Here is a 72089-nt window from a genome sequence, read left to right as displayed (position 1 = left end):
TTTCCATTTCTTTGTGTTGTCTTCAGTTTCTTTCATGAGTGTTCTATAGATTTTAGAGCACAATTCAACTCTTTGGTTAAGTTTATTCCTGGGTATCTTATTTTTGGTGCAATTGTAAATGGAATTGTTTTCTTAAATTTTTTTTATGCTGTTTCATTATTGGTATATAGAAATGCAATAGATTTCTGTGCATTTCTTTTGTATCCTGCAACTTTACTGAATTTGCTTCTTCCTTACTGATTTGGATGATTTTATTTCCTTTTTTGTTTGATTACTGAGCTAGGATTTGGAGTACTACTTGATTAAAAGTGGTTAGAGTGGACATCCCTATCTTCTTCCTGACCTTAGGGCATAAGTTCTCAATAGTTCCCTGTTGAGGATGATGTTAGCTGTGGGTTTTTCATAGATGGCCTTTATTATGCTAGGGTATGTTCCCTCTAAAACTACTTGCTGGAGGTTTTTTTTTTTTTTTTTTTTTTTTTTTTTATCGTGAATGAATGTTGTACTTTCTTAAATGCTTTCTCTGTGTCTCTTGAGATGATCCTGTGGTTCTTATCCTTTCTCTTACTGATGAGATGTATCACGATTTATTTGCAAATATTGAACTACCCTTGCAATGCAAGAATAAATCCCACTTGATCCCAGTTAATGATTTTTAACTATTGTATCAATATCAATTAGTTCCTTTATATTTGTTATTAACTGTTTCATATATTTGGGCATTCCTGTGTTGGGTGCATAAATATTTACAATTGTTACATCTTCTTGTTGGACTGTCCCCTTTATTATAATATAGTGTCTTGTTATAGACTTTGTTTCAAAGTCTATTTTGTGTGATACAAGTATTGCAACTCAGCTTTCGTTTCACCTCAATTTGCATGATACATGTATCTCCATCCCCTCATTTTCAATCTGTAGGTGTCTTGAGGTCTAAAATGAGTCTCTTATAGGCAGTATATGTACCTTGTGTCTTTTGATTTGACCATTTAATCCATCTGTATCCAAATTAATAATTGATAGATGTGTATTTCATCACTGTCTTATCTATTTTGTGGTTGTTTCTGAAGATTTTCTCTGATCCTTTGCCTTTCATGTTTTGCTGATTTCCTTTAGTGGTATATTTGGATCTCTTTCTCTTTATTTTTTACATATTTATTAGTGGTTTTTGATATATGGTCCCCATATAACTCCCTGTGCATATAGCAGTCTATATTAAGTTGATGGTCACTTAAGTTTGAACCTGTTATTTACTTCTCTCCTCCCCACATTTATGTATATATCGTTGTATTTTATATCCTTTTATTTTGTGAGTTCCTTGACTACTGTGTTTTTTTTTACAGAAACATTCATTTTTACTGCTTTTGTGTTTGCTACCTTTGTAGCACTTTGTGCCACTTTGGGTGCCTCCCTTTTCCCTCAAAGAGTGCCCTTTCATCTTTCTTTCAGGGCTAGTTTCATTTTCATTTGGGAAACTCTTAATCTCTCCTTCTATTCTGTACGGTAGCCTTGCTGGTGAGAGTGCTCTTGGCTGCAGATTTTTCCCATTCAGCACTTTGACTATATAACAGGCCGTTCCCTTGTGATTTGGAAAGTTTCTATTTTAAAAACTCCTGCTTGCTTTATGGGTTTTCCCTTGGAAGTTACTGCCTGCCTTCGTCTTGCTGCTTAAAAATTTTTTCTTTATATTTTGCCAATTTAATTACAACATATCTTGGTATAAGTCTGCTTTTGTTGATTTTGATGGGAGTTCTCCGTGCGTCCTGGATCTGGATATTTGTTTCCTTCCCCCAGATAAGGGAAGTTTTCAGCTATAATTTCTTCAAATAAGTTTTCTGTCGTCTTTTCTCTCTGTTCCTCATCTGGAACTCCTATAATGCAAATTACATAAATTTACATTTTATGGAGTCCTATAATGCAAATTACATAAAATTACATTTTATGGAGTCCTTGAGTTCCCCAAGTCTATTCTCCTTTTGCATAATTCTCTTTATATTTTGTTCAGCTTGAATTCTTTCCACTTCTCTGTCTTCTGGGTCACTAATTTGGTCCTCTGCTTCTTCCATCCCGCTGCTCTTTTCTCAAGCCCAGGTAGTATCTTTATGATCATTGCCTTAAATTCTCTACCATGTATGTAGAGAATTTAATTATATTAATTATATTGATTATACCAGTTTCACTTTCCTCTCCGGCTGTGGTCTTGCCCTGTTCTTTCATTTGGGATAAATTTCTCTGTCTCTTCACTTTGTCTGCTCCTCTGTGCCAGTTTGTGTGTGTTAGGAAAGTCAGCTGTGTCTTCTACTCTTGAAAGTAGTGACTTTATGAAAAGGAGGTCCTAGAATGCCCTGCAGTGCAGTGTCCCCTGTTCCCCAGAACCTGGTACTTCAGGAGACTATCCCATGTGTGCTGTTTATGTCTTGCCGTTGTGTCTGGGTCCGTTGTCTGTAGTGTAGTTGTCTGCAATGACTCTCTGCCTTTTGTGGGCTGTGCTTGCTCTCTGTGGTGTTAGGGGGATACAGGCAGGCCAGCCTGAGGAGGAGTGCCTACTGGTGAACTTGGAAGTGGGGCGACAGTGTTAGAGAAATTTGTGCTGAGCCCGTAGTCTTGTACAAGATCCCCCAAAGTATTATGGCGGCCGGGAGCTATACACATGGGCAGCCACGGGCACCTGGCTGGTTGCAGCATGGCGATGGCTGGGCCTGGTGTTCTTCGGTGGTGGCTCATCCCAGTGAGTCTGTTGGGTGTGGCACAGTGGCCGGGTGCTGTGGCATGTGCAGTGTTAGCGAAATTTGCCCTGAGCCCAGCGCCAAGGCTTGCAAGGTTGGAGTGGGTGAGTCCTCGGGAGAACCCATGGGTGTAGTGCACGCTGCTATCAGGTTAAATAGTAAGTGTCTGTGCAACCCCACATCCCCCCCAGATGGCCCCGTGTTTATGCTGGAGGACTGGGGAGGAAAACTGTGCTTGCCATCTCCCTCATTTCTGGAGACATCACCCAACACATTTTGAAATCCCTATGGACAGATCTCTCTCCCGTTTTCCCCAGGGGGTTGTATACACTGCCATGTTTCTTTTGCCTCTGTGCAGGCTGTCTCTTAAAGGGCAGCGACCCAGCCATCACTCCTGTAGGAACCTAACGGTAGAAGGCCCTGGCTCCAAGTTGCATCCCTACCTCTTGTCATGAAGATATGAGACATTTGTCTTTCTTCCGTAGAAGTCAATTACCCAACACAGATGGCCAATTCACCTACCACACAAGTGGCCAATTATGTATGATAAATGATGTTCCCAAGTCCAGTTACTTGAGAACTAGTTGCTGTTTATCTTTTTTTTTTTTTTTTTTTCTTTCAACGTTTATTTTATTTGTGGGACAGAGAGAGACAGAGCATGAACGGGGGAGGGACAGAGAGAGAGGGAGACACAGAATCGGAAACAGGCTCCAGGCTCTGAGCCATCAGCCCAGAGCCCGACGCGGGGCTCGAACTCACGGACCGTGAGATCGTGACCTGGCTGAAGTCGGACGCTTAACCGACTGCGCCACCCAGGCGCCCCTAGTTGCTGTTTATCTTGAGAACATGGATACAATGGTTTCTATCCACTTGGCTACACGGAGGAAAAGATTACTTTCTGTCCTTGCAATCTTGGTTGGATTCGCCACGGAGCAGATCACACTCTTACTAAATTTGTATTCAAAACGAAACCACCTTCTCTAAATTTGTATTCAAAACGAAACCACCTTCTCTCTCTTACCTTTGTGGAGAGGTTTTCTGGACTGGGTAGTTTTTGTTTTCATGATTTCCCCACCAATATAAAAATTATTATAAAACTTTTGTAATTAAAGTAGTGTGATATTAGTTCAAAGATAGAGATTTCACCATAATAGAGTTCAAAAACAGACCCAAACACATATGGACATCTGACTTATGACAAATGTGGTACCATCAAATAATGGGGAAAAAAATCTTTTTTTTTTTTAAGTTTATTGATTTATTTTGAGAGACAGAGACAGCATGAGTGGGTGAAGGGCAGAGAGAGGAAGAGAGAGAAAATCCCAAGCAGGCTTCATGCTGTCACATAGGGCCTGATGTGGGGCTCGAACTCACAAGCCTGAGATCATGACCGGAGCTGAAACCAAGAGTTGGACGCTTAACCAAATGAGCCACCCAGGTGCACGAAAAGAGCATTATTTTCAACATACAATGCTGGTCAGAGGAATATACACACAAGAGGAAATATTCACTCCTTCACATCGTTATAAAAATCAATTACATTAGATTTTAGGCCTAAAAGAAAAGGTGACATAAGACAAAGCTTCTTGAAGAGAAGGAGAGTATATTCACATCATTAACATGAATACTTCCCCCCCAAAACAGCATTAATTACAATGAAAAAGGTTTACATAAAATGTAAGAATTTTGTGCCCCAGATATGTAGAACATTAAAAAATAGACATTATCTGTAACATATGCAACTGATGACAGGTTATAAATAATATAAAAAAGTCATAATTTAACAATAAGATGCCTAATATGAGAATAATCAAGACAAATCTTAATGAAAGAAGATACTCAAAATGCCAATAAACATGGAAAGGTGCTCAGATTTGTAGGTCAGCTAAAAATACAGCTCTTCTTGGATTCATATGATGAAGAGACATAGGGAAAATTGCATAAAAAGTGTGTTCACCATTTGAAAATCAATTGATGTAATCCCCTGTATCAACAGACTAAAAAAAGAAAAATCGTAATCATATCAATAGATGCAGAAAAAACATTTGACAAGATCCAAATAATTCATGATAAAAACTCTCAATAATCTAGGAAAAGGAGAGAACTTTCTCAACTTCATAAAGATTATCTACAAAAACCCTAAAGCTAACATAATATTTAATGATGAAAAACTCAAAGCTTTCCCACTAAGATCAGGCACAAGGCAAGAATATCCCCTTTCACCACTCCCTTTCAATGTCATAATAGAAGTCCTTGCTAAGGCAACAAGACAAGAAAATGAAATAAAATGTATACAGATTGAGAAATAACGCATAAAACAGCCTTTGTTAACAGATGACGTGGTTTTCTACATAGGAAGTGCGAAAGAATCAATGACAACAACAAAATACCCTCTTGGAATGAAGAAGAAATTATAGCAAGGTTGAAGGATACAGGGTTGATATAAAAAGGTAAACTTTTTTCCTACATACCAACAATGAACAAGTGGAACTTGAAATTTAAAATGTGATCATTTATATCAAAACCCCCCGAATTTAAATATTAGGTATAATTCTTATAAAATATGCCTGAAATCTTATAAAATTTCCTCTGCTTGAGGAAAACTACAAAACTGTGATGAGTGAAATTAAATAGAACTAAATAAATGAAGACATAGTCCATGTTCATGGATAGCAAGACTCAACTTTGCCAAAGTGGCAGTGTCCGTTTTTCCCAACTTGATCTATAGATTCCATAGAATCCCCATCAGAATCTCAGCAAGTTATTTATGAATATCGACAAACTGATTCCAAAGTGTATATGAAGAGGGGAAAGACCCAGAATAGCAAACACAATATAGAAAGAGAAAAACAAAATTGAAAGACTGACACTACCCAACTTCAAGACTTGTTTATAAAATTACAAGTAATCAAGACAGTGTGGTATTGGTGAAATAATAGACAAACAGATCGGTTTTGATCTAGCCAAAACTAATATATGATGCTGTAAGTCAAAATAGGGCTTATCTTTTTAGAAAAAAAGAGAAATGCCATAATTGGGAAGGCCGGGAGAGGGTTTCAGAATCCTAGTATCCCACCTTTACCTAGTGGAGGTTATAGGAGTATAGTCACTTTTAAATAGTACGTTTGTGAGTTTTTGGCATGCTACATACATACATTATAACAAAAATTTTAAATATGAGGAGTTGTTTACCAATTAACAGTCTCACTTGCGAAGATCAAAAAGTCCTCGGGATGAATATGGGTAATGCCTGGCTAATGATGAGAATAGACCAAATGCAGTAGCATTTGTATACTTAAAAATGGTGGTTTTTGTTATGAATATTATACCACAATTATAAAAATGAAAAGAAAAAAAATAAAATGAATAGCAAAATAATGCCTGAAGTCACAAGATGAGTCATGGAAAGAGCAGAAGAGGAGGGAAATCTATCTAGAGAGACTGAAAGGTCTCTCCATAGTCAACAGGTCACAAATGCCACATAACAGGAATGTTATGTGGGGCAACGTGGTGAATAACCAGGGTATGCTGAGAAGGGGAATTTCAAATCAGAGATGATTTGAGAAAATTCAACTCTTAGTGATACATAAAACTGATATGAAACCTATAAAATTGGAAAAGTAGGAAGCAAAAATTTCTCAAATCAAAAGCAGTATTTAAGCTAGTAGTGGAGGTCCTAGCCACAGAAATCAGATGACAACAAAAACAACAACAAATAAAAGGCATCTAAATCAGTAAAGAAGAAGCAACACTTTCACTATTTGCAAATGACATGATACTCTATACAGAAAACCAGAAAGACCCCTCCAAAAAACTGCTAGAACTGATAAATTCAGTAACGTCACAGGATATAAAAATCAATGTACAGAAATCTGTTGCATTTCTACTCATTAATGAAGCCACAGAAAGAGAAATTGAAGAATCAATTGCATTTTCAGTTGCACCCAAACCAGTAAGATACCTAGGAATAAATCTCACCAAAGAGGTGAAAGACCTGAACTCTGAAAAGTGTAAAACATTGGTGAAAGAATTTGAAGAAAACACAAAGAGAAAGATATCCCATGCTCATGGATTGGAAGGACCAATATCGTTAAAATGTCTATACTACTCAAAGGAATTGACACATTTATGCAATTCCTATTAAATTCTGACCTCAGTTTTCACAGAGTGAGAAAAAATCCTAAATTTTGTTTTTTTTCCAATATATGAAATTTATTGTCAAATTGGTTTCCATACAACACCCAGTGCTCATCCCAAAAGGTGCCCTCCTCAATACCCATCCCCCATCCTCCCCTCCCTCCCACCCCCCATCAACCCTCAGTTTGTTCTCAGTTTTTAACAGTCTCTTATGCTTTGGCTCTCTCCCACTCTAACCTCTTTCTTTTTTTTTTTTCCTTCCCCTCCCCCATGGGTTTCTGTTAAGTTTCTCAGGATCCACATAAGAGTGAAAACATATGGTATCTGTCTTTCTCTGTATGGCTTATTTCACTTAGCATCACACTCTCCAGTTCCATCCACGTTGCTACAAAAGGCCATATTTCATTCTTTCTCATTGCCACGTAGTATTCCATTGTGTATATAAACCACAATTTCTTTATCCATTCATCAGTTGATGGACATTTAGGTTCTTTCCATAATTTGGCTATTGTTGAGAGTGCTGCTGTAAACATTGGGGTACAGGTGCCCCTGTGCATCAGCACTCCTGTATCCCTTGGGTAAATTCCTAGCAGTGCTATTGCTGGGTCATAAGGTAGATCTATTTTTAATTTTTTGAGGAACCTCCACACCATTTTCCAGAGCAGCTGCACCAGTTTGCATTCCCACCAACAGTGCAAGAGGGTTCCCATTTCTCCACATCCTCTCCAGCATCTATAGTCTCCTGATTTGTTCATTTTGGCCACTCTGACTGGCGTGAGGCAATATCTGAGTGTGGTTTTGATTTGTATTTCCCTGATGAGGAGCGACATTGAGCATCTTTTCATGTGCCTGTTGGCCATCCGGATGTCTTTTTTAGAGAAGTGTCTATTCATGTTTTCTGCCCATTTCTTCACTGGTTTATTTGTTTTTCGGGTGTGGAGTTTGGTGAGTTCTTTATAGATTTTGGATACTAGCCCTTTGTCCGATAGGTCATTTGCAAATATCTTTTCCCATTCCGTTGGTTGCCGTTTAGTTTTGTTGGTTGTTTCCTTTGCTGTGCAGAAGCTTTTTATCTTCATAAGGTCCCAGTAGTTCATTTCTGCTTTTAATTCCCTTGCCTTTGGGGATGTGTCAAGTAAGAAATTGCTACGGCTGAGGTCAGAGAGGTTTTTTCCTGCTTTCTCCTCTAGGGTTTTGATGATTTCCTATCTCACATTCAGGTCCTTTATCCATTTTGAGTTTATTTTTGTGAATGGTGTGAGAAAGTGGTCTAGTTTCAACCTTCTGCATGTTGCTGTCCAGTTCTCCCAGCACCATTTGTTAAAGAGACTGTCTTTTTTCCATTGGATGTTCTTTCCTGCTTTGTCACAGATTAGTTGGCCATACGTTTGTGGGTCTAGTTCTGGGGTTTCTATTCTATGCCATTGGTCTATGTGTCTGTTTTTATGCCAATACCATGCTGTCTTGATGATTACAGCTTTGTAGTAGAGGCTAAAGTCTGGGATTGTGATGCCTCCTGCTTTGGTCTTCTTCTTTAAAATTACTTTGGCTATTTGGGGCCTTTTGTGGTTCCATATGAATTTTAGGATTGCTTGTTCTAGTTTCGAGAAGAATGCTCGTGCAATTTTGATTGGGATTGCATTGAATGTGTAGATAGCTTTGGGTAGTATTGACATTTTGACAATATTTATTCTTCCAATCCATGAGCAGGGAATGTCTTTCCATTTCTTTATATCTTCTTCAGTTACCTTCATAAGCTTTCTATAGTTTTCAGCGTACAGATCTTTTACATCTTTGGTTAGATTTATTCCTAGGTATTTTATGCTTCTTGGTGCAATTGTGAATGGGATCAGTTTCTTTATTTGTCTTTCTGTTGCTTCATTGTTAGTGTATAAGAATGCAACTGATTTCTGTACATTGATTTTGTATCCTGCAACTTTGCTGAATTCATGTATCAGTTCTAGCAGACTTTTGGTGGAGTCTATCGGATTTTCCATGTATAATATCATGTCATCTGCAAAAAGCGAAAGCTTGACTTCATCTTTGCCAATTTTGATGCCTTTGATTTCCTTTTGTTGTCTGATTGCTGATGCTAGAACTTCCAACACTATGTTAAACAACAGCGGTGAGAGTGGGCATCCCTGTCGTGTTCCTGATCTCAGGGAAAAATCTCTCAGTTTTTCCCCGTTGAGGATGATGTTAGCTGCGGGCTTTTCATAAATGGCTTTTATGATCTTTAAGTATGTTCCTTCTATCCCGACTTTCTCAAGGGTTTTTATTAAGAAAGGGTGCTGGATTTTGTCAAAGGCCTTTTCTGCATCGATTGACAGGATCATATGGTTCTTCTCTTTTTTTTTTTTATTAATGTGATGTATCACGTTGATTGATTTGCGAATGTTGAACCAGCCCTGCATCCCAGGAATGAATCCCACTTGATCATGGTGAATAATTCTTTTTATATGCTGTTGAATTTGATTTGCTAGTATCTTATTGAGAATTTTTGCATCCATATTCATCAGGGATATTGGCCTGTAGTTCTCTTTTTTTACTGGGTCTCTGTCTGGTTTAGGAATCAAAGTAATGCTGGCTTCCTAGAATGAGTCTGGAAGTTTTCCTTCCCTTTCTATCTCTTGGAATAGCTTGAGAAGGATAGGTATTATCTCTGCTTTAAACGTCTGGTAGAACTCCCCTGGGAAGCCATCTGGTCCTGGACTCTTATTTGTTGGGAGATTTTTGATAACCAATTCAATTTCTTCGCTGGTTATGGGTCTGTTCAAGCTATTTCCTCCTGATTGAGTTTTGGAAGCGTGTGGGTGTTTAGGAATTTGTCCATTTCTTCCAGGTTGTCCAATTTGTTGGCATATAATTTTTCATAGTATTCCCTGATAATTGTTTGTATCTCTGAAGGATTGGTTGTAATAATTCCATTTTCATTCATGATTTTATCTATTTGGGTCATCTCCCTTTTCTTTTTGAGAAGCCTGGCTAGAGGTTTGTCAATTTTGTTTATTTTTTCAAAAAACCAACTCTTGGTTTCGTTGATCTGCTCTACAGTTTTTTTTAGAGTCTATATTGTTTATTTCTGCTCTGATCTTTATTATTTCCCTTCTTCTGCTGGGTTTAGGCTGCCTTTGCTGTTCTGCTTCTGTTTCCTTTAGGTGTGCTGTTAGATTTTGTATTTGGGATTTTTCTTGTTTCTTGAGATAGGCCTGGATTGCAATGTATTTTCCTCTCAGGACTGCCTTCGCTGCGTCCCAAAGCGTTTGGATTGTTGTATTTTCATTTTCGTTTGTTTCCATATATTTTTTAATTTCTTCTCTAATTGCCTGGTTGACCCACTCATTCGTTAGTAGGGTGTTCTTTAACCTCCACGCTTTGGGAGGTTTTCCAGACTTTTTCCTGTGGTTGATTTCAAGCTTCATAGCATTGTGGTCTGAAAATATGCATGGTATGATCTCAATTCTTGTATACTTATGAAGGGCTGTTTTGTGACCCAGTACATGATCTATCTTGGAGAATGTTCCATGTGCACTCAAGAAGAAAGTATATTCTGTTGCTTTGGGATGCAGAGTTCTAAATATATCTGTCAAGTCCATCTGATCCAATGTATCATTCAGGGCCCTTGTTTCTTTATTGACCGTGTGTCTAGATGATCTATCCATTTCTGTAAGTGGAGTGTTAAAGTCCCCTACAATTACCACATTCTTATCAATAAGGTTGCTTATGTTTATGAGTAATTGTTTTATATATTTGGGGGCTCCCGTATTCGGCACATAGACATTTATAATTGTTAGCTCTTCCTGATGGATAGACCCTGTAATTATTATATAATGTCCTTCTTCATCTCTTGTTACAGCCTTTAATTTAAAGTCTAGTTTGTTTGATATAAGTATGGCTATTCCAGCTTTCTTTTGGTTTCCAGTAGCATGATAAATAGTTCTCCATCCCCTCACTCTCAATCTAAAGGTGTCCTCAGGTCTAAAATGAGTCTCTTGTAGACAGCAAATAGATGGGTCTTGTTTTTTTATCCATTCTGATACCCTATGTCTTTTGGTTGGCGCATTTAATCCATTTACATTCAGTGTTATTATAGAAAGATACGGGTTTAGAGTCATTGTGATGTCTGTATGTTTTATGCTTGTAGTGATGTCTCTGGTACTTTGTCTCACAGGATCCCCCTTAGGATCTCTTGTAGGGCTGGTTTCGTGGTGACAGATTCCTTCAGTTTTTGTTTGTTTGGGAAGACCTTTATCTCTCCTTCTATTCTAAATGACAGACTTGCTGGATAAAGGATTCTCGGCTGCATATTTTTTCTGTTTAGCACACTGAAGATATCGTGCCAAGCCTTTCTGGCCTGCCAAGTTTCAAAGGAGAGATCAGTCACGAGTCTTATAGGTCTCCCTTTATATGTGAGGGCACGTTTATCCCTTGCTGCTTTCAGAATTTTCTCTTTATCCTTGTATTTTGCCAGTTTCACTATGATATGTCATGCAGAAGATCGATTCAAGTTCCGTCTGAAGGGAGTTCTCTGTGCCTCTTGGATTTCAATGCCTTTTTCCTTCCCCAGTTCAGGGAAGTTCTCAGCTATAATTTCTTCAAGTACCCCTTCAGCACCTTTCCCTCTCTCTTCCTCCTCTGGGATACCAATTATGCGTATATTATTTCTTTTTAGTGTATCACTTAGTTCTCTAATTTTCCCCTCATACTCCTGGATTTTTTTATCTCTCTTTCTCTCAGCTTCCTCTTTTTCCATAACTTTATCTTCTAGTTCACCTATTCTCCCCTCTGCCTCTTCAATCCGAGCCGTCGTGGTTTCCATTTTGTTTTGCATTTCGTTTAAAGCGCTTTTCAGCTCCTCGTGACTGTTCCTTAGTCCCTTGATCTCTGTGGCAAGAGATTCTCTGCTGTCCTGTATACTGTTTTCAAGCCCAGCGATTAATTTTATGACTATTATTCTAAATTCACTTTCTGTTATATTATTTAAATCCTTTTTGATCAGTTCATTAGCTGTTGTTATTTCCTGGAGATTCTTCTGAGGGGAATTCTTCCGTTTGGTCATTTTGGATGGTCCCTGGAGTGGTGCGGACCTGCAGGGCACTTTCCCTGTGCTGTGGTGTATAACTGGAGTTGGTGGGCGGGGCCGCAGTCCGACCTGATGTTTGCCCCCAGCCCACCGCTGGGGCCACAGTCAGACTGGTGTGTGCCTTCTCTTCCCCTCTCCTAGGGGCGGGCTTCACTGTGGGGTGGCGTGGCCCATCTGGGCTACTTGCACACTGCCAGGCTTGTGGTGCTGGGGATGTGGCGTATTAGCTGGGGTGGGTAGGCAAGGTGCACGGGGGCTGGAGGGGCAGGCTTAGCTCGCTTCTCCTTAGATAATTCACTTCCAGAGGGGCCCTGTGGCAGCGGGAGGGAGTCAGATCCGCTGCCGGAGGTTTGGCTCCGCAGAAGCACAGAGTTGGGTGTTTGTGCGGAGCGAGCAATTTCCCTGGCAGGAACCGGTTCTCTTTGGGATTTTGGCTGGGGGGTGGGCGGGGGAGATGGCACTGGCGAGTGCCTTTGTTCCCCACCAAACTGAGCTCTGCCGTCCGGGGGCTCAGCAGCTCTCCCTCCCTTTGTCCTCCAGCCTTCCCGCTTTCTGAGCAGAGCTGTTAACTTATGACCTCCCAGACGCTAAGTCGCGCTTGCTGTCGGACACACACTCCGTCCGGCCCCTCCGCTTTTGCCAGCCAGACTCGGGGGCTCTGCTTGGCCGGCGAGCCGCCCCTCCGCCCCGGCTCCCTCCCGCCAGTCCGTGGAGCGCGCATCACCTCGCCGCCCTTCCTCCCCTCTTCCGTGGGCCTCTCGTCTGCGCTTGGCTCCGGAGACTCCATTCTGCTAATCCTCTGGCGGTTTTCTGGGTTCTTTAGGCAGGTGTAGGTGGAATCTAAGTGATCGGCAGGATGCGTGGTGAGCCCAGCGTCCTCCTACGCCGCCGTCTTCCTATCAAGCCACCAACAATCCTAAAATTTGTATTGAACTGCAATAGACTCCAAACAACCAAATGAATCTTGAAAAACAAAGGGAAGCCTGGAGTCATCACAGTTCCAGACTTCAAGTTATGTAACAAAGCTGGTAGTGATCGAAACAGTAAGGTACTGGCACAAAAATAGATCAACGGAACAGAACAGAAAACCAGAAAGGAACCCACAACAATATGGTCAATTAATCTTTGACAAAGCAGGAAGGATTATCCAATGGGAAAGACAGTCTCTTCAACAAATGGTGTTGGGAAAACTGGACAGCCATGTTCAAAAGAATGAAACCGGGCCACTTTCTTACACCAGATGCAAAACTAAATTAAAAATGGATTAAAGACCTAAATGTGAGACGACAAAAAATCCTCGAGAACACAACGAGTAACTTCTTTGACATTGGCTATAGCAGCTTCCTTCTAGATAAGTCTCCTGAGGCAAGAGAAACAAAAGCAAAAATAAACTATTGGGATTTCATCAAAATAAAAGGCTTCTGCACAGCAAAGAAAATAATCAACAAAACTAAAAGGCAACATACAGAATGGGAGAATATTTGTAAATGACATATCTGATTAAAGGGTTAGTGTCCAAAATATATAAAGCTCTTCTAAAACCCAAACCCCCCAAAACAAATAACCCAGTTAAGAAATGGGCAGACAGGAATAGCCATTTTTCCAAAAAAGACATCCAGATGGCTGACAATACATGAAAAGATGCTCTACATCATTCATCATCAGGGAAATACAAATCAAAACTACAGTGAGGTATAACCTCCCATCAGTCAGAATGGCCAAACTCAACACAAAAAACAACAGGTGTTGGTCGGGATGTAGAGAAAGGGAATTCTGCACTGTTGGTGGGAATGCAGGGGTGCAGCCACTGTGGAAAACAGTATGGAGGTTTCTCAAAAAGTCAGAACTACTCTACAGTTCAGCAATTGCACTATTAGGTATTTACCCAAAGAATACAAAAATACTGATTCCAAGGGACACAGAAACCCTGATGTTACAACGGCATCAGCTACAATAGCTAAATTATGGAAACAGCCCAAGTGTCCATGGATTGATGAATGAATAAAGAAAATGTGGTACGTATGCATATGTGTGTGTGTGTGTGTGTGTATACACACACACACACACACACACACACACACACACAATGAAATACTACTCAGTCTTAAAAAAAGAATGAAATCTTGACATTTGCAACAACATGGATGTAGCTAGAGAGTATAATGCAAAGAGAAAGACAAATACCATGATTTCCCTCATATGTGGAATTTAAGAAACAAAGGAACAAAGAAACAAAAGAAGAGAGAGAGAGGCAAGCCAAGGGACAGACTCTTAACTAACTGTAGAGAACCAGCCGGGAGGGGGTGGAAATGGGTGAAATAGGTGATGGAGATTAATGATTACACTTGTCCTGATGAGCGCTGGGTATTGCATGGAAGTGTTGAACCACTATATTGTATACCTGAAACTAACATTACACTGTATGTTAACTAGAATTTAAATACAATTTTGAAAAAAAAAAATCAAGAGCGGTATTGGAAACACAATTAAGCAGACAGAAATACGAGAAGATAGGAGTTTACAGCTTACTGGGTGTGGCTGGTAAGAAAGAAGTAGGCTGATTAGGGCTCTGAGATTTACATTTAATGGAGCATCATAATTTGATGGTATTTCTACCCCTTAGTCCTGGGGTGATACTTCAGGAAGCAGCGGGAATAGGTTTGGGACTTGGGCATTAGTTTCTGTGTCCCTCTCAACTGGTCAGATAAGAAGAACCTTGTCACGATCATTTCTAGGATTAAAAAGTCACTTCCACTCCCAACTTACAATAGATACCAACCACAGATAACTTGGTCCAACAAAGCGCCAATTTTTTTATGACTATACAAATGGATAACTTTACAAATAAATTACTAGGGATGCTCAGTGCTGATCTCTGTGGACCCGTCTAGCTCAGTACCACTTTTCCTGAGTTCAATTCACATTATTCTGGATTTGCCCCAGAGCTTACCCAGCTTCCACATTTTTTTATTTCAAGTGTCATAACTTGCATTGTGTCTGTTTCATTTGTTTGCTTCTTGATTCATTTCTTTATTCATTCATCTATTATGTATTCAGATCCGTTGAATTGTGAATGGCACTGATGGAATTAAAAGATGGGAGCGACATCCCTGCCCCACGGACGACTTCTACTCTAGTGGGTTACATCCAAATAAGTAATGCCCATAACCATATAAAATAGTAAAGTAAGTCTCCTCTCATCACGCTTTTTCCAAATGTTCCCCCTGCTACTGGTTACCTCTTGCATTTCTTTCCTCTCCAGTCGTTCGTTACTCTTCATTCTTTATTTCTCTGCTCACTGGCATGGCCACCAAGTTTGAAGGTGACATTAGACTTGCTATCATGGGCTGATAACAAGAATCTATTTCCCCTACTGTTTTAAAAGCCTCTTTTCTGGCTGAATTGTCTCATTCAGTTTGTATGAACGTTCAGAGAGATAACTGACCAATCTTAGTTAAAAATGCCAAACAATGTTCTCATGATATTTGTGTAGCGACAGCTTTTTGGGGAACACGGAAACCTGGCACTTTTCATCTCAGCAGAAAATAAAAATTAGGCAAGTAGAGTATTGCGTTAGACAATGGAAAATATTGGCACCGTTTGGCAACAAATAGGGGCACGTTAATATTGCTGTTAGAGTAACACAGGTATTTAAGTTTGAGTTGCAAAACCCAATAAATACTGCCAGGATACGGCGTGGATTAGAATCTGAAGCTATGGCTGCCTGGGGGGCCCACTGCCAGTCGGAGAGGAATATACAGGTTGTGGAGTTGTTTCTTCCTGTGATCACAAGGGCCCGTGATGCCAGAAGCTCCCTACAACTAACTCATGCTGTTTTCTGTGGACCACTGTCCATGTTACAGTTTCCATGCTCTGTTGACCCAAGCCAAGTCAACTCTCCATCATATCAGCAACTTGGTGCCCCGCAGTTCCAGAAACTTTCTCCAACTGATGCTAAAATGTGAACACCCTAATGCTGACGTGTGTCGTAGGGAATGAGAACCGTTTGGAGAGGCAAACTCTCCAAGTTAGGCTGTTAGCCTTTTAAGGAGGACAGAGAGGCTACTTGAAAGAAAAGAAAAGAAAGAAGGAAAGAAAGAAGGAAAAGGAAAGGAAGGAGGGAAAGAAAGGAAAGGAAAAAGGAAGGAAAGAAAGGAAGGAAGAAAGAAAAGAAAAGAAAAAGAAAGAAAGAAAGAAATTAGAAAGAAAGAAGCCTTCTTGCAGGTTCACCATCTCCAGGAAAACAGATCAATACAAAACAAAGCTAAAACAGTTTCTCCCTTCCTGTAAGGTCAAGCAGTCACAAAGTTTGGCAACTCTGCACATTACAACTGCTTTCAAATCTGTTTTTGCCCATTTATCCTCACCTCCAGTGCCCCAGTACAGACTCTCATCATTTCCACTCTGGACCGTGATGGCTCCAACCCAAATGGACAGAGCAGTCTTTTTTCTTTCTTTCTTTTCTTTCTTTTCTTCCTTTCCTTTCCTTTCCTTTCCATTCCATTCCATTCGATTCCATTCCATTCGATTCGATTCCATTCCATTCCATTCCATTCCATTCCATTCCATTCCATTTTATTTATTTTGAGAGAGAGCGAGAGCGCGAGAAAGTGGGGAAGGGGCAGAGAGACAGAGAATCCCAGGCAGGCACTGTCAGCCCGGAGCCTCTATGCGGGGCTCGGACTCACGAACCGTGAGATCGTGATCTGAGCCGAAGTCGGACTCTCAACCAACTGAGCCACCCAGGTTCCCCAAGAGAGCAGGCTTTCTAAAGTATGTTGGATCATCTGTGGCTCCCTATTGCCATGGGGAAAGCATTCCAAATCCTCCCTGTGGAAGACAAACCCTGCCACCATTAACCTCCTCTCCTCCTCTTACCAGACCTCGATTCTGTATGCGATGAGCCTTCTTTTTCTCCCAGTGCATCGCTTCTATCCACCTCTTCAGTCTCAGGCTGTCAACCACCTTTACAGGTGAGTGTTTCTCCCCTAGTCACTAGGGGATTAGGACCCGCTGTTACATGCTGACTTAGCCCGTGTTAATTACTCTCTCACATGCACAGCACATTTTATAAATAAGCAACTGTGATCTCTCCTGCTGGGCTGAAAACTGTGACATCAGCGTAGTGACTTATTCTTTACTTTGCCTGAAAATTGTCTGGACTTGTCTGGAGCTTAGTAACTATTCACTATTTGATGCAAGACGTCAGGCTGCCTAAATCTAATAACGACATAAATATTTATAATATTTGAATAAATGCAATTGCTATAAACATTGTTTGATTATAATAAAATGAAAGTACATTGATATAACATAGTGACAAATGGCTGAGCTCTGCCATTTTCTCCACTAAATGACTTGCCAAAAGAATGTGTCTTTATAAAGAATCCTAATTTAGGGAAATTTTAAACTGGAGACAAGGCAGGTTTTCATTTTTTAAATCTCTGAATGACGGAGGATTAGAAGGCTCTATTTATTTTAAATTCACAGATTTTAAGTTCTCCCATGTTAGTGTCCTTTGGGACTGCTCCGTTTAGTGAATACAATAAGACTAATTTAAATCGATTCTCTTATGTGTAAATTTTTGCTAAGGGATTTATTTATTTATTTATTTTTTATTTTTGGGACAGAGAGAGACAGAGCATGAACGGGGGAGGGGCAGAGAGAGAGGGAGACACAGAATCGGAAACAGGCTCCAGGCTCCGAGCCATCAGCCCAGAGCCTGACACGGGGCTCAAACTCACGGACCGAGAAATCGTGACCTGGCTGAAGTCGGACGCTTAACCGACTGCGCCACCCAGGCGCCCCAGGGATTTATAGCAGTATTATCTAATTAGATTAAACATATCTCCCTAAAATATGATCGGTGTTTTCATCTGGCTATCGAGTAGCTTTAAACTAAATAACATAGACATATCAAAATTAAATGCAAAATATAAAATATTTTCCCTCAAATTTCACTGATTCAAATTAAATGGATGTCAGTTGGGGCATTTAATTCTGTGTAAGCCTAGGACACACTATCAGCTACATTTTAGTCATTGAGTACCGTCCCACTGTTGACTGAATAACTTCCATGTGCCCTACGTATTTTCTTATGAGAAGATACCCGTTACATCTACATGTTTAAGAATTCTAGCTCTCCAAGATAGGGAAGCTTTTAGCATTATTGTTATAGCTATAGTTTATGAGCCCCGGGCTCAAGGCAAACACTGATGAAAGTCACTGGGTCCAGTCTGGACATTGGGCAAAAGGCGGACAGCCATCATGGGCACCATTTTCTCAGATCTTGTGGAGCGGTGTCCTTGGGTTGGGGTAGCTTGATATGGTGTGGAGCCATGCTCCGGCCGAGAGTCCAATACTCTTTTATGCAAGAAGCATGGGGACATGAACACTTGGACTTGGATATTAAGTGGTCCGAAATTAGGCACGGATGGTTTTGGGCGGTACAAGACATGCCAGACTCCCAATGCCAGTTGTCCCACGCGGACAACTCGGGGACTGTGATGCTACGGGAATTGAGCCTGGGCGCTGATCTTCCCTCCCGGGAAAGCCCAGAATACTCCTTTCACGAGGCAGCCTGACACAGGTGAGCCCTGACACAACTCATTGCAAATTCTGGCCGCTGTCTCCAGGCACGTATTCCTTGTACGTAAACTCTTTTTTCATGAGCACTGAGTTGAGACTGAGCTCAACCTCTGTTTTCTTGAAGGCACTGAATATGTAGTGGCCTGGAAACTTGTTAACAACCAATTAGGAGAAATCGGTCTTTAAGTGATAATTTTCTGGATGAGAACAAGAATGAAAGAAGACAAAGCAACGAATCTTTTGGGGGATACTGGCTCACACCTGCTACACTGTCTGTTCCTGAAATACCCCTATAAAGGAGGTATTACAGGCCCTCTTTTAAGATTAGGAAAAGGAGAATCAGTTTAAATAAGTGGCCCAAGGCCTCATTGCTAATGAAAGGCCATCTTGTTTGGATCCAACCCCCATTTGCTGGGCTGACTTTCTGCGGTTCCCTTCAGAGTTGTCATGCACACCGGTTTGTTTTTCTGACAATGACACAAAATGCTGGGGTCAATGGTTCAGCGTCCTGTGCAGGCCCAAGATAATGTGCTGGTTACTTTTTTTCTCTCCTGTCCCATCTGACCGTTCACTTGTCTGCAGTGACTTTCCTGCTCAAATTCTAATTGAACCACAAATCAGGGGTTTTCCAACTTGTTAAAATTCGTGGAATCCATTTTTAAACTAAGGTCTAAATCCAAAGTCCAAAATATAAAAATGGCCAAAGAGGAATTTCTCTGGTTCATAAGAGGTGAGGGCTCCAGAGCCCCACCCCTTCCTCAAATACAACGTGCCCTTGATCATCCGACGTTTCAGTTCACAAATTGGGGGGAATCACCTCATTACCCCCGGATGCCTGTCACTACAACTCAATTGTATAGGGTACAAATGCTTGTGTCATAAAAATTATGCTCTCTGTAGATCTTGAAATTGAACTAACCTCACCCTTACCATAAACTCTTAGGAAATCACATAGATTTGCAGTAGGAGTCCATTTGTCTCCGTGATCTATTAAGAGTGCATTTATCATCAAATGCACTTAAAAGAACCTAAAATAACTTGCTGCTGTTTGCTTTCAATGGGGTAGGTGACCAAGGTGCTGATGTTAGTTGGGGAATCTCACCGGGAGGCAGACACTCTTTGGGCACACAGCAGGCTGGTAAAGATTCTCTGAAAGAGGGAAAAAGGAGATTCTGCAAATGGTGGAAATGAAGGCAGAAAACACAATTACTGGATACATTAGCCTTTGTGGTAGTGTTTCTGCGACCGTGAGGGAGCAAACACAGCTCCTCTCTTAGGCAACAACAAGGGGTGTCCTACCAGTGTTTCTCATCCTGCAGCCATGGATTTTTTTTAATTTTTTTTAATGTTTATTTATTTTTGAGAGAGAGAGAGAGACAGAGCATGGGCGGGGGGAGGAGCAGAGAGAGGGAGACACAGAATCTGAAGCAGGCTCCAGGCCCCGATCTGTCAGCACAGAGCCCGACGTGGGGCTCGAACTCGTGAGCTGTGAGATCATGACCTGAGCTGAAGTCGGACGCTTAACCCACTGAGCCACCCAGGTGCCCCCTGAAGCCATGGATTTTACCTACTGAACTCGTTCCTAGCGCTTAAAGTGGAAATAAAGGTTGTGATTATCCTTATTGTTCAAAGGTAAGAAAAAAATAAGAATTTTATGGTACCGTTGTTTCCCTGGCTCCAATTCGTCATATGAAATATAGCAAGAATACGCAGCCCCTTCAATTTGATGGATTAATCAGATAGTCTTTTCAGAGTAATGTCAGAGGTCGTCTCTCTGTGGACCCCTTCAGCCGTTACACCCATACACTTCTTCACCTGGAAAACCACACCAGAGTAGCAAAACAAAACAAAACAAAATGGGCTCTTCTTGTTTCTCCCAAGAATCATCCAGTTTCTTCTTTTGTAGTCAATAACAAGCCATCTCAACTCATTCTCCACATAACTAGCTTCAGTCTATAGTCTGAGGGGCGCTGGGGTGGCTCTGTCTGTTGAGTGTCTGACTCTCGATTTTGGCTCAGGTCAGGATCCCAGATCGTGGGATCAAGCCCCTCATTGGGCTCTGCACTGAGTGCGGAGCCTGCTTGGGATTCTCCCTCTCTCTCTGCCCCTCTCCCCTGCTTGCTCCCTCTGTCAAAACAGAGTCTGAACCCTGACATCTCTTTCTACCCTCATGTAGTTCGCCATTTCTGAATAAGAGCAGAGAACGCTATAGCAGAAAGTCAAGGGGGGGGCTTTGGGATTTCAGAATGCTTAGGGTGAACCTGAACTTGTGCAGAATTCATAAAGTTATGTCAGAAGCATCAGCAGAAGAGAGAGGAAACCATATCCAGGAAGACTCTACCTGAGTCATAAATTCTAAGGTGGAAACTAGGCAGATCAGGAAAATTCTAGGAAGAAGCAATGAGCAGGAAACCTCAAGTCCAATGTGGGATTTCTCAACTCTTTTTTTTTTTTTTTTTAATATTAAATTTTACTTTCTCGGGTGTCTCTTCTTTTTCTGATAAAGGCACTAATCCCATCATGGGGACTCCACCCTCCTGACCTCACCTATTCATACCATCACATTGGGGGTTGGAGCTTCAACGTAAGAATTTTCTGGGGACACTTTGAGTCCCTAACACTCTAACCTTAACCGGCTATTTAATAATGCTGAGCCTGTAAAAGAGGGAATATCAAAACTTCCCTCAAAGATTCAGTTCAACGGCTGTTGTGATGCATAAATGAGATGTAGAAAACAGTGTTGAGGGGGCAGCTGGTGCCTCAGTCATTAAGCATCTGACATTGGCTCAGGTCATGATCTCATGGTTCATGCATCTGAGTCCCTCACCGGGTGAGCTCGAGCCCTGCTTTCTCTTTCTCTCTCTCTCTCTCTCTCTCTCTCTCTCTCTCTCTCTCTGCCCCTCACTCACTTCTGCCCTCTCCCTCTCAAGAAATAAAGAATGAAATAATGATAGAAAGAAAGAAAGAAAACAAACAGTGTTTACATCAATGTCTCATACGCAGTAAGACCAGAAAAAAATTTTGTTCCCTTTTGTTCTCTCAGGGAAATACATAGCTATTTCTTAAAGGAGTAAACAAAGGAGTGAATACAACCTATGATGCCTAGGGAAGCATACGTATATACTACATATATAGTATCCAGATGATTGAGCGACTGGGCCCATCTCTGCATTGTTGATTCAGCTCTTGGCTTTTCACCTGGAGTGGTCTTTAATAAAGGGATCCATCCCCAGAGGATGCCCCCGTGATGTTAAGATATGTGGATACCAGTATACATGTGATCACTTATGAGCATCATATTTTAGAAAGATTATCGATAGATATAGGAACTTCTAGAGAAAGATGATCGGGTTAGGAACTGTCTAGAAGCCATGGGAATGGGTGAACCAAATGCCACAAGTTGTCAGATTTCGCAAATAAAAATATAAAAATCACAGTAAAATCAATCTCAGATAAACAATAGTTTACAGTAAAGGTATGCCTCGTGCTATCTGGGGCCTATTCATACTAACAAGTATTCCTTGTTGATCCAACATTCAAATCCAACCCTCTTTTTAATCCCTGTATTATATCTGACAATCCTAGCTACAAGGAGCTTACAGTCTCTTGTTGGAGACAGGGCAAATGTATGAGATAGATCTGCAACATCGCAATCATGAGCACAAATGTATATTTTTATTTGAACAGTACGAATTGCTGGGCATACAAATTTCTGAGTGAGCTACAGAGAAGAATTAGGTGGCATTATGTGGGGGAGAATTTGTCTATTTTTTCTAATGTTTTATTTATTTTTGAGAGCGCACAAGAGGGGCGAGGGCAGAGAGGGGAACAGAGGATCCAAAGCAGGCTCCCTGCTGACAGCAGAGAGCCCGATGTGGGGCTCAAACTCACAAACCACGAGATCATCACCTGAGCTGAAGTCAGACGCTTAACCGAGTGAGCCACCTAAGGCGCCCCCCTCCTCTATTTTTTATGAAGAAAGTTACCCACACTAACGGAAGCAAGGAGAAAGTATTACCACAGAATTTCCTAATATCTGTAGCTGTTGGTCTATGGTAACCTTGGGATTCCCAGAAGTAATCTTAGGATCCAACCTTCCCACACCCACTGAGTTTGCTGTAGTCTGTCCTCCTTTCCCACCACTGCTGGCTCAAGTCAGGTACACCTGCTCAGGTCATTCTCTGGACTCTCTTACCGGCTTCCCAATGGAGCAAGTCCTAGGCTATGCATCATTTCTTTGTAAAGATATGAACAAATGCTTCATAGAGAATTCCCTTCAGTTTCTGGGATGATAGCACCTTCTCGATTTTTCACCTTGCCATATGGTTTTTCGTGAATATAGGTTACTTCAATACATATTTCCCAACATGGCAATGTAAATAATCTACCAGCAAAGGAAGAGTTGACTCTACTTTGCAAATTGCACTTGGGATAATGCTCACACCATTTGGCTTTTTCCCAACCTTCATGATAAAGAAGAAACCATAGGAAAGTATCTTATTCAAGGCATATAAATAAGGTACCTTCCTGAGCTAGCACTGGGCTGCAACAGTTAAGTGCTAAAAATAAACTCAAATTTCAAAATAAAATTCAGGTTAACTGAATATTTCCTTTCTCAACTTACCTGGATCTGTAATATCCATAGGGATCCACACCGACCAACATGCAAAACTAGGCAAGATCTCTCTGTGTTAGAAGGGGAACCAGGGTGACAAAATTTGTGTTACTCCAACATGATCAAGTGAGGGTGGCAACACAGTCTGTCCCTCAAAAGCAACTAGAAACCTGGGAAAATGGTCACCATCAACCATTTCAGTGCTCTGGAAATTGGCCAAAGGCATGAAACAAACGAAGATGCATTCATTCATGAAACTATGAACTTCTTTTAGTTTTTTAAAATGTCTATTTATTGACAGAATATTCCAAGAAGGCTTGGTCCTGTTAGTGTAGAGCCCGACATAAGGCTCGATCCCACAGACCATGAGATCATGACCTGAGCCGAAACCAAGAGTCGGACGCTTAAACGACTGAGCCACCCAGATGCCCCGAAACTATGAACTCCTGATAAGAACACAGCATCATTGCCCCCTGCTCCCCGCTCTACACCCCCTGCTCAATGGGGTCTTTCAACCAGGGCAGGGCAGGCAGTGAACCCCAGCAGCTTTCTTCCCCGTTAAAGGGTGCTCCCTTAATTTGGACATGGTTACTGGCAAGGAAACAAAACCAGCAGCTCCAGTAACCTGAAGTTATGGTTCTGTTTGCGACAGGGACTGGAACAGCAGACCAGCCTGGAATTAAGAGTGAGTTCTGAGAGGTAAGACAGCCATAGGGCTCGAAGACTGTCCACTCATTGTGGGTTAAGCAGCAGCTGTGCACATACACATCAGAGACAAACTACTAGAAGGGGTGATGGCAAGCAGGCTCTGTGAAGTTTTCTGAAGTATTTTAAGACTGGATTTTGAGGATGGTTGCACAACTCTACGAATTTACTGAAACGAATGGAATTGAACATTGACAAATGGTTCATTTTACAATATATAACGTATATCTAAATAAGGCTATAAAGAATTCACATGACACATTAAAAACTACGACTCAAAAGTAAGGACGAATCTACATATCTAGATACCAAATGGCTCTGAAGAAAAGGCATTAATAAAATAGGTCTTATTCAAAAGATTTTAATGTAATAGATACATTAATGTTTAAAGTATTTTAAAAATCCGTTGATTTTAAGAAGGATAATGCAAATTCAAGAACAGCACGGTCCAACATAACTTCTTGCAATGATGAAAATAGATAGGTGCTCAGTCCAACATTTTGGCTCCTTTTCACATAGGGCTTTTGAGAACTTAAAATGTGGCTACTGTAACCAAGAAAGCGAGTTTTTCATTCTATTTCATTGTAGTTAATTTTCAAGAGCCATTTCTGATTAGTGGTTACTTTATGGCACAGCACAAGTCTAGAAAGTTTGTATTGGCAAACATAATTTTGTTTATGGAACATGGTCATTTCAAAATAATGGGAAAGTAATGGGTAATACAGAATATCTTTTTAAGGCTTACAAACTCAAGAAATGCAAATTCAGGTACTGTGAGACTATTTTACCCGATTAAAATTGACAAAATAAAAAAAATATTATCCATTAGTAGACAGATTGTTTGCTAATGGATGGAGGAACTTAGGAACTTGATTTTCAAGACACCACTAATTGAATTATCAAGGATTCTGGCTTCTGGCAGAAAATCGGTTGTGCGTCTCAAATAATTTAAAAGTATGCGTATAGTTGACTCTGAAATTCCACTTGTAAGAAATGGCCCTAAGAAAACAATTTAAAATGAGCACAAGTGTGCTCACCACTGTGATTACAATAACAAAACACTGGTAGTAAATTAAATATTCAAGAACAGAAGACTAGTGACATAAATCGCATCACTGTATTGGTAGGATTGTAGTGTATTTTAATATTTATTGAACTTCAACTATGTTTTTTAGGAAGCACAAATGTAGGTTGTACGACATTAGAAAACGTGCTTTTATTGTTGGTATCTCTATGTCTGTATTTATCTGTCTCTATATCTAGAAGCAGATAAATCAGTCAAGCAGCAGGCCTCATCTATGGGTGATAAAATGATGGGCATATCAATTAGAAATCTCTGTTGGCAAGCACACAAACCAATTCCAATTACATTCTTCAAGCACTGTTTATTTAAGATGACCAAAAAAAATACATGAACCCATACTGAATCTGAGGAGAAAAAGAAAGAGAATGAGAAAGAATACTTATCTAAAGAAGCACAGAAGAGTAGAATTATGTGGTATACAGCTCTATAGCTCTAGGACAATAAATTTATTTTTAAAAATTTTTTTAATGTTTTTATTTATTTTTGAGACAGAGCATGAGCAGGGGAGGGGCAAAGAGAGGGAGAGACACAGAATCCAAAGCAGGCTCCAGGCTCTGAGCCATCAGCACAGAGCCTGATGCAGGGCTCGAACTCCCGGACCGTGAGATCACGACCTGAGCTGAGGTCGATACCAACTGACTGAGCCACCCAGGCGCCCCATCTAGGGCAATAAATTTGTAAACGTGGAGGCCTCCTAATGGTCCAGACATTAAGCCTTTAGTTACTAGACTGTGAGATAGCCCAGGGGATCTTTGGGGAAGAGTTCAGGGATTGGATCTGTAGCTACATACCAAGCAGTACAGAGTTTCGCTATTTTAACAGCCATTATAGTTGTACAAATAAACTATCAGCCTTATCTTCATCCATATCCATAGATACCATATTTACTACTTTCTTCAAGAGCTTCTGTTCTGTTTGTTTTTTAGATGTATGTTTCAAATATTTTTCTCAGGAAAGAATGGGATGTGTGCATTACTCTAAAAATTCCTAAAATTCCTAAAAAGTTAGATAGACTAGATAGTTAGATGATAGAGAGAAATATAAACATGGAGATATACTTGTCAAATAATATCTTTCTAAATTTAGAACTCTCTTGTCATAGTCATTTTTTAAATGATGTATCAATATCTTTCCTCTGACTTTTTTATAATAAAAACATTTTATTGAAGTATAACATACTGTAGGTTGCATAAGGGGCATTAATATTAAGCATATAGCTTAACAAACATCACCATATATTTATACCTCTGTAGTTACCACTCATTTCAAGATATAGAATATTTCTAGAACCCTGGAAGGTTCTCTCTTATCTCAGTGGTAACCAATATATTGACTTCTTTCCTCTGACTTCTAAATGCAAATTTTTGCAATCGAAGAATCTGACAGCAGTCGGGTTTTATGTTTCTTTTACTCTTTTGACCTGGAAGCTTATGTATTTATATCCTTAGAGACTATGGATTTTACCAAGTATGCCTAAGAGGGATGCCTTTTATGGATTTTTTTTCTGACTAACCTAGCCTAGAACTCTGAGCAGTTTCAGTCTAAAGATTCTGACCTTTCTTCTTCAGAGTTAATGCTCCTCTATTATCTGCTTAATTATTGTCTCTACTCTGTTTGTTCTGTCTTCTACTTCTGAAATGCATATATTTAATATGAGAAACTCGGTCTTCCGGGGCTCTTCTCTTCTCCCTTGTGATTTTCAGTTCCTTCATATCTTACTCAATGTATTGAGAGATTTCTGGCTTGATCACTCAGACCACTAACTGAGGTCTCCACAAGGGCTAGCCTGTTCTTCAGTTAGTCTAAAAACTACTTAATTGTGAAACCACGTCTTAGAGTGTAAGAAAGTCTCTTTGCTGCGCAACTTGAATTCCCATGGATGCACTTACTTATTTTTTTTAAATTACATTTTCCATCTGTCTTTTTCTAGCAATTCCATTTCACTGGTTCTGATTACTTTTGTCTTTTTTCCTCCAACCTAGCACTCCCAACCCCACTCTATTGGAGACGAGTAGTGATTTTTCTCAACCCACTGGTCTAAATGATGGTTCTTGGAATAATCTAAATGGTGATGGAAAGCCACAAGCACTTTCTCACAGACTGGCAGTAGAGAAGCAAGACATTTCCCTGATAGTGGTGATCAGCCTGTCATGTGCTTATTTTCCATCAGTTTATTCTCTTCTGTGAATTTCTCTCCCTTATTTACCCATGTTCCCATTGGATTGTTTGGGATTTTTTTTACTGATTGTGAGGGTTCTTTACATTCTGGCTACTAGTCCTTTGTCCCATGTGTAGTTTGCAAATATTTTCTTCAGTCTATACATTGTCTTCATCATTTGAACAGTGCCTTTCCCTGGACAAAAGTATTTGATTTTGATAAAGTCCAATTCACTGACTTTTTCTAATTTAATAAATCGTGATTTTGGTATCGTGACTAACAATCTCCCCCAAATCCTAGGTGCTGCAGACGTTGTCCTATATTTTTCTTCCACAGGTTTTATATTCAAATCTGTAATCCATTTTGAGTGCATTTTGGTATATGATGAGAGGCGTAAATGAAGATTCACTTTTTTTTTTTACTTTATTTTTTTAAGAACAATTTAAGGTTTGCAGCAGTTTTTAAACTCTCAGTTGATGATCTTGCTTCCTCATTCACTGAGAAATTGAAGAAATCAGAAATTAAAGCAATCAGAAGATAATTTCTCATGAGTTTATAACTCACTTACATACCTAACAACATCTATATCTATATGCTCTGCCTTCCCACATGTTACAACAGATTAACTATCTACCTTCCTTTCTAAAAGCATTTCCTCTTTCCTATTTGCACTAGAACAAAACCCCAGAATATTTCCCTCTTCAATGTTATCAGTTTCCTAATATAAATAACCTATATTAGCATATGAACATACTGTCTCTTCTATATTAAAAAAAACTATCTCAAATACTTTCCTCTCAAACTATGACCCATTTTTTATTTGCCCCTTGTCACCAAAAGTACTTCCAAGCATTGAACATACTCATTGTCTCCATTTCAACTCTTTCCATTTTGTCTTATAGCCAGAGTAATCAGTGATTTCACCACCTCCCCCCCCCCGCCCCCATTATTACATTGAAATACTTTTTAAAACACTCTATGTTATTAAACCTAATGTTCAACTCTCTGTCCCTATCTTATTAATGTTTGTTTATTTTTGAGAGAGAAAGAGAAACAGAGAGTGAGGTGGGGAGACACAGAATCTGAAGCAGGCTCCAGGCTCTGAGCTGTCTGCACAGAGCCCGACACGGGGCTCAAACCCACGAACCGACAAGCTGTGAGCCACCCAGGCGCCCCCACACTCTCCTTTAGAAACAAAACCATGACTTGGCCTCCAGTCTAGATTTTCCTCCTCTTCCATTGGTTGCTCCTTATCAGGCTTCTTCGTTATTTTCCCCTCTTTTCCCTGGCCTCTGCAGGATGGTGTCCCTGGGATGCTTAATCCTTAATCAAGGTCCCAAATATTTATTTCCCTTCAATAACCAGCCTGTGTCCCCCTTCTCTGTGCCATTGTCAAGTCTCTTTTGCCTTCCACCTGGAACAAATTCCTTCCTGTCCAAAGGCTTTGCTATGTCCTAACAGAGATGCTCTGTATAGATCTGGATCCCGTGGCCCAGAACACGGTGCTCCTCTGCCACATCAAAGAAAAGACTCCCCCTTAGGAGGTGAGGATCTAGGGATGTGGGAGGATAATCCAGAAGGCAAGACCATCTGTAATGGAAGGGCTGGAGCGTAGTGAAACTCGTTCCAGGTGAGTAAATGACTTGCGTGTTGTCTTTTATGACACTGAAAGACCAGTTGTAGCCAAAGCATAGGGTAGAGTGACAAAAGACGAACGGCTGGAACTGGGGTTTGCTTTAAAGCATCCCATAGCTAAGATACCCAACTCTCTCGCTCCAGAGAGAGCCCATCAACGTTAACCAGTATTTTTTTCTTAGCGAACGTGATTTGTTCTCACATTCAGGGCTTTCTTGGCAGGGATCCCTAATAAAAATTTCTTATTTTTTCCATTTTTCATGTTTGCTTTCATTAGTTTCCTGTAGCGCTTCTCCCTGCACCTATTTTCGCTTTATTAAAGCTCATATGTGGAAATTATCAGACACTGAAGACCATAAATAAACTTTTACTTAGCAAGCTGTGGAAATCAGGGGCACGCAGCAAAGACGATTGAGTTCATTAACCACCAATGGCACTAATGTGCTCTCACTCATTACTCATTCACTTCACTGATGGCTTCAACAGACCAGGAGACACCGCTTCTCCCTGGGATCGTCCAACTGTTCACGACGGGAGACACAGAAGACAGGGCAGGCGGACCTACGCACCTTGGCTCTTCAGGGGACACAGTGCAGTTGAGAGCATTAATCACTGACACTTCCAAGGTGTGTATTCACTCTCTCACTTCTTCTCTCTATACGTAAAGGGAGTAGAAGGAGGTGGTAAGAGCCATGTGAGTTTAAGAGCCCCTCTCAAAGGGGAGTTTTGGTCCAGGGGATCCCAAAAGCAGCATTAACCATTTAGTGCAATAGTTTATTTCCACTATAAACCTGTATTTACAATGTCAACTCCACCCCTGCCAAGTGCTAGAAGCATCCTTAACTCTAAACGATAACAAGAACTTGTGACACGTTTCATCGTCATTTCCATTCAAGGTCTCATAACGGGTATAAACTGATTTTCAGACTCGGAGAGGAAAGGCAGTCTGTAAGTTTCTTCTATTTACACACGAGAACAGATTGAGAGAAATCATTATGTATATATAAATTAACAGTAAAAGGCCAGTTACAATAGCACATGAAAAAGGGATAGAGGGGTTTTTAGTGAACTTGTAAAAAAATGTTTGAAGTGGGATTACTTGTAACAGATTCTGCGGCACCTTGATGGACCTCGCGAGATTTGGAGGGAGTGTTTGGGCACCTCACGGCGTTAGACAATCGTTCTCTAGAGCGGTTGGTTTACAATATGGCTGTTCCTCAATGGAACAACAATACGACAGGTGCTCCAAGATGAGTAGCTCCAAGTAGGTGTTTATTTAACAACAGCTAACGATTCCTCGGCAGTGACTCTGGTGAAGATATCTAGCAATATCATAATGAGCCTTCTCTCAGCTCTAAGTGTCAGACACAAGGCTAAAGCTTCGCTTGTGCTGTGTTATTGAATCTCCAAGATAATGCACGTTGCCCCTCATTTCACAAATGAAACAGAGGCCTAAGCGAAAGGTCACACAGCTGGCAGGCAGCAGTTCCAGAAGTGAAAAAGAAGGCTGCTTAGCTTGAAATCTGTTGCACTTGACAGCTCCCTTCAAAGACGTGAAAAGTCAGAAGCACCATCTACAGACGCATCCCTTGTAAAAGGCAATGAGACACACGTCTGCGAGGTACATCGCAGGTTGAGAATAGGACACGAAGAACAGGTTGTCGTTAAAACTAGAGACTGCAGAGATTAGAAGAAAACCATCATGAAACAATCAGAGTTAGCCAAGGGTATACACTTGGGTGTACCACTGCAACTTTCCCTGTAGTTTGAGCACAAAAAATGAAATGGGCAGGACAATGCATTTAGAACAAGAAACCCCATACCTCTTTGGGACAGGATTTTTCCCCTCTCCATCCCATAAGAGTGGTGACCGGAAAGAAGGGAAAGGTTAGCATTTTGTCGATTTTCCGAAGCGGGGCGGTCATTGAACCTTCTCAGTAATGACTTCATGGGGCCATTGAACCTTCTCAGTAATGACTTCATGGGGCCATTGAACCTTCTCAGTAAGGACTTCATGGGGCCCTCAAAAGAAAATCTTGGCTAGAGTCCACCGGCCCAGGTCAAATTGAAATTCTACGACTAGAGAAGGCGAGGCAGTCATGGGCCAGCAGCTACCCAAGCCTAAAGGAAGAGCTCTATGTTCAACAGGTCCTGGAGGCACAAGGACGGAATTCTTAAATTTGTTGGCTAGGAAACAGCATAGGTAGGCATTATTTTATTTCCTGCTTTTACACTGGATACACGTTTATCCTGGAAAAATTTGAATTCATAGAATTCAAAGACACCTGCATCACCCATATGGCCACCCTTCGGAGGCAATCAGTGTTAGCTGGCCACACCTTTTTCATACCTCCCATCTGCTCACTTCCGACCCCAGATGACCCACTAAAGACTAGATATCCTAAAGGAGACTATAGTTAATGGAAGCTGTGCAATTTGTGCTGAAAGAATATATGAAGGAAATCCTCTCTTCCCTTCTTCCCAGGATCTGAGCAACCACCTCTTCCCCTGTGATGGACAATTTGATTAAGAAAGACTGTCCACGCTCCGAGGAAATTTGACGTGTTATTGGGGCAAGGGATTTTTCTATAGCCGTTAGAGATAAGATTGACCAGAGATATGGAAACATGTGCTGTTCTGGGATCGCCAGAGTAAGATCTTTGGATAAGAGTTCCTTCGTTAGCTCCATGCCAAACTCAACAAAGCACCTACGGGAAAGAAATTCGTTGGCAAACCACTTGCTTATCAAATCTTTTCTTATTTTAGGGCTGTCACCCGGTGAGGGAAGATAGTGGGTGAAAAAGTACCATTTCCCATCACAGAAGGTTCTAAGGCACGGAAGGTTCTTTCTCAAGACTTTATTACTTCGCGTTAGTAAAGAGCTCTTTCCCAAGCTCTCTTAAAACTTGAAACTAAAATGAGGTCAGGGACAACTTTCACCAACTTTTCCACTCCGGTATCGTGTAGGGCGTGGTGGGGGCTGTAACAACAGTAGAGTGTGCACATGCGTACAGAAATAGGTCTCTTTGATGCGTTCATCACTCAGCAGACGTTTATGGGCCATCATCTACATGTCAGGGGGTATTTTAATTGCTGTTTCTATGGTCACAGAAACAGTCTCTGCCCTGAAATGGCTTACGTTTTAGTAAGGGATACAGACAATAAATAATATCTCCTATAATTCAAAGTGTCACTTAGCCTAATAAAGTAAAAAAGAAAAAGCAAAGCATTATATATACATATAATGAGATGCTTCTACTTTACACAGGATAGTCTGGCAAAGCTCTCTAAGGAGGTGCCCTTGAGTAGAGATTTGAATAAAGCGAAGGAACAAGAGCATGCTGAGAGGGAAGAAAACAGACCAAACAGAAGAAAGCCTAAGTACAAAGCCTTGGGAGGGAGAAGTGGGGGCTGGTGGTGAATTTGCTCGGCCTCCTTCAGCAATAGCAGGAAAGAGGTCCTTGTGGCTGGTGAGGGAGGGAATGGGGAGGTGGAAGGAAAGACCTCAAGATCACATAAGGAGAGCCCTAAATACCACGGAAAGACCACGGCATGATTGTACCATGTACCTCTCCCACTTCTGCGGCCCTGAAGTTCCCTCTTGAGACCGTCTCCGATGGTCTGGACCCTCACTGTTCCACTCCACTCCAGGGCCTTGACTCTTTTTGCCAGCCGTACTGAACTATCTCGTGTGCCCAGCTTCTCTGCTTCTCCCTTCCCCTCTGCACTTGGGACGCAATATCCTCAGCCTTGAACGCTTATCTCCGATGACCCCTCTGAGAAGAAACACCTTTTGCATCAGGTTTTTCCTGGCTCCCACTTGTCTTTATGCCCCTTCTTTTCCTAGCACATCTAATGGCTGCTTTGCAGTAATTTGCTTGTCTGCATTACTGCTTCCCACATAAGAGAATGAACTTTGTGTAGTCACAGACTGGGTCTTTGTCTTCAGATTCCTGATGTTTGGCACAAGGCCACATGCATGGGGGAAGAAAAAAGTTAAAATAAATACTGAATAAATGAATGAGTTTGTGAGTGCCCAAATGAATGAAGATCGTCTGAATGAGTTTTGCGTTTGTTTTACTTCAGGTCAATGATACAAAGAGTCCCTGCAAAATGGACTTCTCTTTCATTCTCATTCAGCCAAGCAGATGATTTTTTCCTGAACTTTTTCCTTTTCTAATCGAAAACTACAAGTGAAGTGAATGTCAAGAATGTTCTATGCATGGAAAATATAATAACTACATAATACACCTGTCAAAAGGGTGTTTAAAATAAAATGCTAACAGATCCATATAACTGAAGAGGTTTTGTGGGAGTTGCTATTATAAAGTGGTTTTTAACACTCTGCACAGAAAATTGTCACCTACATGAAACTTTTAGAGCAACTATGATTTAGAGTTAGCAGCTGTACCTGATATTACCAGTAAAGCCGCTTCAACCATTTCATACATCTGATGGTTGGTTTGCAAACCCACAGAATGGGCCAACTCGTGTGTTCAGGGAATGGAAGGCATTTCAGGGTCAACTTTTTCTTTAAACATCGCCCTTTATTCGGGTAAATGTCTAAACTTAACATAGCACAGGAAGTATATGAAATTAATATGTGCCTGAGTATTATATGGGAATAATCAATGATATTCCATATCATTCAATGATCAAATTAAGTTAGAAGTATCATGCTCTGCTCTCATGAAAGTTGAGGTATTAAAAATCAGAGGGAGGCAGGGAAATGAATTAAAGATGTTCTTTTCTGCCCTGTTTATTCACGTCCAGCTTCTCTCTTCCTCGCTTTCTTCTTTGGTCACAATTGCTCTAGAGTCCACAGAACCTCTTTTCCTGGTCTGAGCAGGGACAGGATTGTGAGGTCCCACCGGCAGGACCCGACAGAGAAAGTGGCTGTGCACCCGTGTGGTCAGGGCTAATCCAAGTGTGTCCGAGTGTGGACATCAAAAAGGGGGAGTCAAAAGAAGAGTTGATACTTGGGGTCCACAGCCAGGAGAAGTGGTGATGGAGAGAAGGGGAGGGCAGAGGAAGGAGGAGAAAACACAACCACCACATTGTGTTTACCATGCTGTCAGGCACCGGCCTAAACCCTGAGAACAGAGTACACGACTAGCCCCCAGCATCCTGGCACCTACCTGGAGCAGACTTGATTCTCTGTTGCAGTAATGACCTTGCACAGGTGGTTGGGTTCATAGGAGGGCCTATTGGTGGTAACATGGATCGTCATTTATTTTCCATAACTTTATATCCTCTTGGTGCTCTTCCTGCCACGAGCACTTCTCTTGGGTTTTCAGTCCATTAGTCTTATTGTGGACCTCTAAACCACAGTCATTAAGCATCCGATTTTCTCTAAATAGAATTGACCGAAAATACTCTCCGTGCTCCAAATGTCCAAGGACATCCTGCAGATCTTCAGCCATTCTACTTAATTGCATGCGGTGATCAGCATTTGGATGCCTCGCCATTCCCAGACGTAGCAGAGCCAGTCTCATCGTCTTCCAGTGAACTTCACAAGATGTTAATGATAAACTCTGTGGAGATAGTATGTATATATTTATTAATTTCACTCCTCTTAGATGCAGGCTGATTCTAAGATTTGTGTCCAGGTCTCTATGGTATTGGTTAGAACACCTAGTGCAGTGGTTGGCACATTGGAGGGGCCCATCACATGTTCAGTTTGTTGAAGTGAACTCAGTGGTTGGGTAAATTAGGGCAACGGAATAGCTAAGAAAACATCATTTGGTGAAAATACTTTGGACTGTTCCAAAAATATCTCTAGCATTAGTTTCAACCCTGGAGTGTGTAGGTTCATGAGTTGTTTTCAAAATAGTGAAGACCATAAAAAAAATTATATATATATATGTATATATATATATACACATATATATATATATATAGTTGAGCAAAATATATACATATACATATATGAAAAGACACAATGGTTTAAATTTCAATATTGTGTGTAGCACCAAGTGGAAACCACAAAGACATTCATTAATGCATGCTGGTAAAAAATTGTGGTACCTCAACAAAATCACATTAAATACTCTGTGTGTGTGTGTTGACGAGAACTACAAGATGCAGAAAAGTGTGTATTATCATTCTCCTCGGACTTCATGGAAGAATTGACACTGCACTAGAAACCAGGAGATTAGGGTGACAGCTAGAGTTAACATTAGGGTTCCAGGCAAGAGCTTGAAAGTCAAGCGTACAAGGAAGATTAAATTTTCACTGCATATTGTTTCCAATATTGGAATCTTTATTAGATGCTTATATTAGCCTTTTAAAAAGCTCCAGCTGAGTTAAACAAAAGCCAGAACTATTAAAACTACAGAGAAATCTGAGGCAACAAGGTTTAATATTCAAATAAAACCAGAGGCAGTTTCAGAAGGCCTCCCAAAGCATTCTTTCTCTGGGATATGACATTATGATTCAAGGGATCAAAGTCAATATCCTTGAGCAGCTCGATCTTTTTGTAATGGCTTTCCTGTTGTTTTTGTCTCACGGGATTGTGAAGTGTCTCTTCAGATATTTTGCCCAATTTTCTAATTGGGTAGTTTGTTTTCTTATTATGGAGTTATAAGACTTCTTTCCATAATCTTGATACAAGTCATTTCTCAGATATGTGACTTGCAAATACTTTTTTCAGCCTGTATTTTGGTTTTTCATTCCAAGAGTCACCTTTGAGGAGCCAAAGTTTTTCATTTTGAAAAGTATAACTTTTCATCTTTTTATAGATCATGTCTTCGATGTTGTATAAATTTATTGCCAAACCCAAGGTCACACAGATTGTCTCCTATTTTTTTCTGAAAATTTTATAATTTTGTTTTATATTGATATCTATTATCCATTCATAGTTCATCTTTGTATGAGATATAAAGTAAGTGTCAAAGTTTCCTTTTTAGCAGAAGGATATCCAATGATATCAGCACTATGTTTTCTAAAAATTATTCTTTCTTCATTAAATTGCCTTTGACCCCATATCAAAATAATCAGTTGTAGGTACAACGTGTGGGTACATTTCTCTGCTTTCCCTTCTGTTCCCTGTGTCTACCCTTTCCCAATACCACACTATTGTAGTTACCGCTGCAGATAGTAAGTCTTGAAATCAGGAATTTGAGTCCACCAACCCTGCTTTTTTTCCCCATCAGAATGGTTTTAATGATTCTAGATCCTTTGCTCTGCCATCTAACTTTTAGATCAGCTTGTCACAAAAAGCATACTACAACTCTGATTGAGATTTTGTTGAGTCTATAGATCAAACGGAACCGGCATCTTCAGAATCTTGGATATTCAATTCAGGACCATGATACATTCTCTTTATTTAGTTAGATATTTGATTCCTTTTCGTAACTGTTTTGTAGTTTTTAGCTTACAGATTCTGCACGTGTGTTGATATATTTGTACCTAAGTACTTCATTGTTTTTGTTCCTACTGTGATTAATACTATTTTTGTTTCCAATTTCAAGTCCCAACTGCATATTGCTGGCACACAACACAACTGATTTTTATGTAATAACCTGGTACTCTATACCCATGTTAATCTCACATATTAGTTCCGGGAGCATTTTTGTAGACTCTCTGGGATTTTCTACACAGACATTCAGGCTGTTACTAAGTACAGAAGTTGTTATTTCTTACCTTTCTACTCTGTATTTCTCGTTCTTTCCTTGTCGTACTGGTTAGGTCTTCCTGTTTGATATTGAATAGGAATGGCATGAGAAGACATCCTGACCCGATTTCCGATCCTTGAGAAAAGATCATGATGCATAATAGTCAGTAAGTAGGAAGTAAGATCTAAATTTTTTTGTGTATGCTCTTCAGTAGCTTAGGGACGTTACCTTCTATTCTTGTGTTGTTGAGAGTGTTTGTTTGTTTTATTTTTTAGCCATGAATGGATGTTGAATTTGGTGAATTTTTTTTTTACATAACTATTGACATGAGCATATGATTTGCTTATTTAGTTTGTTATTACTGTGAATTTCAACGATTGATTTTTGAATGTTGAATCAATCTGGCACTCCTGGGATGAACCCCACTTGGTTGTGACAATTATGTTTATATATTGTTGAATTTGATGTGCTGACATTTTGTCAAGAATTTCTGTGTCTACATTCATGACGAATATTGAATTATAGTTTCCTTGTAATGTCTTTGCCTGGTTTTAGTTTTATGGGTTTTTTCAATTGAAAAAAAATTTTATTTTTTATTTAAAAAAAAAATTTAACGTTTATTTATTTTTGAGACAGAGAGAGAAACAGAGCATGAGTGGAGGAGGGGCAGAGAGAGAGGGAGACACAGAATCCAAAGTAGGCTCCAGGCCCTGAGCTGTCAGCACAGAGCCCAATGCAGGGCTCGAACTCACAAACCATGAGATCATGCCCTGAGCCAAAATCAGCTTAATCAACTCGGCCACCCAGGTGTCCCTAGTTGTATGTTAATGCTGGGCTTGTATAATGAGTTTGGAACTGTTCCCTCTTCTATTTTATGGAAGAAATTTAGTGGAAATCTTATTATTTGCTGTTTAAATATTTTGTATAATTCACCAGTGACACGGTCTGGATCTGACAGTCTTTTCTCTTAATTTTGAACAAGAAATTTTTTAAGTTTGTTTATTTTTTTAAGAGAGAGCACAAGCAGGGGAGGGGCAGAAAGAGACAGAGACAGAGAGAGACACAGAGAGAGAGAGAGAATCCTAAGCAGACTCTGCATTGTCAGCACGGGGCCCAACTCAGGCTCAATCCCACGAACCAATGAGATCCTGACCTGAGTTGGAATCTTCACCAACTGCTCCAGAAATTAAATTTTTAATAGATATAGGTTATTTAGATTATTTTTTCCTTCTTGAGTGGGATTAGTAGTTTGTATCTTTCAAAGAACTGGTACATGTCCTCTAAATTGTGAGACTCATGGGCATAGGATTTTTCTTAGTATTCTCTTATTCTTTTAGTGTCTTTGGGATTAATAGTGATGTCTGTACTCCTTTAATCAATAATTTGTTTTTTTCCTCTTTTCTTTTTGATCAGCCACACTAAAGATTTATCAAGTTTATTGATCGTTTCAGGGATCCAGCTTTTGGCTTAATTGATGGTCCCTATTGCTTTTCTGTTTTATTTTCATTTTTTTCCCTTTCTGCTTTGTGTTTAACATGTTCATCTTTCTCTAGTTTCCTAAGGTGGAAGCTTGGTCTCCTGGTTTTAGATCTCTTTTGTTTTCTAATATAAACATTTAATGCTATAAATTTTCCCTCTCTGCCCTGCGTTAGTGGTTTCTCACAAATTTTGATATAGTATGTCTCATTTAAAAACTCTCCTTGTGATTTCTTTTTGGGTTTTTAGAATTCTGTCTTTAATGTCGGAATAATTAGGGATGTTTCTAGATATCTCTCGTTAGTGATCTTTGGCTTAATTTTGTTATGGTCCAAGGAAAAATATAAAATTGTTTCATAAATGCACATATTTAATTTGTTAAGTCTTATTTTATGACTCAGGATATAGTCCGGCTCAGTGTCTGTTTCATTTACACTTGAGAAGAATGTGTATTCTGCTATATTTTGGTGGAGTGCTCTATAAATAGCAATTAGGTCAAGTTGACTGACAGCTCCGGGTATCTATATCCTCACTGATTTTCCTGCTTATTTACTGTATCAATTCCTGAGAGAAAAAAGTGTTAAAGTCTCCAACTATAGTTGACAATTTTTCTATTTCCCCCTTAAGACCTATCAGGTTTTGTATCGTATGTTTCAAAGCTCTGTTGATTAAGTGCATAGAAGAAATATGTATTTTTGAAGAGTCAGAAGTTTATATTTTCAGTTAAAATGTCAAAGATTTTTGACCTACTTATTTGATTTTATATTAATTTTCTCCCTTGTCACTGAAAATTATGTTTTCTAAAACACATTAAGAACATTAAAGTTACAGTTCCCTTGTCAGTGAGAGTATCGTTTCATATATTTAAGGGCCATCTTAAATTATTTTTCTATGAACTGCTTATTCATGTATTTTGCCCATTTTTCTGTTTTCCTTAAAATTTTTTAGTTCTTTATATGTTAGAGATTTCTGATCTTTTTTTTTTTCTGTTACATAGTTGTGTACTGATTGTCCCCATATTTTAATTTTGGGGCTTTGTCAATGCTTTGTAACTTACAAATGCTTTATCATGTAATTGAAACTCCAATCTTTTCTTTTATTGCTTCTGAACTTTGAATCATAGAGAAATTTTCTACCCCTTCGTTTTATAATGAAATCCATCCGTTCTTTTATAGTACCTGTATAGCCTTTTAAAGAAACATTTAGATCTTGAGGTGCTTGGGTGGTTCCGTTGGTTAAGTGACTGACTTCAGCTCAGGTCATGATCTCCTGGTTCCTGAGTTAAAGCCCCACATCAGGCTCTGCACTGACAGCACTACGGATCCTCTCTGTCCCTCCCTCTCTCTCTCAAAAAATAAATAAGCATTTAGTAAAAACAGAACATTCAAATCTCTCACCTATTTGGCATTTGTTTTGTGTATGGTGTGTTATACAAAAACTTTATCTTTTTTCAAATGGCTATCCAATTTTCCAAGACCACTTACAAAAAATTTCATCCATTCCCTGCTAATTTGAGATATCATCTTGGTCCTATATTAAGATTCCACTGTCATGTGTTAAGATTCCCTGGTATATATTTTAGAGCTTTGCCTTTGGTTCAGTTAGCCTGTAGGTCCATTCCTGAGCCAACGTTACCGTGTTTCATTATAGCGGAGTTATAATTTGGTAAGGCTGCTTCCCAAATTGCTCTGGTCTTTCAGGATTTTTCTCACTATTCTTGGCTTCAGGAATGGTATTGTCTTCAAACAGTCTAGACCCCAACACAATGTATGTACTGTACTGGGGTAACATCGAATTTATAGATTTACTTAGGGAGAACTGACATCTCTACCATATTCCCTGGTCTCCCTTACCATGAACATAACTCCTTTTCTCCTTGTTTGAAATCCTTACAATGGATAATTACTTGAAAGGTTTTCTCAGGTAGATTTCAAATATTTTAAGTACCTGTCTGCGTTTGTTTGTTGTTTGTGTTGGGTGGGGGGAACATTCAGGTAAGTCTGGCCTCGTGAAATCTGTGTGCCAAGGTGATTCTCTCTCCTGCTCTCTCACCATGGAAGCCTCCCCACGGTGACTCTAAGACCACCACGTCCTTCCTAGAAGTCTGGAATCTCCCTCTCACACACTAATGACGCTCTGGAGTGTGCACTGTTCACAGACTCCGTGGAACAGATGGGAGCCTTTCTTGAGTAGTACGTGTTAGGAGCTGGCTGAGCCAGTATGAAATCCGGGAGGGAGAAGACCGACAGGTCCACTTCATAAGGTGAGTTCCAGAAGCTGTAAGCTGGCTTGCAGAGCTCTGAGAATGTCAGCAGCCCTGTTCTTCCCTGAACTTCCTGCACTTGTAGACGGCATCTCTCCTGGACGTACATTCTGTCAGCAGAACGTCCTGACATACGTTTCCCTTCACTTAAGTTCACAGGCAGCCTTCAGGAAAACTACCATTCGGAATTGTAACGGTGAAAGTTGAAGTGGGTGGGGTGCAGAGGGGTGGGGACGACGACAATTATGAACTGAAGACCAAGGAACAATGGTTCGATGCCGGTGAAAGGTGCTTTTAAGTGTATTTAGTGAGATTCCTCTGAAAGCTACCTTAGCGATTCATTCAAAATAAAACAGCCATTAGGTGGAAATTGTGATGCAGAAGGAAAGAACAGAATGATCCTTTTGTTACAAGCATCAGGAGCTAATGAGTCAAGATTCAATCAGGGTTCCCTGAAAGAGATGTTAAGTATGGGAATTAATGGGCCTTTTGAAAATATTTCTGAATATTAAAAAGCCGTTAAAATTATCTGAAAAAAGCCTATGCTTTCTTCCTGCATACTTCTTTTCCCTCTGTCTTGTACTAAGAAGCCTCCCTAGAAGTTAAATACCTGTCTCGATTAACCTTACTTCTAGTGGACACCGAGCCCTCAATTATTCGTGGTAGAGCAGAAATAAATGGTCACGGGGATTAATAATGCAAGCTGTCATTTTCTATCCTCTATGTCGGGCAGTGATGGAAGATGCTCTCTCCCAATATTTTTCAATAAACTCTCATACAGGTACAGAATAACGTCCGTATGTTTTCAGAGTTGTCCCCGTTGATCACGTCTTGGCTCTTCTAATAATGGGTTGAGACGAGTGAAAATTATGTGGATTTGGGAGCCAGACCTGGGTGTGAATTCCAGGTTTAATCTGTTTTGGTTGAGACATCAGGCAAGTATTTAACCTTTCTGGGTAATGGGGAAAAGAACTATCTTCCATATTGTAGTGAATACTAAAAGAGATAATATGTATCCGAAGAGGATACCTTCATGCCCAGTAGACAGTAGGTGTTCTGATGAGCGGCTGTTTACTCCCTGCACCGTATTTCTCCTACTTTTTGTCTTTTTCAACTCTCCCTCCCTCGAGAGAAGTGCAAGTCTGTATAAGAAGTTCATAAACACTTGAATAAATAGAGGGATACTGATGTGGTCTCTGGACTAGTTCAGGTTTAGCTACTCCCCAGACTTGACAGCCAAGGCTCACCGGCTGAATTCCACAATGACAAGAACTCCAGCTGTGTCTCCAGGCCCACGTCTTACAAGGACGGTGAACAGCTCACAGCCTCTGAGTCGGATGGATGCTGTTGTCGGCACACTGAGGAGAGAATGACTTCCTTGTGGGGTCTCCTTGCCAAGCTCACGCAGACGCTGCCCGGATTTCCCATTGTTCACCCATCGTCTAAGCTCAGGCTCTTCTGTGTGGCTTACTATCTCCGTGTTGTGCACTTGGCAGTGAGAGGAAAGAACCAATTATTGAACACACACTCATTTGGGGCATCATATGCGATACGTGTATTTTCTTACGGATTTCATAAACTGTATGATGTGGGTACTATAATTCTCATGTTTTAGGTGGGAAAATTGGAACACCATGACTATTTTTTAAATCAAATGGAAGGCACACAGCACTTTCCAACTCCAGTGCATGGAACCATTTTACTCTACTGCATACTCTAGTTTTTAGGGGCTCACTAAGAAGGCCTTGCACTGACCTAAGAACCACAAAGGGATACCATAGGAGCAAGGATGATGCTTCACTTTGTCCTCTAGCTGGGATACTGTGATATAGCCTTACGACAGAAAGTCTTTAGCCTACCTTTTAATGATCCGTAGTCATTAGCCTACCTTTTAATGATCCGTAAGGTCTCTGAAGATGAACATTATAACGATGCCTTAGTTTTGTCCTCTGCCGCCTTCTTCCCATTACTGAAAAGACTCCAAATCTCAGAATCCTGGGTCTAGCTGTTCTTAAAACCTCTATAACCAGGGGAAGTCCTTCTCTTTCTTAGGAGGTTGGGTCCTGCAGGTTTCAACGACATTGGACAATATGATCACCTCGATGCTTTTCAATTCCAAATAGATTTTAATTCTGTAACTCCAAATAAACATCATTTTTTAAATCTTTTTCCTTGGCCTCAGGTTTAAACCTCTTATTCATGTTTAAGACTCTCTTTGAAATCTTCAACAAATTTTATATATATATATATATATATATATATATATATATATATATCCAATTATATATGTATCAAGTTATATATTTGACATATCAAATTATATATATAATTTGGTATGTACCCAGGAACAAATAACCAGTGTTAAGCATACCATAATAATAAATATGTGGGAGAAATACAATCAGTGTTTTATTGACTCAGATCCCACCTACCCAAGAAGCAAATAAATACAACAGTTGAAAGTCCACACAGCATGGAGAAAATCGTGTATGACAATACTTCAGGCATGGGGAGTGGAAAGGTGTATATAAGGGGTTTGAATTTCTACTTAATTTCCAACCTTGTATTCAAAGTCTAGTAGGCTATGGGATCAATCCTGCCAAGTCCAGTAATCTATACCATTTTTGAAAACGTGGGGGTGGAAGAGGATTTTAAATTAGGTAATAGTGACATTTTGTAAGTGATCTAACATTTCCTGGAGAAGTACCACATTGTTGGCTCTGTCCACAGTTGTTTGATTTCAAACTCCCAGTCCAATGTACAGAGGAGGTCATTAAGTATCTTCAATATAGGAACACAGTTACTGAGACTCAGCAGCCTAGACTTTGCTATTCATTCCGTAAGTAGTAAGTCGCACACTTAGACTTTGAAACAGATTCCGTCTAGATCCGGAGATGAAGCTCTACCTGTAACAAAACGATGATGGTTTTGATAGCAGACTAAACAAGGTGATCACAGTGTCTTTCCTAAAGTGTCATTGGATCAACGCTGTGACCTAAAATTTCCCAGTTCTCAATCTGCAGGGTCACACCTAATTTTATCATAGTTGATAACTAAAAGGGGAAATTGATTACCACTTTGAAGTGGCTTACGCAACTTACCAAAGATGGATTTAATTTAATGTAGAGAAAATAAGAGCTGTAGGTTGGTAAAAATGCGTGATCCCCTTGGTGTCAGAAGACCTTAGCTGGCCCAATGAATCCGATGCCCCTGGGAGTTGCTAAAACAGGCTTTTTTGTGGCTGCTTTGGTTTGGTGCTAAGACTTCTGGGCCTTCCCTTCCAAATCTCCAAGGTGAGTCTTCCGAGCAAAGGCAAAGGAATAGTCATTATACTTTGGAAAGTGCAGGGATATAGCACAACCGACACGAAGAAGGAATGGAGACGGGAACTCCATTTAAGCGGTCTACCCTCCCGTCATTACTTTAAAATAGAATTGGGTAAATGCTGACCATATGGGTTTTCAGGTTAGGGACATTGGTTTTAGAGTAGAGAAAAGAAAGTTGGTACGCATTTGTTGATTTCCCCTTGCGTCCCAGGCATTGTGCAGACCTATCTTTGAGGCATCTTCATTTTACACATGAGGAGAACTTGAGTGCCGAGCTCTGTAGCCACTTTCTCAAGGTGAAGTTCAAACCTGAATCTCAGCGTGTCTGACCTGATGACCCTTAAGCACTTTGGAGATCCGCGTTACATGGACTCCTTTTTCCTTCCTCTTCTCTTCTTCCTCCTCCCTATCACTGAAATAACTCTGGCCAATTTATCATCACCATGTTTATAAGATTGTGTTTGGTGTTCACCCTGGTAAATCCCACCCATGCCCCGACTCAAGGCCTCTCTCACCTCTGCCTCCTTTCTTTTGCCTTTCTGGTCCCACAACAGAGCTCAGTCACACACGGGGCATGAGCCACTCTGCTGGGGGGTTGGGTCTCTTTCACTATCAAATCACAGGTGTTTGCTGGAGGGCAGTGAGCAAGGTGGGCGTCGTGTAATTTTCACGACCATCTTCCAATCCTGATCATCCCGTCACAGCAACATTTTCTGGCAGGGCATCTGTCCATCTTTTAAGTTTAAAAACTGCAATATCGGGTGACTTAAAAGAGCCAGATCCGAGAACGAGTGCCAGAAGAGGAGGCACAGAGATGGGAATAACGACGATGATTACCCCACCTCCAAAATAATAGATCTCTCGTGCTGTCTCCAGCACCACTTGTGTCGGAGGTAAGGAAGGTTTCCCTGACAAAATGACAGTGCCTGCTTCCCATGAGAGAGGGGCTGGGACCTGGCGGGATTGCTGCTTCCTTACCTGCGGCCGACATCCTCAGTTGTAGCAAACGTTCTAGAATCTGTCGTTATTTTCAAACACCAACAGAGGGCACGGCCGCTTCCGTGGAGCTATGAATAATTCATTGAATGTTTCAGGTAGAAAAGTCACTAAAAATAGCACCAAAGTTGAATGCCCTGACCTTAAAACAAAATCTTTGCTATTGCCGAAGACTGTTATTTTTTGAGACATGACACGGGGCAAACTAATTTCCTAAAGATTTTATTTTAACTTCCTTCACAGCAGAAGCCCAAGTTCTTTCTGAAAGACTGCACACATGCTGAAATCACTCTTATAACACTGCTCTAGCTCTTAAAATCTGAGTACAGACGAGATCTTTCCCTTCACACTCTTACCCAGATGCCTTCACGTGACTGCCACGGTTGAACAGCGAACCAGAGTACGAGAGACCGAAAATAGATTTAAAATCCTTGGGAAGAAACGGGGATCTTAGGCAATGGCTTTTTTTTTTTTTTTTTTTTTTTTTTTTATGTTTTACAACTTGTATTTTATTGAGATATAATTTACACGTAGCATCATAGAAGTTCAAGGTGTATGGGGCTTGTTGGTTTCATAGGCTGCATAGGCTGCTACATCGTAACGTGATTACCACCCTGGCATTAGCTAACATCTCTAGCATGTCACTTAATTACCTTTTGTGTGTGCTCAGAACAATTAAGATCTGGTCTCTTAGCAACTTGGAAGTTTAGAACACAGTATTGTCGTCTGGAATTGCTACACGGCCCACTGCATCGCACCACTTACCGATTTCCTGGCTGCAAGCTTGTACCCTTAAACCATACCCCCCCTCCGCCCCCGTGCTCCCCGCTCCTGCAGACTCTGGTAACCGCCCTTCCACCCTTTGTTTTTATGAATTCAGCTCTCTCTCCACGGTGAAAGCAGATATTCTCTACTGTTAGGGAGCAAACTCCTAAATTTTGTAATGACAGACTAGGTTTTTAACTTACTAGCTCTATATCCTTGGGCAAATCAGTCAGCCTCTCTGTCCTCTGTTTTCTCATCTGTAAAGCAGGGATATTAACACCTGCCTACAAGAGCATTGTACAGATCAGTTAAGAAAAATAAGTGAGAACCTTTGTAAACCCTAAATCGGCACAGGAATTTAAATACTGTCATTGATTCGAATGAAAAAAGGAGGTGAAATCATCACAAAGGAAATCTGGATCATAAGCCCCACTCCCGTTTTAAGAGTATATTTTCAAACTATTTTATTCACACAAGATATGAATAACTTACTGTAAATTATTCAGAATCGTATGGAGGAAAATGAGAACATTTTCTTTTTTTTTTTTAATTAAAAAAAAAATTTTTTTTTTTTTTTTTTGAGAGAGAGAGAGGGGGGGAGAGAGAGAATCCAAAGCAGGCTCCAAGCTGTCAGCACAGAGCCTGATGTGGGGCTTGAACTCAGAAACAGCGAGGTCATGACCTGAGCCAAAGTCCAACAACCTAACCTACTGAGCCACTCAGGTGCCCCTAGAATGTTTTCTTTAACGAATCTGTTTAGATTTTCCCCCCTCTATGTAATCACCATGAATAGTTGGAAATATAGTTTCCTCCTTCCTCTTGACACAAACTGTCCTTGTTACATCGGGGGCAGACTTGGAAAAGTGTTGGCGTTTCACCTCTGTGTGACCCACGTGTATCATGTTTCCTGCAATGTGGTTCACATTTTAGAACTGAAGAAATAGAAATCTCTTTCTGGATGGAGGTGATGACAAAGAGAATCACGAACATCCCTCCCACCCCAAAAGCTTTGTTGCTTAAAGTCTTTACTTTTTTTTCTTTTCTCAGTGAAAAGACAATTATTCCATTATCCATGATTCATCAATTTTTAGGCTGTTATTCATATAAAAGTTTGAGAATCAAGCTGACAGGAAAATAGGGCCAAATCATTGATGCGAAGCTTGAAAACGATGCATAATTTGATCGCTCTGCGGTTTTCAGTGGACTAGAAAGCCAAAACGATCACTTTAATTCTACTGAATATACCAATTTTTGTCAAACTTTTCTGAGATGTTTTTGAATTTTACATTTTTGATGTTGCCTTTCTCCCCCTGCAGTACTGTGATTGAAAATAGCCACCAGTTTATTTGGGATTGCATTAAATTTACGTCAGCTCTCAATTGAAAGTTTCCATTTATAAATCCTGAAAAAAACTTTATATTAATCATTAATACAGATTAAAGACTGTTTTAAGACTTCATATGGTCCCAGTGATGGCTTTATACCAAAACTAATTTTCATTTTCCTATTGTGTTTGGAAGGGAGAGATCTGCATCTATGATCTTCAAGGTTTGTGTTCTTTTTACTCCTAAAAATAACTTTTTTTTTCCTAAAAAGGATTTTGAGAAGCTAGGCACCTCTTTATATATTTAGAGTTGACACAGGAAACTTTATTATAAATGTAACGAGTTGTAAAGCATGTAATTACCACAGACGCTGACGTTTTAAAATAAAACTCTTTAAGCGTATCTAATAAAATGTAAACACTTGAGAAATGTGATACCCACGTTCATCCATTTAAACAAACAGCCAAAGTCTTACCGATCAAATCTTTTACGTAATCCCTTAAACTTTTTGAATTTATGTTTTGTGTAGGTCTGGAAAGATGAAGTGGCCCAGGGAGGTTAAGTGACTTGCCCAAGGTTACACAGCACATATATGACAGCTCTGGATGGGAACCCAGAGTCACTGCCTCAGTCTGTTGTTTACCGTTATCATTAGCCCTTTGCTACTTACAGTTTGAATTTAGACAAAGCGTAAACTGTGCTTGTATGATCTGGTTACAACTTGTGCCTGGTGCCAACGCAGACGTTTTAATGCTGTCGCTAGAAGACCAGGGTACGGGATGGCCGGTCAGTTCCGTGCCCAGGAAATGTGTGCGTTTAGAAAGGAAAGAGAACACATTTCTCCGTCTTTATATTTAGCGAAATGTCATGAGCCATTGTTGTGTTTATTACTTCGTAATCTCTCTGATGTAGGATAGAGAAAACCCACTTTCAGTAACTCAAATAAGCGAAAAATAAGGGGCACCTGGGTGGCTCAGTTGGTTAAGTGTCGGGTTCTCGACCTCGACTCGGGTCACGATCACGTGGTTTGTGGGTCCAAGGCCTTCATCCAGCTCCGTGCTGGCAGCGTGGGATTCTCTCTCTCCTGTCTTCTTTTGCCCCACGCGCACGCTTGCTTTCTCAAAATAAACTTTCAAAACAAAAAGAAAAGAATTTTTTGGGATATCATCGCTGCCAATTATCTTTATGTTTAAAAACAGGGAGACTGATCGCCCTGGGAAGGAGAACCAGCATGAGAGCTCTTGTCGGGGGAGCTTGCACTTGGATAAACCCTTTTGTGTAGGGTCCACTCTTCCAACAGCAGGGTGGAGACACCAGTTTCACTCCTACTTTTGAAGGACCTGAAGGATTATGCGCTAACCGACAAAAGGCTAGAAAGACCTGGAGGAGGGTACTGATCATTACCAAACGTTTTCCAGTGAGTAGAAAATCAATGGATTTTGAAAATATTTTCTGAATGATTTCTGCCTCTTGAATTTCTGAACTTACTACTCCGGACATTATAAAACGGATGTATTTACTGGGGACCTGGCGAGAAGGAAAAAAAAAAAAATTCCCTGAACTTTGGGCTGAAAATGTCCATTAATGTTTGTTACCAATCACGAACAATCAACGGTCATTAATTACCAAGAGTGAGGCTAGAACAACACAGGTTATGAATGTCCAACACGGGACGAGCCACAGTAGACAGTTACTTCTGATGGTAGCTCTTTTTTTCTTTTTTGGACACCTCTTTTTCCTTGGCTTTTTCTCCTCTTCCTCCTTTGTCATATTCCTCCCTTCTTCCTGCACCCCCCATTTCCCTTTCTCCTTCTTTATCTTTGCTCTTCATCATCCCCTTACCGCATTATTTCACTTCCTTTTCCTTTTCCCTATCTATAAACCTGCTAAGCGTGCCCATTGCCCCTAGTGGGTAAGTCTGATTAAGGGCTAAGAAGTCTCGCTGTGCCTTAAGAGTAATCAAGAATGGGGCTTCTGGGTGGCTCAGTCGGTTGAGCATCCAATTTTTCATTTCGGCTCAGGTCATGATCCCAGGCTTGTGGGACCACACCCCACGTTGGGCTCCATGCTGAGTCTGCTTAAGATTCTCTCTCTCTCTCTCTCTCTCTCTCTCTCTTTTCCTCTGCCCTTCTCCCCCATTTACACACTCTCTCTCTCTCTCTCTCAAAAAAAAAAAGTAATCAAAATTAAATAGAATGCTGAGCATTATTCCAGAAGAATTAATATCACAATAACATCTGTCAATTTCTCTACGTCACTCACAGAACCTGTCCCCCAGTGTGGAGGACTTAAAGCATTCGCGAGGAGGCACCAAGATTTATTATTCAGTGTATCAAACATTGTGCCATCCACTTAAGACACATAATAGATCTAGATGCCAGAATTCCTACATGGAATTACGAACTGGATAAAGAAACAGAAGCTTCGAGAACTGTTTAAGGCCATGGACCAGGGATGACCCAGGCCTGCCTAGTTCCAAGCCTGTGCAAAGCTGTTTCCCTCACCCCTTAACTCACTGCCTCTAGGCACGTGGTCATCACAAATTCTGACTGAACTAGATTACATACCTCAGGTTGGTATTCCATGCAGGGACTATTTCCAGAAAACTTGAGCTATTACTCGGGCTGAACTGTGGCAAGATTCCAGTCTTCCGAAGGGTAGACTTCACCATTTCCTTTTGGTTTCAGGATATATTCTTTTCACTAGAGTCTGAAGGCTCAAACTGTGCCTTTTTCTTTGTAGGCATGTGTATATTGAATAGAAGCTGTTTATGGGAGTGCAAATGAACCCTCATTTAAATTCTTCTTTTTTCTTTCTGAGAGGGAGAGAGAGAGAGAGACAGAGATGGAGAGAGAGAGAGAGCTTATGCAAGCCAGGGAGGGGCAGAGGGAAGGAGAGAGAGAATCTTAAGCAGGCTCTGCACTGAGAGTGGACGCGGGGCTCAATCTCAAGGCCATGAGATCACGATCTGAGCCGAAATTAAGAGTTGGACACTTAATTGACTGAGCTACCCGAGGCACCCCGAACCCTCATTTAAATGGAAGACTTTTTCTTTTTACATTTATTTCTTTTTGAGAGACAGAGAGAGACAGCATGATCAAGGGAGGGGCAGAGAGGGAGGGAGACACAGAATCTGAAGCAGGCTCAAGGCTCCGAGCTGTCAGCCCAGAGCCCGACATGGGACTCGAACCCACGACCCATGAGATCATGACCTGAGCTGAAGTTGGACGGTTAACCGACTGAGCCACCCAGGTGCCCTGACTTTTTCTCTTTTTAACTTGCCATGATACTCTGCTATAAACTACAAAGGTGACAATTAAGAACATACACACTCATAAAGTGAAATGTCAGAAATGACAAACGTTTAGAGCTTGCAGATTTTTTTCAGCTGTTTTGGAAAGGTGAAACTATGTCTTTCTCTCCCACATATGACCGTACGTCTATCACCGTGGTATAAAAGCTATTATATTCAAATTGCCCTTTTGTTTATTCATTCCATCCTGGCAACAAATATCTAGAAAAGAGCTATAGGCAAATGCGTAAATGATTGATACTGAATTTGCTATCCAAAGCACAAATCAAATTATCTCCAAAGCTACTCAAATCCCTCTCCCACCTCAAACACAGATAATAAATTAAATTGTCAGAAACACTCTGTGGCTTAAACATTTGTTTTGAAGATTAAAGACAGGACTCGGCGCTACTGTTAGCGAAAAAATCATACAAATTCTGTTCTTTGGGGGATGGTGGCAATATGGGTCTACAGAAAAGGGAAAGACAGTTTAGAAATTTTCCTTCGTATCGGTATGTCTTGAATAGAGCAAAATCATTTTTCTGTAAATCTGAGAAGCAGGATCTGGTGCTGGATTCACGATCTGTCTCTGCTACTTGCTATGTGGCTTTGGGGAAATTCATAACCCATTTTCTCACTTCTCTAGTGGGGATGGAAATGGTGCCTGAATACCAAAATTGTTGCGAGTATTAAATGTGATTATGCATGTAAACATCCTCACCCTTATTACACCTGACATGTAGTGCGGCAAGGAGTCAATAATGGTTTGGATTTTAGTTATTACGTAGGAGAGGGGTGGCAGGCTAGGAAAGATTTGGAAACGCCTTCCATAGTGGTTATGGTCAAGTAAGTTCGTAAAATACACAGGAGCATGACGAAGGCTCTGAAAAGTCCTGCACAAAAGAATGCTCCCAAGTTTTATTTAACGCGACATTTTCCCATGTGTTTACCAAGGACAGCTTCTTGCACACGGTGCCCCCAAACTGTGATGTGAATATTCTATAGAAATTAAAACAGTGTTGGTACCCCAATACAAGCCCTTCCTTGCTGGTGATTCATCTTTCATCAATTGGTTCGTTTACTGGGTGATGTTGAATTTTAAAATAAGGTATATGTTTTTTTTTTAATAACAAAGGAGTTTGTAGTTATTACTGAAATTTTAGAAAGTTGGGAATATAAAAATAACAGTTAATTGTTTTAAGGCTTATCTCCGCCCCCCACCCACCAAAAAAAAAGTGTTAACATGAGGTGGGTTACCTTCTTTATTTTTCCTACCACTTAATTTTTTATTAGGATGTTTACGTATACTCATTCTGTAATATAAAATCTTGTATCTTTCCACTTAGCATTTTAACCAGTTAATATAAACTCTTTATAGACATTGTTTGTAAAATATGACATTGTTTTCAGTTGGGGTGCCATACCATAATTTACCTAATCATTAATTTGGGGTAATGTCCTTATGCTTTTACCTAATTATGATTCTTATAAACTAGTATTAAAGTCTCCTAAAATTATGGATTAAGATGTCTAAACTTTCAGGGACGCCTGGGTGGCTCAGCTGGTTAAACGTCCAACTTGGGCTCAGCTCACGATCTTGCAGTTGGTGGGTTCAAGCCCTGCATCAGGCTCTGCACTGACAGTGTGGAGCCTGCTTGGGATTCTCTGTCTCCCGCTCTCTCGGTCTCCATCCTGCCCTCTCTCAAAATAAATAAAATAGAAAAACTTTTAAAAACTTTCAGATATGAAATAAATAACTCAAGGAAATAAAAAGGTAAACCAACGTTCACTAACATTCTAACATTCAAAAAAAGTTTTCATTTTAAAAATTTATTTTAAATTTCTTTTTAGTATTTATTTATTTGGAGGAAGAGAGAGAGCAGGGGAGGGGCCGAGAGAGAGGGAGACCCAGAATCTGAAGGAGGCTCCGGGCTCCGAGCTGTCAGCACAGAGCCTGACGCTGGGCTCAAACTCGTGAACTGTGAGATCATGACCTGAGCCAAAGTCAGACGCTTAACTGACTGAGCCACCCAGACACCCCTCATTTTGTAAATTTATTTTACAGAGAGAGAGAGAAAGTCCATGAGTGGGGGAGAGGGGCAGAGGGAAAGAGAAAGAGAGAGGAGAGAGAGAGGAGAGAGAGGAGAGAGAGAAGAGAGAGAGAGGAGAGAGAGGAGAGAGAGAGAGAGAGAGAGAGAGAGAGAGAGAGAGAGAGAGAGAGAGAGAGAGAGAGAGAGAGAGAGAGAGAGAGAGAGAGAATGAATATCTTAAGTAGGTTCCATGTTCATCACAGAGCCAGACATGGAGCTCCATCCCATGACCCGGGACCAGGACCTGAGCCAAAATCAAGAGTTGAACATTCAACTGACTGAGCCACCCAGGTGCCCTCTGACTGACTGACCTATTTATTCATTCATTCATTCATTCATTCATTGCCCCTAACATTTTTAAATTCTAAAGTTTTCTGCCCCATATTTTGGATAACTTATTCACAATAAAATCTAAGAACTGAAATGAAAGGAACGGAAGTTTATTGACTGATTGATTTATGTGTTCAGCAGGTACTTACTCACTTATATCCGGGCATCTGTCCCGGGCTTGGTGCTGTGGTTGGAATCTAATGGTATTTAGCCACGGATCCTGCCTTAGAGAGTGTGCTGTCAGATCTTTAAGACTCTGGATAGATATATAAATATGTCTCTCTCTATATAGAGATAGATAAATTGATTTCCAAAAGCACTGTCCCAGTTTGTACTCTAGCTGATAGTAATTAGATTCCCATAGTGATTGCAGAAATATCTAGAAAAACGTATCTAGATACAATACAGATATAGATACAGTTATAGATAGAGACATACAGATATATAGACATAAGTCTGGGAGAGGAAGGGAGCATTATGATGCATGCATACCTCACAGTCCTCTTCCTTCCAGATTCTTGCTTTCAGTAGTAAGTATACCTTTCCTATTTATCTAAAATATATGTAAACATCAGAATATCACTGCTGGTTATCTAATGAATGTTTTTGCACATATTTCACAAGATAGAGACAAAAGAAGAAATTCTTAAGTTTTTCATACGCTTTCACTGATATTGTCAAATTGTTCCCGTATGATCCAGCTCCAGAGGAAATCGTGCAGTCGGCCGCCAGATCCTAAAATTCTCAGCTCCGTTTTATTTGTAAAACTTCGCTTAGTAAATAACGTTCCAGTAAACTCGAATGCTTCCCTTTCGTGCTTCGGAATTCCCACAGATTGGTGCCACCCATAAAAGCTTTCCTTTGCTATGGCCATGGCAGCTCAAAGTGGTTTTTCCCTTCACGTCTCCCCAACGCAACCTCCAGATCAGCTTCCTCCTCTGAACCAGAAGACTTTCTAGACTCTTCTCTAAGCCCAGGGGGAAAAAAATCCAAGTTTTTGCAAACCATGCTTTTTCCTCCTCCACAGGATTCCAGTTCCAGTCAAATGCAAATATTCAGCTCCCTGTCTACACCCTTCACTCTTCCCCCTCATTCCTTGATTCATTGTGTCTCATTGGTCTAGAAAGCCCCACCGCACCCACACAATGGTAATAGCTGTCTTGTGTTAACCATCTGCTTTGTGCCAAGAACGGAATTAGTGCTCCCAAAGGGTATCTCACTTACTTTTAACCATCACAACCTTTATTTCACATGGGAAACCACTGCAGTGGACTTAAGTGACTTGTCCAAATTCACACAACTTAAGTGTAGAGTTCTGTCAGACTCCAGAGTTCTTGTGCCTTCAACCTCAGTACATTTCATGGTCCAAATGGTATTTGTGTTAATCTTAGATGCCACCAAATTCATGAAATCTTTTCCAACGTCCCAGTTAGAAGTGAGTTTTCACACCTTCTGAGTTCTTACAAATCTGACTTTATATCTCTAGCACACCATTGATTATGTTACCTCTAATTTATTTAGGTAATAAGTCTTCTTTTATTTACTCATTCGATATTTTATTAGCTTTGGGCCTACTGAATGACAAGGACTTTGTTAGCCATTTGTTACATAAAATAAACATGATCCTTGCTCTCAAAAAGCATACAATGTCGTCATGGAAACGAACACTAGGTAAACTCAAAATAAATATATAATCATACATTTTAAGTGCTATGAGGCAAAAGCATAGAGTAAAATGAGTTAATAAAGATCATAATGCATATGGGGATTGTTCAGAGTTGGCCTTGGTGAGGAAGTAAAATGTCAGCCGAGAAATCAAGATGAAATTAGTCAAGTAAAGAATGGAAGTGTGGAGGAACAGCATTCTAAGCAGAAGGAAAATCATTGGCAAAGGTTTTAAAGCAGAGAAATACTGTTTTCCAAGAATTAAAGGAAGATCATTCAAGCATACGGTATAGAGCTATGTAAATTGTCTGTGTGAACAGAGCCCCGTAGGGTTTTGCAGTGGTGGCCAGAACTCAAAATGCCTTGAGTGAACCAACAGAGTAGAAAAGCAGAATGGTATCGGTGTGAAAAGGAAAGCAAGGTCAGATCATTCAACCTTCTGTAGTACTAAGAGTTCTCATCTCCTTTAAATGCACATGGAAATCTCTCAACAGATTTAACTTGTGATTGCTGTGATCCAATTTCAGATGTTTGTTTATTCTTCTAGAAGGTAAACACTGTGGGTTGACACATCTAGGCATGCCTATTCTGTCTTTATTGTATTTTTATCTCCAAGTACCTAATATAATTCTTTGAGGATATTATTGAATACTTATTTCCTGAGACAGAATGAGTTACTGTCCTATCTTCTGGAACATACATGATCTGTCATCATAACCACGCTCTTTTCTCATATCCTTACACCAACTCTCACTGGAGACTGTGTGAAATTCTGCACCTTCCCCCCCCCACCCCCAACCCCAGGTGATATTTCTTTAAATCCAGTTTGAACTTGATTTAACCAAATGGTTGACTTGGGTTCTTGATATTGTTGCCAGCTAGAAATGATTGCAAAGTACGGACGGATGTTTGGTGCAATGACCACTGCGACAGTCCACGTGTAAAAAAACTGTCAAGCTATTTATTCTAAGGCTACAGGTAACAGGAAATTCAGGAATGAAGTTTGGTGTTCCCTTTGATTCAATCTGTCACAACCTCTGCCAATCCCATTTCTAAAAGGGCTTACTTTACTTTCTAACAGATTACATATTGTAGCTCTTGGCCTCTCTGAGAGTACTTGATAAAGTTGAATTTGCAGCAAGTTAGAGGTTGGACAGATTAACAGAAGATTGTTCTTCCCCAAATAGAAATCCATTGCGTGGATTGCTGCAAATTTCCTAGACTAGAGAGGAAAGCTTATTTATATTGCATAAACCAGTGCCAAAGTTAGTAATAGCTGTACTGAGAATGATTTGGAGACCACATTTGGGCTGAGGAAGTGATGCTTCTGCTACTTAGTAGCATCTGCCATTTGCCCAGAAGAAGGAAATGGCAGTGGGGTGAATGGTTATTTCTACCTAAATCCACTTAGAATACCCAGGACCTTGAGAAGTATTTCTAGTATAGGAGAATTTAATCAAAATGCAAAACAAGGGGAGAATACAAACCAATATGCTTAAAGAATGGCCCAAAAATGCAATATAAAAAATGCAGTATGAAGGCAGCTTGTGAAGCTAAAATTAATATTCATTTATTTTTAAATGTTTATTTTCAGAGGGAGAGCATGGGGGAGGGGCAGAGAGAGAGGGAGAGAGAATTCCAAGCAGGTTCCACGCTTAGCGTGGAGCTCAACACGGGGTTTGATCTTACAATCGTGAGATCATGACCTGAGCCAAAATCAAGAATCAGACATTTAACCCACTGAGCCACCCAGGCACCCCTAAAACTAATATTTAAAGAGTGCTATTAAATCAATGATAAACATGACCCTGACATAACTTTGGGTAATAAACCCAGGCAGGTACTGAATTGTTTTAATAGTCCTTTTCATTCAGTCTGCTTACTGAATTTTTTTTTTAATTTCTCATCATTGATAACTTGAATCACTTGGATTTTCACATGGAAAACCTGTAGGTAATTGTGACAAATTCTACTGCAACTTCCAAATATCTTTTTTCTTATCTTATTGCATTGACTAGAACTTCTAAAACAATATAAATAATGAGGAGAGAGTGTACATGCTTTTTCTGTTCTTACCATTAATGTAAATTCTTTTAATATTTTACCATTGAGAGTCAGAGATTACATTAAGAGTGACTTTTTAAATCAGAATAAAAATTAAATTTTATAAATAGGCTTTTATGATATTAATTGATATGATTCATATGATTTTTTCACCTTTGACTTATTAATATGATTAATATGTTTCCTAATATTGCTAATAAAGATTTGATAATGATATAATATTGATGTTGCTTTAATGGATATATCAATATTTTTTTTTTAATTTTTGTTTCAATGTTTAAAAATGAGAATGACTCAAATATTTTATTTTCCTTAGAGATAGTTATTTGGTAAGAATATTGTGTCGATACTCTGAATGTTTTATGAAATTCTGTATTTTGTTGCTATTTATGTCCTGGAAGCAACTTAAGGCATTGGTTAAAATCTAGGCTCTCAAAAATCAAAAGTATGATATCAGCATAAAAACAGACACAGATTAATGGAACGTAACAGAGAACCCAGAAATAAACCTGTACATATATGGTTAGTTAATTTATAACAAAGGAGGCAAGAATATACAACGGAGAAAAGATAGAAAGGGAAGGGTTTGGAAAAACTGGATATCGATATGCAAAAGAATGAAATTGGACCTTTGCCTTACACCATACACAAAAATAAACTCAAAATAAATTAAAGGAATGTAGGACCTTAAAACATAAAACTCCTAGAAGTAAACATAGGGGTCAGTTCCTTAACATGGTTTTGGCAATGATTTGTGGGTTTGACGCAAAGAGCAGAGGTAATAAAAGCAAAAATAAACAAGGGAGACCAGATGAGACTAAAACACTTCTGCACAGAAAAGGAAACCAACAACAAAATTACCACCTATGGAATGAGAGAAGATATTTGCAAGTCATATATCTGATAAGGGGTTAATATATAAAGAGTTCATACAACTTGACAGCAAAACAAAAAACAAAGAAAAAATCTGATTAAAAAATGGGCAGAGGATCCGAATAGACAATTTTTCCCCCAAAGGAGTCATACAGAATGGCCAAGAGGTACATGAAAATGTGCTCAGCATAGCTAATCATCAGGGAGATACAATCAAAACCACAATGATATATCGCCGCATACCCGCTAAAATGGCTATCATCAAAAAGACAAGACGTGACAAGTGTTGGCGAGGGTCTGGAGAAAGGGCAACCCCTGTGCACTAATGGTGGGGATGTAAATTGGTGCAGCCAATGAAAACAGTATGGAGGTGCCTCAAAAAGTTAAAAATAGAACTACCATATGATCAGGCAATCCCCCTTCCTATATTTGTCTTAAACAAAATCATTACCTTGAAATGATATTTGCACCCCCCATGTTCATATTACAGCATTATTTTGAAACAGCCAAGACATGGAAACAGCCTAAATGTCCACCAACAGATTAGTGGATAAAGAAAATGCGAATATTGTTCAGCCACAAAAAAGAAAGAAATCCTACCATGTGCAGCAATGGGGAGGGACCTTAAAGGCATCATGGTAAGTTAAATAAGTCAGAGAAAGAAAAATGCTGTCTGATCTCACTTATATGAGGAATCTAAAAAAAAAAATCTCTGAATTCATAGATTCAGAGAATAGATCGGTGGTAGGCAGAGGTGAGGGGAAGTGGGGGTGAAATGGGCAACGATGGTCAAAGGGTACAAACTTCCATATAGGTAAGTCCTGAGGATGTCACATGTGATGTATAGCATGATGACTATAGTTAACAATACTCTATTGTTATTCGCTACTGTATTGACGTTCAGGATTCACTCTTTTGGCTAAGCCCCTATTTCTCTGATGAGGGATGAATGTAAATGAGGCTACAATCAAAACCTTCTCCTTAATTCTTAAAATTATTGCACCATCTCCTGCTAAACACAATGGCTGCCCAACAAAGATCTTTAGACTGTCTGGCCAAGCTCGTTCTTGATAATAAGATAGCTCCCGATTATCTTTCAGTTGAGCAAGGAGGGGTCTGTGTTGTAGCCAACGCCACTGGCCGTACCTGGATTAATTCTTCTAGAGAGGTTGAAACTTGATTACATAAGATCACTGAGCAAGCCATCTGACCTAAGAAGATGTCTCGCTCGGTGGGGCCTTTCTTTGACTTATCTGATTTTGATTGTTTTGGGTCTTGGGGACCATGGCTCCAAAGTGTGTTCCAGACATTGAAAATGATCCCATTTACAGTAACCAGAATAACCTTCCTGGTGCGTTACATTCTCGCAGCCGCTAACCACCACGCAAATAACTTCCCTACGACTGGAATGTCAAAACAGGAACAGAGAGGATGGTCAACCTAAAAACTGCTAGCCTCAAGTTGTAACCTGTTGGATATCACAGAGATTCAGCAGAAAAGAAAAAAAAAGGGGGGACCTGTGGACACCACACAAAGGACCAACAAAGCCTACAAGAGCTACGGAGCAGGAACTGAGGGTGATGCTAACGTCTTAAGGTTTTTATCTCATCGCTCAGTTAAGCTGAGAGTCTGATAGAAAGGAGGAATTGTTAAAAAGAAAACCGCAGGCCCAAAGTGGCATCACTTAGGTGAAGACCCCAAGTCAGTAAACCAGGCATAACACCTCATCTATAGTTTCAACCTCCCCCAGAAAAGAAGTCTTCACCAGTCGGGAATTTTCTAAGCAGCACCAATGAGTCCGTCATTGGCCATCCCCATCCCCCAAAGGAAGATAAGGTAATCTGCGTGAGACCCCCTGCCCTTGCCCCTGAAGAAAGGGAGCTTGCCTTCGACACCCCTTTCTTTTCTTTCCTTTACAACTTCCTGGCTCCGCCCTTCTTCCTAGAGAAACCTTCCATTCTGTACCGTTCCTGGGAGTGCCTCTCCTCTTGCGAGGTGCGACGCTGCCCGATCCATGAATCATTTAACGCAGCCGATTAGATCTTCAAATGAAAAAAAGAAAAACGTGCTGATAGAGTGGATCTTGAAAATTCCCATTACTGAGGAAAAAAAAAATTGTAACTTTGTCTTGATGGAAAGGGATGTTCATTTATTCTGGTGACCCTTTCACAATATATACATGTTTCAACTCGTCATGTTGGATACCTATAACCAACGCAATGTTGTATCTCAATTATATCTTCAACATTTTTAGAGTCTAGTCTCTCAAGTCTGACAAATGCGGGGAAGCAATCCGATTCAATTATTTATTGTTCCCCATCTGTAAGAAAAGGGAAATAATGTTACCTACCTCATCAGATTGCCACTGTTAAGTAGGATCGTTCACAGGAAGTATTAACCAGCATTTGTGGCAACAAATCAGTAGCTGTGTAAAACACACACATCCACGCACTCAAAGAACCACAATAATTAAGAATGTATTGCATGCGATAAGCTTAATAAAATTTGCCATTAGTAACAACCTAATGCCTCTCGAACTCTTCATTTTTGGAAAACTTTTTCCTCTTTTTTTCTATATGTGTTTGCCTTTCAAGGCTCTCTGCCTCTTCTGTCTTTTTTTTTTTTTTTTTTAATATTTAATTTGTATTAGCCCGGATATCATCTCTTTCAGTGAGCTTTTAAATATGCACTAGCGAGTTATACATAGCTTTTTTAAAAAAAAATAATTAGCTGCTTAATCCTCTCTGACTCCATGGCTACATCTCATTTCTCTCTCCTAATAATGTTTTGTTCTTCAACATTGTCAGATTTGTCCAAATGTTTCCCGAAATTAGCTCTCGAATTCAACACTTAAACTTTTGGATTTCTTCTTTCAGCTTCCCAATTAATCACTTTCTAGCTCTATTGATTTCTTTGTCTGCTTTTGTTTATTTTATTTTCTGGAATGCATGGCCTCCGCCTGGCTGAGGACGCATTGTGGTGGGATGAGGGGGCTGGAGAGGGGAGACACGGGTCCTCCTTTGCAGCCACTGTTTGCTTGAGGGCGTTTCTGCTGCGGTCCCCGGTATAGACTCTGGGCCACCGGATCTAGGATCACAGGGGAGAGGGGTTGCGTGAGAGGGCACGGAGCATCCTCTTGCTTATTACGTGTGGTCTTTCACCAGACCAATCAGAATGTGAGTTTTGAAATCAGACTCCTCGATTTGAGTCCGGCCTCTGCCACTTAGTATCTTTGGGATCAATTCCTTAACTTCTGGAAAACTCATTTCCTCATCTGCCAATGGGCATCTTTCTCCTAGGGTTATTGGAAGAATTAAATGAGACAGGGCAGGGGCTGTGTTTATCTCACTGGTACATACGTGTGTGCGCATGTGCGCCTATGTATGAAGTGTTCCTTGAATTGGTAGTTCAGTACCGTTGCTTGAATGAGCCTTGGGCATTTGCTCTCAGCCTTAAAACTCTACGTGTTACCAGAACCCAATCTTGTGAGAGAGATTAAAGAGCTCACTGCACCTCTGCCGCTATTACGTGATAAAAATGATTGAAGCCACTTGCCAACATAAAAGTGCCTTGTGCACAGTTATTAATAATACTGAGCAGTGGCCATTATAGAAAACCTGCAGCTTTTATGCTTCCATAATTTTAGGCACGCTATCATCCTCTCAAGAAAGAAGAATCGCCCCCAACACAAATCCTACCAGCTCTCTATTTTCCAATAAAGGGCTCCTTGCAGATGTTGCAAACAATGGCCCCCCTCAGAGGTGGGGAAGAGATGTGGACGAGGAACATTTACCCTGCCCTGCACAAATCACCACACGTCGGGCTGTTTCCAGGCTGACGGCAAGATCTTCCATGAACAGAGATGAGAAGGAAAGTGCTTCCCCTTCAACAAAGAGCCATTTCTGCAAAGGCACTTCTTGATGATAAAAATAGCATGAAAAAAATTACTTAGAGAGAAATCACCAAAATGGCCTCCCCAAAGCAAACTGCATCATGTTGAACATGGCAGGTACGGCCATAACTTGGTTTCAGAGAGGGTAGGTAGAGAAGATCGTTGAGCCTCCAGAAGCTTCTCCTCTTTTTTTTCAGGTAAGACTTTTTAGAATGGCTCCACCTGTTCAGGGGACGGGAATTATTGTTGATCATTCTGGATGGCTGTGCGTAAAAATTTTAAATTAGAATGTAGTTTGTTGGGCTTATAGCAAATATATAACGTTTATACTATAGATAAAACACAAGTCAACCTCCATAAACTGCCTAAAATTATGATCAGAAAATTACGGAGATAAACATTGTAATCATAACCGGGGCACCAAAAGAGTGCCCTGAGAGAAAATTACCTATAATAAGTTAAAACACTTGAATAGAAGGGTCCAGAGAGTAGAAAAGCGTGGGGGGGGGGGGGGGAGGGGCAGGTCAAGAGTTGTTTCTGACGGCAATCCTCTGGTAACATCCGGAGGGGGTTTGATTTTGAAGAGGGAGGTGGGGAAAGAAAAAACACTCCATTTTAAGAAGAGACGGTTCTGTTTCTCCTCTTGGTCACTAAATTGCCCTAGGGCAAAACTCTCTTTTACAAAAGCCTTCAGTTGATTTTTTTCTTTCCTTGTTTTTCATGGGAAGCCGGTAAACGAATGCTTCCTCCCTGATGGGGCCCTAATTAGAGTCCGATTCCATGGTATTAAATTTTTCATTCTTGAAAAAATTATCAGGCGTTTACATAATAATGTGAAAGACGATGGGCGACTGTGCTTTGCACGTTATGGATCTTTCCCCAAGACCATATGCCACATGCATTACTAACATGTTCAAATAAGAGATGCAATTCATGTAGAACGTCCTTCAAGATGGGTCTCTTGCGCCTTCTTGCCTTATTCCCCAAGGATTTTCCGAATTCAATATTCAAGTATAAGTAAAAATGTCTCCAGGACTTCATGCTATAACTGTGTTCCACTCAACACTTCTTACCCAGTGATAACAGGTTTTCATTGTCTGGAATTATTTTTCTCTTGCCCAGTGTGGATGTAAGATTAACATAATTAGGAGTGTTTGCTGCTACAGAGGCTGTACTTGGAAGATAAGGAGCAGAAAATCCCTCTGGACAAATACCTCTGAGAGGAAAGGCCACAGTGAAAAACTTGGGTGATATCAACTTTCAGGCGAAATCCCTTCTTCTCATTGTCATGCAAAAGATACAAGATTTTCTTCTTTCCAGAAAGGGGTGGAATTGGGAAGGAACTGTGGGTATTTCCGTTCCTTGCTGTAGCCTTGCACAGGATCTCTGTTGAAGGATGAACTGGGATCCCCCAGCATGACCTTGCTCTCTCGGTGTTGTGGGAACCATAATTTCCATGAAATCTCTGGCAATTTCTGTCTATTTCACTTACTCAAGGACTATAAAAGGCATTGGTAACAGCACCCACATGCAAATTTTGCTTATAGAAACTACCTGATGAAACCAGGGGAAGGATCAGGGATTTCACAAACAAAATAAAAACCACAGACAACATAGGGACCTAACGCCCCCTACCGGTAAACATGTATAACGCTGGAAATACATTCCACGAGAGGAGGCATCCATCCGGTCCTTCTCACTCTCCTTCTGATGGGGCGGTCACCTATGCCGACAGCTTCTCGTTGTCATTTTCACCACCACGCCAGATGGCCTGGTCGGTCCCATCCCTTCATTGTTATTGTAGCCAAGTGGATATTGTCACATCGGGCACGAGGCAGGGACTGACAAGGAGGGCTCCAGCATATACAAAGCTGCTGTGGAAAGCCCTGCTCATTGCCCTGTGGTCCAGACTCAGCATCAGTGTGATTTCCTGACAGCAGTCCAGATGGCTCCAGCCTCTACACCAGGCATGCCAGCCCGTGAAGGAGGGCACGGCCACCTGCTCGGGGAAGGGAGCTAAGGCCATTAATTCTGATTTACAAAGATGACACGGAATCAAGAGGGTTGGCCATGTGGGACCCCACAGCCCATTTCTAGAAACAGGCCACTGAGGCCTCCTCATTTATCCAGTTCCGTGTCCTCTGGCCTTGCCTCTAACAGAAAGTTAGCTGCAGCCTTTAAACTCTGTTTGCTCCCTAGTTTTATTGCTGGCAGAAAGCTGTGCACTTTATCAACATTATCTCATAGTGGCAGATCCCAGCCAGTGAAATGGTAGTTGTTGGGGCCATTAAGAGATGCCTCCACACTCTGCCCGATGCAGAATTTATAGAGTCTCACGGCGTAAGGTCCTGGAAAGTACCGATTGTCTCATTATAGGAAATGACAACCCAGCACCTCAGAGAGGGGGCAATTCCAAGCAGTCACGGGCCTCAGGTACCACTGGGCTTCTGAGGCTTGTTAAAAATGATCCTGCCACACTTTTAAGATTTTTATGGGATGCATCTTTTTCTATGCTCCAGCCTTCGAGGGAAACGAAGATGTCTTCATCCCAGAAAACTCCTGCACATCCCATCCTGGGCGAACCTGTCTTCCTGTCTAGGCGACGTTGATCTCTTTGCTCTTTGTACTTTTCCTGTGTTTTTCCACATCGGATTTACACATCTGTGTCTTTGGTTGGGTACCTTGGAAACAGAAGCTGAGACAGGGATTCCTGTGCAAGTGGCATTTTGAAGGAGAGGTCGAGGGGAAGCAGAGGAGGGCACGGCCCCTCGGCCTGACTCCAGGGGACTCGGGAGGCTGAGTTGTGTCACAGGGTTGGTCTCACCTTGTGGTAAGGGAGTCAGGCAGGCAGAGTCCTCGGTGTGGAGGAGGGGTGGGCAAGGTTTGTGGCAATCCTCAGACGAGGATGGAACTTGGTCCAGGAGCGTGGTTCCCAATGGGTCATCCATGGGTTCGCAGCATCACCATCGCCTGGGAATTTGTTCGAACTGCCCATTCTCAGGGATCTCCCCAGGCCCACGGAATCAGAAACTCTGGAAACGGGGCCTAGAAATCTGAGGGCCAATAAATCTTCCAGGTGATTCTGATTCAGAATATGATTCGAGAACCACCAGTCTGGGTCAGTTCTCTGGAGAAGGAGGCTGAACTTTTCACAGTTATCCCTCACAGCGGCCGCAGGATGGACGCACAGCCTGATAAGAGGATCAACGATTTCTGTCAGGTCTCGGGAGAGCTTTGTGCAAAGAAAGAAAGATGGAGGCTGGTCTTAAGTCTGAGGGGGAGTCAGTTGGAAAAGGAGGTGATTTCTAGGCAGAGGGACAATCCTCTATGAAGGTTCTAAGGCTAAAAAAGGTTAGAGATTACAAGAACTGCCTGAAGAGTATTATGGCAGCAAGAAAAATAATGGTGCAAGCGAGCGTTGACTGGTAGGCTAGAGTCAGAAGGGCATTTATAATTCCATATAAATTTATCAAATTTATAATCTATAATGGCTAAAAATAACTACAGTTAACATTGACAGAGCACTTGCTATGTGCTAGAGACTTTGCTAAGTGCTTCTCACACATTATCTTAATTAGTCCTCATAAAAACCCAAGATGTAGAGAGATCAGGTTAGGACATCAAGCCTCAGTAACTAACTCTGGGAGCACAACATGTGAGGAATGAGCTCAGTTTTGACCGAAAGCTTTGTCTGGGTACAAACCCCCTACTCTTAACCACCGCCTTATTCTGACATGGTATAGATTTTTAAATTCTTATCCGAAAAGCCATGAAAATTTAATTGGCAAAGTGACATAATCGTATTTGTATTGTGTAAAGAGCATTTTGGCTGCTTTCTGGAGAATAGATTGGGGAGAGCAAGGTTGCGTGCAAGGTGAACAATTAGGAGGAAATTGTAATACAGGAGAGAGAGGAATGGTATGGGCCAAGGTCATGGCTGCCAAGCTAGATAAAAGTGGCTATGCTGAAGAGACATTTTTAAAGTAAATTAGCAGGGTCTAGGGATTGGAAACAGGCATAAGGAAGAAGCTGGGCATAAGATCATCTCTGAGAATTCTAGCTTCCCCCACGAAATGGAGGACAGCTCTCTTCACAGCACTATGGGAATCGTTACAAGGGGCTAACATTGCGGGAGCAACGAGACGCTGTTCAGATGTAGAAACACTGGTTTGTGAGATGTCCTTGAGATGTACAAATAAATCTTATTTATATGCCGCGGGATCGAATCATCCAGAGAGTCGGATTAGGAATGGAAAGTTGGAACTTGTCACTACAGAGTAATTATACCATCAAGGACTGAGCACGCCATTGCTTGGATGGACAGCATGAACCAAGAGTATGGCCTAGGACTGAGCTTGAGGGTCCTTATACTTTAAAATTCAGAAAATTATAAATTCAGGAGATACAGACAGACGTACTAGAGGGGAAAAGTTTACAAAATAAAAGGGAAAGCGTGTTGTCATATAAGCCAAAGAGAAGGTTTCCAAATGGAAGTTATGGTCAGTGGTAATGAATGCTCCTGACCACCTGAATATGAAAAGGACGGGAAGATGTCCACTGAATTCAATGAGGTGCCTTTTAGCTCCTTCGTGGAAGCAATGGTCCCAGAAGTCAGATTAAGAACTAATAGCAAAGCATTAATCAATTGGCTTATTGGATTAATTTCCCTGCAGAGGAAAAGAAGCATGCAGAATACACTTTAGCCTAATAATCAAACACTCAATTTCTGCAGGTGTTTGCAACAACCCAGAACATGCAAAGGGAAGGGCTAAACTCCAGATAATTCAGCCAGTGACTGGAACATACATTAGCAGCAGCCGATACACCACTAGAAGCTTCATCACTTCTCTGTAAAATATACAAATAAAACCTGGCTTCATTGTCCCACGCCTCTGGAAACAATCAGAGCCTCTTTCCCTATTTTACCTTCCGAGGGTCTTCTTGTTCTAAATTCGTCTCTAGCTGTAGTCATTAAACCCTGGTCTAACCCAGCAGGAAAGAAAAGAAACTATTTTATTTCTTACTTGGATTGTTCATGAGCATGAGAGCTATTTTTGCTATAAGGATTCATTGTTTTAAAGAACTCCAAAGAATGGGAAATTGCGAATAAAGAAACTTTTTCATCACGAAGGTGATGGATGTAGGGAACCTCTCCTGCAGAAGAGCAGAGCTTCAGCTCAGGAAACTAAGACTCAGACTCAGTAATGGGAGATATCTGTCTTCCTCTCTCTCAAAAAAAAAATTGGGGTCCACATACTTGGGATCAAAATATGCATATTTTTGTTATGTGCCTGTAATTTACAAGCCAGACAAAACCAATGACTGGTAGGAGGTTAAGATATTTATGCTGCAGTCCAGTACTAGAAAGATTTTATAATGAAATCCAAGATAACATTTTGATTAAATGTCGTCTATGACTATAGAATGTGGTATTTTTTTTCTGGATTTACTGGGCAAATAACCTAACGAAGGACTATTTCCCTTCATTTGACAATTAACATGTGATTTTATTTTATTTCTTATACTTGCCTTTACTCTTAAAAAGTATCGAAAGAGAAATTTATTTATGCTAAAATCACTATATATGTTTTTTACGGGTATTATTTTCTTGTCACACTGAATGTATCTGACACTTAGTTTTCTGATGAGAATGAAACCCGCATGAATGTTTAAATGTGCACGTAATTTAATCTGTAGAATAGAAACATCAATTCTTATTTCTGTTATCTACTGGAATCCACCCCAAAACTTAGGGCTTAAAACAATGATACGTTATTTTGCACATTGCTGCAGGTTGACTGAACTCTGCTCTATGGTTCTTTGTCCTCAGGGGGTTCACGCTGCCATTGGCTCAGCTGGGGCTGGACCATCCCATATGAGCTCTCATTCTCCAGGGCCTCTTCCCACATGACTTTCAATCATTCAGTAGTCTGACCTAGACTACTTACCATTATGGCAACTGGATTCCAAGAGGGAGCCTTCCAAAAGGATAAGCCTTACTGTGCAAACACTTATCCAGCCTCTGCTTACTCGATACTCACTAATGCTCGGTAGCCACATGGACAAGCCCAGAACCAAGATGGAAGGGAACGACACAGGGGTATGGATACTGGGGTCACGATCAGTTGGGGCCATTCAACAAAACTGTCTACCAAAGTTCTGCAATGCAACCTGAGACATCTTTGTGCTATTATAAAATAAGTAATACCAATACTTTGTTCACCATTTATCATCGTTATACTGATTATAATAGAGTGGAAACATCGTCTACTCTGGCCAAACACCATATTAGTTCAGTTTAATCTCCCCTAGAGCTGTAGGCTCATTAGGTATATCTTCCTTTCAGGTCAAAGTTTTACTGTACGTTTTGTCTCTGCACTGCATGGTTTACATCTTTCCAGCCTCTAATATCAGTTTTTTTCACAATCCATCTTGTATCAAACCAATGTTTCTATTACGATACTGCACATGTACACATACAAACATACACACACATGTGCGTGCACATATAATCTGCTACAGATCCAGGGGACCCTCCTGGTAAGCATTCCTTCAAGTCTTTGCTCAGCTGGGGGGGCTGCTTTGCTCTTATGGCTCCCCCATATTAACGTAAGCTTCCGTGAATGCATACCCAAAGAACGAATGCAGAACAGTCAAGCACTGGCAATTAAATGCTTCAGCCGACCGTGACACATGTCGCTTCCACTCAAAATTAATTAATTGTAACTTGTCATATTGCCATGTTTAAGTTCAGTGGAATAGCAAGAGTTCATATATCCAGAAGTAGAAAAGAACAGTAACGCAATGAACAAAATCCAGTGAACAATTTTCTACTACCTCTATTGGGGGATACTATGCAGTCTTTATAAAGGACTAGGTAGAACAATTTCCATGATATCATTTTTATGTGAGATGTAGTAAATCTTTAAAAGCTTTATGTGAGATGTATTAAATCTTTAAAAACATAACCATAAACCATATTTATAACATAATAAATTTATTAATATTTATAATGGCATATATATGGCTAATACTGCAATTATTCATACGAAATTTTCAGTGTTAACTCTTAGATAGGGAGCGGATACAGGATATAGGATGTAGGTGATGAGAAATATTTTCACTGTGTTCTAAATACCCCGTACTCTCTGCGTTTTTCAACAGTGAAAATGGTTAAGTATGAAATTGTGAAAAATAAAAAGCAATATTCTAACCTATGAATAATAGAAAAAATAAAAAAATAAAAAGCAATATTCTAACCTATGAATAACAGTCCATGTTTCAGTACCACACAGCTTTTTTTTTCTTTGTAATCCTTGGGTAACGTTGGGGAAAAGATCAGCGAAACCGTGTTTCAATCAATTAAATGAGGATGGCCAGGGGCACCTGGATGGCTCCGTTGGTTGAGCGTCTGACTTCAGCTCAAGTCATGATCTCGCAGTTTGTGAGTTCGAGCCCCACATCGGGCTCACTGCTGTCAGCCTGTCAGCACAGACACCGCTTCAGATCCTCTGTCCCCCTCTCTCTTCCCCTCCCCTGCTTGCGCTCTCTCAAAGACCATGCATCAGCCATGTTGGGAGCCCTGTTTCTCACCCAACATCTTGGGACTAAACACACGCTCGACTCCAATAGACACTTAAACAGCTCTGTGACAGACCCCATTTGGGGATAGATTTGGCAGGTGGGAGTTGTAATTTTCCCTAGCTATCTCTTCGCCTTGTATTACATGGGGATGCAGGAGAGGGAACTCTAGCTCATTTAGGCTTTCAGAGGATAGTACAGAAAGATGCCCTCCGTCTCTTTAAACCTCTCCAACTCAACCCTTTGCCTGACGCTTCTTTAAGCTCTGTCCATCTGATATCCCTTCTTCTCCTGCTTCCCCCAGTGCACTGCAACCCCTCACACTGAAGTGTCAGCCTTTACTCCTTGTATCTTGCAAATTTTGGCGGACTCAGACTTCAGCCAAACATCACTGGACCTTTCCTCTGCCCATTTTTAGTTGTCTCACTAGAGGATGGTCATGGCCTCTGGTGCCCGTTGGTTGGTGACAGAGAGGGCCATGATGTGGAAGAAAAGGTGAGCAAAGGGTGCATTTTAAGATTTCAGGTTATTTATCCATATTCACATTGCTTGTAGGTCATTCCTCTTGAATTCACTAAATACATCTCACCACAGCAAGCATTAATTTTTTTCCGAATGGCATAGGGTCTAATCTGACATTAACGTGACTTTCACCCTTCTCATAATAACCTTGGCTAACTATACTGAAAAGAACCATTCATTTCATTCCTGAATTGGTCTTCATTTCAAAAGGTCTACATACTGTGTGAGAAAGGCTCCTTATGATCTAGTCTGACAAAAGAAACCATCCTAAAAAGACACCCTCTGAAGCTTACATCACTTTTCCACTGTGGATAAGGGAGGCATTGAGAAGAGAGTCACGGTCAGTTCATCCCATCACGGAATCCAGAAGAATTCAGGGGTAGAGTGGCAAGTCCTTGTCAACTCTGTTGTCAAAACAACGGGAGTGGTTCAATGAGATTCTGAGATTCTGGGAAGAAAGTCTGCCATAAAGTTCCTTACTTGCAGGAGCTCAATTTCTTTCCCATCCACTAAAAAGGATTGTTGTGCCTTTAGCGTGTGCCTCAAGGCACTGCACTGCATTGTGAGCAATGAAAGCAATGCGTGAGTGTGTTCTTACTGGGGGCCAAGGCACATCTGCTTGAAAAGAAGAGCCCCAAAAGTGCCAACTGAGAGAGCAGAGCACTTCAAAGATGGCCGACGGCTCTCAAAAGTGGCGAGGCTGTGCTTGGAGCCTTCACCGAACAGTTGGAATCTGACTTGGCTTTCAAAGAGAGGGGTAGCTTCCATTGGGCTGGAGGAGAAGGAGTATTCCATTGTGTAGAATCGTTTGACTTATTTCCTCATGGGATTTACAATAAAATTTCCCCAACACTCATAAATTAACAAGAAAAAGAACAATGACTTCTAGAAGGTCCGGTGAATTAGGTACACTCACGAAATGTAGTGTAAGTTAACACAATCTTTTTTGTGGGTGACTGGCCATCAGCCCTAAGAACCACAAAATCATCTACATTTTTAAAACTTTAAGTCTATTCCTGGAAATATATATTAAAGAAATAACATAAAACTTGAAAATGTCTGTACTTTATCACAGATTATTTACATTGGTGGCAAATTAGAAACAGCTCCTGTGCTTGACAATTGGGAATGTTTAAGTAAATTTTGGTATAAACACTTGAGGCACAGAATGTGATGCTTATAATAATACAATAAATACAGAAAATAAATTTGGAAAAATTACGTGGTAATTGACAATCAGCAGGATATATTTTCCCCAGCTTTCCTGAGATATAATTGACCTAAAACACTGTGAAAGTTTAAGGTGTCCACTATGATGATTTGATATATGTATACATTTATATATTTATCATTATCACGTATGCTTAAGAACAGAAATACAAGCACTAAAGAATTATGGAGGAAAAGTAGACACAAAGAATATATAAGAAACAAATGAACAACAAGGATAGGATTTCAGCCCCTTTACTAAAATAAAGTTATCAGATGGGGCCCCATTTTGGGGGTGCATTTTAAATGGAGGAGAGTTCGCAAAATTTAGTCTGGGGCAGAGAGAAAGGCCAAAAGATTGTATGCTAACCACACACAGGCCAGAATCAAATTTTGTATCATGATGTGAGTTCTCCTCGGGAAGTTAAACCACATATACTCAGGTCCAAAATTTTAACCTCGGTCATTTTTTCTCCATTGAACTCATAATTAACAGTACGAGTTCCATTTGGTGTGGGGAACAATACTGAGCAGATTTTTGCTTCCTTTCTGACTAGTACGCTAACTTTTCTCCGGTCATTTGATTTCAAAGGATTGCAGTTTTGCCAGTGGGAACTTAGGTCATCAGGAGATGGCATCTGCTATTTTTATTTTCGGACCTTCATTTCCTCTGCCTTTTTTTCTCTCTCTCTCTCATCTCTCTATAGCTGGCTCTTGAATGGGATGCCACTCCAGTTCCTGGGCTAAACACAAAAGTGGAATCATTTGTCTTACCTTCAGCCTGTGCCCCTGTTGAGATCTGCAGGTGCCATTTCGTTGCCTGTGTGTCCCAGTGTCTGGGCTTCCAGCACTGAGATCCCTGAGCTTTCCAATGCCAGAACTTTCTTCCCTTGCAACTGTGTTGAACCGTAGCACATGGCGGGACCTCTTGCCTTAATGTCTCTTTTTATCCTTTGAAACACACCTTCTTTCAAAGCTTTTTCATTTCATTTTCTTGTTTTAATTTTAGAGAAAGAGAGAGAGTGGGTGGGGAGAGGCAGAGAGAAAGAGAGAGAGAGAGAGAGGCTTAAGCAGCCTCCGTGCTCAGCACGGAACCCGACATGGGGCTTGATCCCACGACCCTGGGACCATGACGTGGGCCGAAACCAAGAGTGAGACGCTTAACCAACCGAGCCCCCCATCCACCTCATTCCATTTTCTGAATATGACCATTAGCTAAGGAGACTTTGTGGCACTTTGATTACTATCTAAAGAAATAGAGACATTGATGAACGTCTAGAATTATACACACAAGTGTGATTGTTTTTCTTTTATTCTATCACACTCTTAATCCTGAGAAAGAGTTTTTCCTCCTGACTGTTCTGGTTTCTCTGCTTAGTCCAACTTTACTCTTCTATGGAAAGCTATCCAGTTGCCCTTCCCACTGGGTGGGAATCTATGTTCCGTGCCCCCAGGCACCCTCACACATACGTGGCATACGCATGAGGAGTAGACAACAACAGGTCTGCGGAGAAAACCCTATGAAACAAAATATGACTGTCGTTATCCTTCATATACTATCATGGCCAATAATGGATTGGGTTAAAAAAGACAATCTCATTCAGTTTCATTGGGATATAGGATTAAAGAAGATCATTTCCTGATTGCTGAGAAACTTCTCTCTTCCAGGAAATTGGGAAGATGGATGAGGCAAGGTTTCTGAGGATGTGGCTCGGCCTCTGGAGGATGAGTGTGTAGCTTGAAACCACACAAGACTAGGGAAACCCCCTGGAGAGGGGGAAATCCGGAGTGGAGAAGGGGCCCCACACATGAAGAGGCCTTCCCTGAACACCAACGCCGGCCTGGTTTATGGTGGACCTCCAAGTACGTTATCTTCTTAAAACCCTTTAGTCCTGCAGTTGAGGTTGTCAAGGACCAGAGATGTGAGCCACATTTCAGCATCACATGTCTAGTGCACGGCTGGGCTAGGACATGACGTTTTTGACTTTCAAACCTGTGTTTTTGCCACGTCCACAGTTTAAGGACTTCAGGTCTTGGCTAGGAGCAGCATGAGCATTGCTCACCTGTGTGTCCCCG

General features: G+C 40.6%; 1 long non-coding RNA gene across 3 annotated transcripts; it reads right to left on the bottom strand.

Moving 5' to 3' along the window:
* Window positions 1–25397: 25397 nt before the first annotated feature.
* On the bottom strand, window positions 25398–44605 carry LOC132682880 (uncharacterized). 3 transcript variants are annotated; one of them, XR_009611924.3, is made up of 9 exons: window positions 44388–44605; window positions 43185–43382; window positions 42791–42989; window positions 41972–42146; window positions 41331–41571; window positions 36373–36479; window positions 33867–34262; window positions 29298–29383; window positions 25398–27590 (listed from the first exon to the last, which is right to left on the bottom strand). It is a non-coding gene; the product is annotated as an uncharacterized LOC132682880 (long non-coding RNA). The 3 variants fall into 3 exon arrangements; XR_009611923.3 differs by lacking the exon at window positions 25398–27590 and having other exon boundaries at window positions 29080–29383; XR_013549951.2 differs by lacking the exon at window positions 25398–27590 and having other exon boundaries at window positions 29080–29383; window positions 41331–41441.
* Between the last annotated feature and the right edge of the window lie 27484 nt (window positions 44606–72089).

Source organism: Panthera onca, chromosome C2 (assembly GCF_046562875.1).
Source record: "Panthera onca isolate mPanOnc1 chromosome C2, mPanOnc1 haplotype 2, whole genome shotgun sequence".
NCBI classification, from domain to species: Eukaryota; Metazoa; Chordata; class Mammalia; order Carnivora; family Felidae; genus Panthera; species Panthera onca.
This window is presented reverse-complemented; position numbering and strand designations above follow the sequence as displayed.